The 72,089-nt window shown below is 37.6% G+C and overlaps 3 protein-coding genes across 13 annotated transcripts in view; all 3 read left to right on the top strand.

Annotated features, from left to right (window-relative positions):
- The window catches only part of LOC114472031 (sodium bicarbonate cotransporter 3-like), a 52,145-nt gene extending 45,148 nt beyond the window's left edge, over positions 1-6,997 (top strand). For 8 of the 10 annotated variants that reach the window (XM_028461077.1, XM_028461080.1, XM_028461084.1 and 5 more), the window contains 9 exons: positions 285-398; positions 1,014-1,175; positions 1,270-1,521; positions 1,602-1,670; positions 1,770-1,943; positions 2,051-2,188; positions 2,409-2,509; positions 3,520-3,579; positions 5,248-6,997. In XM_028461077.1, coding sequence (XP_028316878.1) covers positions 285-398; positions 1,014-1,175; positions 1,270-1,521; positions 1,602-1,670; positions 1,770-1,943; positions 2,051-2,188; positions 2,409-2,509; positions 3,520-3,579; positions 5,248-5,329 — 1,152 coding nt within the window. In that variant the 3' untranslated portion in view covers positions 5,330-6,997. The remainder of the gene's footprint in view (positions 1-284; positions 399-1,013; positions 1,176-1,269; positions 1,522-1,601; positions 1,671-1,769; positions 1,944-2,050; positions 2,189-2,408; positions 2,510-3,519; positions 3,580-5,247) is intronic. The other 2 variants (XM_028461083.1, XM_028461082.1) reach the window with 2 other exon arrangements.
- Positions 6,998-21,726: 14,729 nt separating this feature from the next.
- LOC114472142 (zinc transporter 2-like) lies at positions 21,727-39,224 on the top strand. 2 transcript variants are annotated; one of them, XM_028461266.1, is made up of 9 exons: positions 21,727-21,876; positions 24,369-24,535; positions 25,242-25,388; positions 26,881-27,034; positions 28,557-28,717; positions 28,824-28,936; positions 36,593-36,698; positions 36,774-36,908; positions 39,051-39,224. In XM_028461266.1, the coding sequence occupies exons 1-9, from the start codon at positions 21,803-21,805 to the stop codon at positions 39,101-39,103; spliced, it is 1,110 nt and encodes a 369-aa protein (XP_028317067.1). In that variant the 5' UTR covers positions 21,727-21,802; the 3' UTR covers positions 39,104-39,224. The 2 variants fall into 2 exon arrangements, with proteins under 2 accessions (XP_028317067.1, XP_028317066.1); XM_028461265.1 differs by having other exon boundaries at positions 38,965-39,224.
- Positions 39,225-44,275: 5,051 nt separating this feature from the next.
- On the top strand, positions 44,276-62,457 carry LOC114472574 (mediator of RNA polymerase II transcription subunit 30-like). Its single transcript, XM_028461894.1, has 5 exons — positions 44,276-44,411; positions 46,192-46,474; positions 48,849-49,007; positions 54,824-54,931; positions 62,332-62,457. The coding sequence occupies exons 2-5, from the start codon at positions 46,286-46,288 to the stop codon at positions 62,455-62,457; spliced, it is 582 nt and encodes a 193-aa protein (XP_028317695.1). The 5' UTR covers positions 44,276-44,411; positions 46,192-46,285.
- Positions 62,458-72,089: the final 9,632 nt, after the last annotated feature.

Genomic DNA, 72,089 nt, shown 5'->3' with positions numbered 1-72,089 from the left:
GGGGGAAAACACCCGATGGGGGAAAAATGAGTAAAAGTTTTTTGTGTGAGGTAGTCATATGTGTGAAACACATCGGAAACAGATTGAACCAAAGCTTCCCATGTGATTTCATGAGGGATAATTGTGTTTATTCCTCATCATAAACAGCTGAGTCACTCTAAATAGCTACGGTTTCCAATGTTGATCAAAAGTGATGTGACTTTAGGGATTATTGTTAGTGCAGAATAACTGACGCAGTTGTTCCTCCCTCTTTGTGTGCGTGTGTGTGTGTGTGTTCTATGTAGGTGCGTTCCACTATCAGTGACTTTGCTGTGTTCATCACCATCATGATCATGGTGATGGTGGACTATCTCATGGGGATCCCGTCCCCTAAACTAAACGTTCCTGACCGCTTTGAGGTAGGCTCACGCCCCATGTTTGTCTCTTTGATGTTCAAAGTGTAAAGTGATCAAAGGTGTCCTTCCTTTATTCATGATGATACGGCTACACATACATGTTAAAAACCAGAGCTGGGTATCGCCAGGTACCATACGATATGATACATCACAATAATTTTTTTCCCCACGATAACAATTTTTTCACGATTCAGCGATTTTGCGATAATCGATATATATTGTGGGAAATTTCATCTACGATACATTACGATATCTATGTCATTGAAGAAATTCTGAATTTATTGACTGCACTGAATCCATTTCACAGGAATAACAAAACATTGTCAATCAATTTCACATAAAACAGTGTCTACTGCACAGTGGCTCTTTTTAACGCGCACACACACACACACACACACACACACAGTGTAAATTTGTAAATATCTACTGGACTTGAATTGAGGTTTATTTACATGTAATCCATTTAAAAGGTGGATATCATCTATTAAAAGTATGTCTAAGGTTGTTTATCATCGGTGCCATTTATTTGGCCTTATATCTGACATGTGAGATTTAAATATTTCTATCAAATGACTATATGCTTCATGCAGTAAATACAGTCCAAACTGTTTTCCACAGCCAACGTCTAAAAACCGAGGCTGGCTGATGGACCCGTTAGGAGATAATCCATGGTGGACGCTGCTCGTTTCAGCCCTTCCTGCTCTGCTCTGCACCATCCTCATCTTCATGGACCAGCAGATCACTGCAGTCATCATCAACCGCAAAGAGCACAAACTTAAGGTCAGCACTAAAACAAAGCAGAAGGCTAGCTAATTAGCCAATTCTTTGTGTATAATCCAAGCCACGCCTCTTTTGCTCCTTGTTTGTCCCACAGAAAGGCTGTGGCTATCACCTGGACCTTCTGGTTGTCTCAGTAATGCTGGGAATTTGCTCCATCATGGGTCTGCCGTGGTTTGTGGCTGCGACCGTTCTCTCCATCTCACACGTCAACAGCCTGAAGGTGGAGTCGGGTTGCTCCGCACCAGGAGAGCAACCCAAGTTTCTGGGAATCCGGGAGCAACGGGTCACTGGGTTTATGATCTTCGTCCTCATGGGTTGTTCTGTTTTCATGACGTCAGTACTCAAGGTACAGAGGAGATGTTTGATGTTTTTAAGGCCCAATAAGGGGAGTTATTAAGTTTTTGTTTTATAATTTGCCTTTTACAGTTTATTCCAATGCCCGTCCTGTATGGAGTTTTTCTCTACATGGGTGTTTCCTCTCTCAAGGGCATTCAGGTAAAATCCCATTTTTCTTTTCCTCTTTGCAAATGTCCTGCCATGTTTCCTCTGATGAATGGATAAATGAGTGATCTCCCATTTGTTTCTCCTCTGAAGTTCTTTGACAGAATCAAACTGTTTGGTATGCCCTCCAAGCACCAGCCCGACCTGATCTACCTGCGCTACGTGCCACTGTGGAAGGTTCACGTCTTCACCTTAGTGCAACTCACCTGTTTGGTTCTTCTCTGGGTCATCAAAGCCTCCGCAGCTGCAGTTGTGTTCCCCATGATGGTAAACCATTAGTCCACGCTCATAAAAAATCCTGAGAGGATCATGGTGGCAAAAAAAAAAAATTAAGTAGAAAAATCCTGCTGTGTGTTTGTGTTGTGCGTGTCCAGGTTCTGGCGCTGGTCTTTATCCGGAAGCTTCTCGACCTCTTCTTCACCAAGAGAGAGCTGAGCTGGTTGGATGACCTGATGCCAGAAAGCAAGAAGAAAAAAGAGGACGACAAGAAAAAGAAAGCTCGTGAAAAGCTGGTAAAGATACGTTTTTATGATGTGTAAAAAATAATCATGTTATTGATATTTATTTTAAGGTTGGATGATGAACTTCCTCTTCATAATGCCGAAACTGAGAAAGCAGAGAGCTTTCAAAATGACCAACTCTTTATTATGGAGTCAAACTGAGTTAAAAAGTATTTCAAAGTAAAATACCTGCAAGTAGCGTCACACTAGTTTGGAATCTGTTTTCCTTCAGGAGGAAGAGTCACGACTGCAAGAGGAAGAAGAACTGGGAATCAGCGTTAGCTTCGAGGGTTCCGATCGACTCAACATGCCAGTGAAAACGCTCTCAGGGAGGTGAGTGTTGTTCCAATGAAGCTGACTGGGAAATCAACTATAGGGAGGGAAAATTCACCCACTTTTTTCACCAAAACAACCCGGCCGAAACAGGATGTTTTTTGTGACGCGAGCCAACGTGTATGTGGTGTGAACGTATTTCAGTACATCTGATCTGAGTCCTAAAGCACTTCGTAAGCAGAGGTTGAGACAGAGCACAGAGTGTAAACAATTAAAAGTTCACACATAAGTGCAATTTATGTTTGTGTGTCACACTGTGGGTTATTTGAAGGTGCTGTGCGCACGTCAGGCCGAACTACGTGTCATAAGCATAAATTAGGTTTTAGAGTCTGTCAGAAAACTTTTCACCGAGATCTTGATCCGCATTATTAAGATTATTACTTGGATGTGGAAATAAAGCAGCTTGCATGGAGAGAGATGGAGACGTGCACGGAGCAGGACAAGTAGAGCAACGAGAAGACTGATAAAGCTGCTTAAAATGTGCATGCACTGTGTGTTTTCATTGGAAAACATATTTAATTTAACTCTTTTTCAGAAGCCAACTCAGTTATTACGTTATTTTTTTAATGTACTTATGTTTAACTTGTATTTTATTTTATATTGTACATTGTTTACATTGTGTGCATTAATATTAATTTATGTAATTGCAATGTCTTGATTTTAGTGAGGTTAGTACATAGTCGGAGCCATAAATGCAACAGTGTTAATAATTGGTGTAATCATTTTTTTAATTTTTGGCCAATAATTTTCATTTTGGTGCATTTCTAATATCAACCTGTGGGATAGAAGGCAAAATAATATGGCTAATGGTTAGCGAGGTGTGACTTCTATTCTCTGAAATGATGTTTTAGTCTTTATAAGACGTCCACACTGCCCTGTCATGAAAGCACAGCTGTAGCTTAGCATGTATCATGTTGTTCTCCTTAAAATGCTCCCGTCGCTTCTTCTTTGGTGGTCAGTTGTTTGTTGTTGTTGTTGTTGTTGTTATGATGTCTTATTATCTCGAACAGATCATACACAATAGGAATAGTGACCCAAAGCCTCCCAATGGAAGATGAGGTAGCAGTAGGGTGCGTGTCTGATGTGAACCATCTGAGTCGCATATTAACTCTGCTCACTGATCATGTGACAGTCGGTGCATGGCCAGGACTGTCTGTATCAGCAGAATGAAACACAGCGTTTAAAACACACTGCTTCAAATTATTCATTTCTTTTTTGATGGAATGGAGCTTGTAAAAAGTTCATTTCTGTCCAGTTAACTAAAGATATGAGCACAATTCTCTTAAATAGACAATATTTCTGATACTTCTACATTTAAGATCTTAGGTTTGTGGCTTGTCTGAACGTTTGTGCAAATTTGTGCAGTTTGTTTGCGTTTTTAAATCTAATTTCTCCGTAGTTTTGTGTCCTGACGTTAACGTGCATGTCTATTCTTTCTCTTTGTGTATTTATGAGTGCGTGGGTGTGTTTGTTCTGAAAACGACCCTCATGGCAATGAACTCGAGTGCAGTGTCATGTGTAGTTGAAGGTAGCTGTGTACATCGCTCAAGCTTTTTTCCTGAGCCTCATGATGATATGATACACCAGGGTTTTTTTTGTTTTTAACTTCAGCATGTTTAAGGATGCTGCTGGAATATAAGCATGTGTGGCCTTTAAACTGTCACTAAACGCTGCTCAGGTTGCGGTCGGTAAATCATGTGCCCAAAATGGTTTCAGTTAATCAAATGGCTTGCTTTGTTTTTAATTTTTGCATTGGAAACCTTAGACTAAAAATATATATTCAAGCTAATTTCCAGAGCATTTTAAATTCCAACGCACAGCACTGAGCTTCAGTTTGAAAGGAGGTGTTTTTATAGTCGACTACAGGCCATAGGTGAAGGAAAGAAATGTCCACAGAAGCCTAAATATATTGCAGCATAACTAAAGAAAGGGCTCACTCTCCCTGCAACCTCAGGTTATAAACTCTTGGAAACGGTCCTGTTTCTGACCCACAAGTCTGCCTTTTGGAAAACAAGTGAAAAAACAGGGACTGTCCCTGTTGAACAATAACGAATGTAACCAATAGAGGGAGTTTTCTGCATCTTCAAACACCTGCCTAAAATGTACAGGAGTACGGTGTACATTTTAGGACATCCTCAGGTCTCAGAGTGAGGTATCTGGTATCAGGAAAACCTCTGTCAACAAACTGACTCATTTGTCAAACCAAACGCCATCATAAGAAACGGCCTCAGGCTTCAAAATAACTGTCATCGGCCTCAAATAAAACCACCTCAGGCCAAGAAACACGACATGACGTTGTATTTTGAAGAAACCGGAAGTACACATGACGTCACCATTATGTTCTGCTTTGGATACCAGAGTAAGTTGAAAGCTGAAATTAAAAGATAGAACGGCTTTTCACTGTCGAATATTGAACTAGTATATTAAATATTCAAACTTCAGGTTCTTTCAAAAAGTCAAATGCCTTGTCATGTTTCACAGAAGTGCCTGACTTCACAGCACACATCTAAAAACAACAATTCAAAATTAAAAGCTTTAAGGCAAGAATGGAGTGTTAAAAAAACACATTGAACTAATCACACAGCCATTACTTCTCACAGTTTTCTCATAACCAAGTGAGTGCTTTTGCTAAAAAGCCTGTTTTCTTTTGTATTGACGTTCAACACTAACCCATCCTGCTTCTCCTTAATCACTCCTAAGTACCGGTACTCACCTGCAGCCTGTTTTCTGTTGCAAAGCCAGGAGAAAGTAGCCTGCGTTAGAGTGGACATCAGCCCGGACACGCCTGGAGGAAGCTCCACTGCTGAGACCTTCCTTTGACTCTCCTCTCCTCCTCCTCCTCCTCCGTCACATCACTGATGAGCCATCATGAGGTTGATCTCAAACCGAAGGAGAACAGGCAAGCCCCCCCCCCCAAAAAAAAAGCTGTGAGTCCATTTTGACTTTTAAAACAAAACAAAAACGAGCAGCTGACACGACGATCTGTTAGAGCACAACTTTGCTGTTACTGCCCTGGGAATTCTCTCCATCGATTCATTTTCCTGTCATCCATGAAGACAGATGCCAACGGAAGGGAGGGGCGGGGCAGTGGTGGGGTGGGGGGCTCACTGAGAGTTTTCATTTCTAATAGTGTCTCCTTTTATTTTTAAGTGTTTGATTCTAACTGTTGTGCTGAATATCAGCGCCAATGCTCAAACTACACCAGCTTCCAACCAACCACATCAGATGAAAGCCATTCAGGTACCGTCAGCAGTGTAAAACATACTGAAACACACCTTCCTTCGTCTGTGAATCATTTCTCCCTGTCAGTGTTGACGTTGCTGCTCAAAAGCTGGTTCGTTGCTTTCACTGTAAACGCTTCGTTACAAAAGCGATCTTAAAGAAATATTATTCTATTTGTCTACGTGAGTGTAACGTGCTCTTAATTATTTTTGTTTTTATTTTTAAATATAACCCAACTTCAGAGGCCATAGGACGTCTGTACTGTACAGTAAGCACTTTGCCATTATAGTTTCTTACTAAAGTTAACAATAGCGTTGTTGGTTCTCCTGCTATAGTATTTATAGAGCTCTCGTTCAAAAATAAAAATAGAAAAGTCTATAAAATAACTCAGAAGTCTGCAGGGATTTCTGACTGCGGTCACTTTGTCACAAGTCAAGCGAGGAGTCGCTGCGATCGTCTCGTCGCTGGCGTCAAAACTATTTTAATAGAAGCTGTCAATCATAAAATGCACCAAAGGTGCAGGATAGGAAAGAGTAATAATTGGTAGCTGCACTTGGTTTTGTACTATTTGTTGTTGAAATTGTGCGTGTGTGTGTGTGGTATAAAGATTGTTTATTGTTGCAAATCATTTTATGCAAATATTTCTACTGTATATGTAAGAACTATAATATTCTAGTATTTTTGGTCTTATTTTGAAAAGGTGGAATCCAGTTTAGCAATAAGTATTCCATACTGTGCAGCCCGATGGACTGAGAGGGTAATATTATTCAGTCAAAGATCTATTTGTGAAATCATTTTTTGGTGTCTGTGTCAACATTAGACGGACATGTGCTTATTACGTGCCTTGTTGAATCTCTTTTAGTCTCATACGGATCATTTTGAAGTGTTGAGAACGGATGTAGATGTACACACAGTGGCACACCAATGCCAAAGACAGACTGCCATTATTTCCTAGTAACTCTGTTCTCGCACCTGTTTGCAAAGTCGGCACCACCGACATCTTTGACGTTTTAAAACTACCTGCCAATTCCAAACCCTACACACTTGTCGTGTCTGTGTGTGTTTGACTTTCACAAGTCCAAGATTTAATGTACCATTTGTCCAAAGTCTGTTCTTGTCGACATCAGCTCTCATCTCATATGGTTTATAATGTTTTACGGAGAGTCCTGACCTCCTAAGCACTTAATATACCTTATGTTGTTTTAAATGATGACTTCTACATTGTGGCAGGTCTTTGCAAAAGCAATAAAAGTGAATACATGGTGACTTTTGTCTGTCTTTATTTACTTTATTATCCCGCGCCACAAAGTGGAAGGGGGATCAAGGTTTGGGCTTCGTCCGACTGAGTTAAAGGAGACAGCTTTTCTCAGACACTGTTTAAGATAGGATAACCAAATTCGGTGTGTAGCTTCAGGGTATCGATACCTTGATGGAGTTCGAAAATGAGAAGTGTAAAATTATTTTTTCTGGAGTTATTGCCCTTGTTCTGTTTTTCTTGACTCTGGGTAAGTTTGTGTGTTTTGACCTGCTACTGTTACTGTATTAGTCGGAAATCTCCATCTTGAAAGCCCATGGCCTACTGGTCTGTACTAACTAAGTTCTTGTATTTTTGGCTTGAAAAAACATTAGCTTGTGAGTATATTTAAGTGTACTGTTTGATAACACTCCTAAGAATGTGTTTGTGAAAGTTAAGCATAAACGGTGTGTTATATGAATCACCGTCGAATGCGGTAAATGTTAGAATGAGCATATACATGGGTTTTCTCATAGACGTTAGCATGAAGCTAGCTGACTTTTTGTATAGTGGTATTTTTATCCCCCGCCACAAAGTGTAGAAGGGGGATATAGGTTTGAGCTCCGTCCGTCTGAGTTAAAGGGGACAGCTTTTCTCAAACTGTTTAAGATAGGATAACCAAATTCAGTGTGTGGCTTCAGGGTATCGATACCTTGATGGAGTTCGAAAATGAGAAGTGTGCAATTATTTTTTCGGGAGTTATTGCCCTTGTTCCATTTTTTTTTTTGGCGGGGATGTTGATGACTGTCTTCTTGTTTCTTCATCCATTCAGCGGATAATTGTTGCGTAAGTACAGGATTCCTTTGAGCATTAGTTTTTGGAATGTGTCGTAATGATGGATGTGCTTGTGTTGTACATAAAACACACAAAATATACACTAGTGATAACCAGTGTATTTTTCCAGCTAACAGTTGCGCCGATTTTACAACTGCTCACAACAATTGGAAACAGGCTAAAACTCAATGCTTGCAACACGCCCCTTCGTCTGCCCCTTTATGTTGGAAGGCTGTTGATTTTGTGTATTAAAAATATTAAGGTGCCTTTTTTTTTGGTCAGTGTACGATAAATAAACGTAAATTAAAGATCAGAGTAGTGGCTCGACCTGAGCTGCTACGATTGTCTTTGCATTAAACACACACTAGTACACACACATTTCCTTACTCTTGCCTTATGATAAATCCGAAGGTTAAAAGACCCTTGGTAACCGGTGAAAAGTTTTTTATATTACGTTATATTGCGATTTTTAAAATGTATTTTTTATTTTGTGACTTCATTCAAAATCGACATCCCCAGAATTGAGGGTTTTTATTTATTTATTTCATTTTTACCATCTCAGCATATGTGATCACAGGTTAACACTATAGTGTACACAATGTGCAGTTGAAATAAATGTCAGAGCACTACTAGTATTATGTTTTTAGAAGTGTATGATTACAATTTTGGTTTTGGATGAGGAAAATAAAGAAATTAAAAATGCAATAATTGTTACTATTGATTTGCTTGTAGAATCACAATGAAACAAAATTGCATATATATATGAATCAGCATCCAAGTATTGGGACAAAATCATATAGTCCCAGCCCTAATGTGTACAGTAGATGCATGTAGAATGTTTAAATATTTGGTTTCAGGTTGTTTTTGTGATCTTATGATTAATGAATATTTCTCCAAAGTCAGAAATCAAAGCGTTAGGTAGACATTGTGTGTTTTTTTTTCCTGGGACAGCAGATGGCAGCAGAGATTTACCTCATACGTCACTGGAGGAGAGTGTGTCATCTTTTACCTATTGGCATATGATTGGTGTGAGGTGAGAAACTTACCATTCCATCGTAGATGAACAAGCTGAAAACTTACATTTGTGAGATTGTGGAAAGATGCCACGCAAGAACATGCACACAGCACAGGAAACTCATCTTAACTTGTTTAAAATTAATTTTTTCTCTTCAGAAAAAACATTAAGTTCCGTGGCATGAAAAGTGAATGAAAGTAAATTACTTCGTATGCAAATTTGAGTTAAATATTAAACCTAGAAGAGCAACACATTGTATGATTTCAGTGCACAAGCAACTTGGTGGCAAATAAGTTTCTCTAATCTCTAAATATGTTATCATTAAACCAGAGGAGTTCAGTCTTCCTGAACTAATGCTCTAACTAAGGCACTTTTTTTTTATTTTTTAAGTAACGCAAACATTTCTTTTCACACTTTTTGATTTAAAACTGCCTCTCGCAAGTTTATCGACTCCGCCATATACAATGGGTTTGTTGGCAAATGGTCATGTGATTTGAACTTTGGAGAAGTTTGAAACATTGCATTGTGGGTTTTGGAATCCCGTAGAAGAATCCAAAGATGGCGGCGAAGCGGAAAAGTTTCTCTAAGAAGTGTTTTTACTTCGTTGTTATGGTGATTTATTGTGTTTCATCGCCGGACAAAGAAGATGATGTTTTCATTGATGCCATAATTTGTTGTTTATTGTGTACCCAGTGATTTGATGAAACTCCGATGATTCGGGTGTGTCCGTGTTAGCTAAAATAGCAACAGCCACCAATGTTTTGTCAACAACGTTCAATTCACCAAAACAGCAGAAATATCTCTTTTGCCAAGTATTTGGTGTTACACATCAGTAGTGGATGAGAACAACTTTTAAAATGTTATTTATCGGCCCCAGCATCTTTCAGTAATACGTACAGTCACCAAGAAACTCTTTACTTGAAGTTTTACACATAAAGGCTGACATCACTCTGTCATTATTATGACATGACACCTGTCATTAGCATGAGTCAGGTGTCATGAAATGTTCATTATCCTAACATTTTGTTACCCTAACCCTTCATTAAGCCTAACCCTTCATTACCGTTACCCTAACCATTCATTACCCTAACATTTTGTTACCCTAACCCTTCATTAAGCCTAACCCTTCGTTAAGCCTAATCCTTCATTACCCTAACATTTCATTACCCTAACATTTCATTACCCTAACCCTTCATTACCCTAACCATTCATTACCCTAACCATTCATTACCCTAACATTTTGTTACCCTAACCCTTCATTACCCTAACCATTCATTACCCTAACATTTTGTTACCCTAACCCTTCATTACCCTAACCATTCATTACCCTAACATTTTGTTACCCTAACCCTTCGTTAAGCCTAATCCTTCGTTACCCCAACCCTTCATTACCCTAACATTTCGTTACCCTAACCCTTCGTTACCCTAACACTTCATTACCCTAACCCTTCATTAAGCCTAACCCTTCATTACCGTTACCCTAACCCTTCATTACCCTAACATTTCGTTACCCTAACCCTTCGTTACCCTAACCTTTCATTAAGCCTAACCCTTTGTTACTCTAACTTTTTGTTACCCTAACCCTTCATTACCCTAACCCTTTGTTAAGCCTAACCCTTTGTTACCCTAACCATTTGTTGCCCTAACCCTTCATTAAGCCTAACCCTTTGTTAAGCCTAACCATTTGTTACCCTAACCCTTCATTAAGCCTAACCCTTTGTTAAGCCTAACCCTTTGTTACCCTAAACCTTCATTAAGCCTAACCCTTTGTTACCCTAAACCTTCATTAAGCCTAACCCTTTGTTACCCTAACCCTTCATTAAGCCTAACCCTTTGTTACCCTAAACCTTCATTAAGCCTAACCCTTTGTTACCCTAACCCTTCATTAAGCCTAACCCTTTGTTACCCTAAACCTTCATTAAGCCTAACCCTTTGTTACCCTAACCCTTCATTAAGCCTAACCCTTTGTTACCCTAACCCTCCATTACCGTAACCCCTAACCTTAACCCTAACCCCACTCGATTCCTCCACCTAACCCAAAAAATGGTTTTCAGTTTTGTAAGAACATCTGACTGTTTAAAAATCCTGATGTTGGCACTCACATGCCCTTGACAACACGTCCACAGACACATGAGGGTAAAGATATTTTGGGATGAAGCTGAAATCACTGATCCAATCTGATGTTACTTCCAAACCCCCTTTCTTCTTCTTCCACATCAAGGCTCATAAGTCAGGAACACACACTGGAACACTGTCTCGTCTGTATACAGAAGACAGGAGAATAAACAGCCAAGTGCTGCCAGAAAACCATCCCACAAACCCCACAGGGATTGGATCTGCCCTGGGCACAAAGGGCCTGGTTATATTTCACTGTAGGATGGCCTTTTGTGCCATTGAAGCTGCTCCTCGTCCAACCTGTCTGCCTTCTAAGCTCACAATCAGGTCTTATTTAATGAAAAGTCCACTTGGGAGGGGAAGGGGGGTGGTTGGCTGAGAGCGCAAGTACAGGTTTTCACATGGGCTCCGAATGAAAGCTCACCCACTGCACTTTTCTCACACTGGATTTGTATGGTAAGGCAGGATTTGCTGAGAAATGGGGGAGGGTGTGGTGGGTGGAAGGGCCTTTTCAGTTTCTTTTTTTTGGGGGCAACAATAGTCTTTGTCTGAGTTCGACCACCATTCTTATTAAGGTTAGTGAAAAAGAGGAGGAGTGAGCAAGAGGAGGGCGTTTCTCCATAGTTACAGTCACAAAACAAGGCAGTGCAACTCCAGGCAGGCATATGAAGGACTGGAGCTGGTGAAGGGAGAGCACGCCAACCTGGATCTGATCACAGAGCATCCTGGGAGGTGATTTTTCCACCATGGACCGTGACAGTCAGAGTGAAGACACCCTCTCCACCATGGTTCTGGAGAACATCAAGAATAAGTTGATTCATGCATTCAAAGCTACAGGAGAATCCAGAGAGGATGCCGAGGTGACCGACGTCTCCAGCATCCGACCAGTGAGCATCAGCAGGAACTACCAAGCAAACGAGGAACTGCGTCGCGCACAGATCGATGGAGCCATCACATGGTTGAGGTCTGAACTGGTAAGATTTAAATGACACAAGATTATAGATCTTACACACAGATAGAGCTTTTGTTTTCAACAGGTCTAATTTTATGTGGCCCCCAAAGTAAACGTAATAAATGACAGAAAAATACACAAAATAAAAGCAAGAATACATGCAAAATAAAAACAAAGAATTACAACATGGCAGAAAAAGACAAGAAAAAAAAAACTAAAATACTCCCAAAACTACTACAAAAATGAACAAACTGACAACTGTAATACACAAAATTACTCCAAATAACACACAATGACAAGAAAAATACACAAAATTACAAGTATACAAATTGACAGATAAAGTAAGCAAAAAGACAAGAAAAATGACTCCGCAAACCCACAGTAATAACAAACAAGAAATACACAAAAATTACTACAAAAAAAAGCAAAATAACATAAATACACAAAAGGACAACAGAAATGCACAAATGCAATCATAACAAGCAAGACAAAAACAAATGAAAATACAAATAATTGAAACATTGCAGAAAAACACAGTAAAAGTCAAGAAAATGCACTAAATGACTAGAAATATAAAAAATTACAGAAAAAGTAAGCAAAAAGAAAATAAAAATGGATAAAATGACTCCTCCAACCCACAGTACTAACAAACAAAGAAATAATCAAAAATTACTACAAAAAAATGTAAAATGACAACATACAATACGACACCAAAAAATACACAAAAGGACAACAGAAATGCACAAAATGCTATCACAACGAGCAAGACAACAACGAATGACAGAAAAACACACAAAATTAGCATAAATATGTTGTTCATTCCTGTGTTGACGCTCAGATTGGTCATTATTCTAAATGCTGACATGAATGTTGATCATGTGGCCCTTCGACCAAACAAACTCATTTTTTTGTTTTTGTCCTGCAGATGGAAATGCGCTCGCAGGACCTGCAACTGGCTCAGACGCTGCTGGGACTCAACACAGAAATCCAAAGACTGAGGAGGGAAAGTTTTGGAGGTGTGGATGTTGAAGGGGAGGAGCCACAGTAATGCTTCAACCAAAGCTTCAAACTGAATCCTGTGACTGATGCACATGGAAAGACTGAGTTTTACTCAAATGTTTATATTTTGTTTGACTGTTCAGGCAGACAAGCATCATGAATGTAGAAATGAAGTGAATTAAAAAATATGCATGAAATCAAACTTTTTTTTATGCCTTTATTGAGCTGATGTATGGTTAGGTTTAACTGCAGAGCTGCACGATATTACTAATAAAGACTCAAAGTTTAATAATGGACAAATACAGTAATAGATTATTATAGTAATGACACAATGCTGTTTTAAAATATAAGCTACATCCCTTTTGTTGAGCAAATACAGTTCAGTGGTTGGGAACCGCAAGCAAAGTGTCAATTTTTGAAATTTAAATTACCAGAACTTACTTAAAAATAAAATAGATTTCATTTTTTTTTAAAAACTTTGTTGTTTTATGAAGCTGTGCCCCAAAGAATAAGGTGGAAAGTATTGCTAACTCCTGGTGTTTCTTAAAGAGAAGCTACAGTTAGCATTGGGTTGTTTTAGCATTGAGCGCTAAAATCAAGGTATTGGAAACTTTAATTTTGTGATTAATATTTACAATGTTACTTCTGTATGATGTTTTTAGCATCATTTAAGTAAACTGACTGCAAAGTTTTAGTTAACTATGAAAGAGCAAATGGCTTCTTTTAAAAATGCTAACTGAGAAGCGACAGTTAGCAGTGGGATAGTTTAGCTAGCAATGTAACCACATGTAGAAAATCTTTAGATTTTTTTTTACAAGCTTTACATTTTTGACAAGATTTTTATGTACGTAGAAAAAAGATTTTTACAAAAATAAATAAATGTAGCCTAGAAATTTGTAGGCTAGTGTTTGTAAAACCTCTTTTTGGATGTTTTTTGCAAGAATATTCACAATATTTACGCTAATATGTGATTATTTACAGGTTCTTCTCTCTATACCATTATTCTGTATGCAGTTAACCAATTTGATCATAAAAAGCAAACCTTAAAGCGATACTTATATAAAGATACAAAAACAATGCCTTTATTTGTTCCACAATGTACAACTAGCGTAGCATTGGCACGGTGGAATCTTTTGTACACATTTTTAAACAATTTTTCATCAAACATCAGTCATTGTGATACAAAATACTGACAACAACATAAAAATACAGAAAAACAATAATCCATATTTATAAACCTTGTATTAGAATTAACGGTAACACTTTATTTGAAGTTTTATACATAAGACTGACATTACGCTGTCATTATTAGCATGAATAAAGTGTCATTAAGGCTGTCATTAAATGCCATTTGTTACCCTAACCCCACTAGATCCCTCCACCTAACCCAAAAAATGCCAACATAGCTCCAAAGTTGTCATAATTTAGGAACGACACTTAATGACAGCTTCATAACAGCCTCCATGGCACCTCATTCATAAGGACAGCATAACTATTGCCAAAATAATGATTTCCTCCATATTTAGTCCTTTATCAGGGTTTTATATGGTAGTTACAAAGGTTACATTTATACATCCTATCTATAATACAAATATTGTGTTGGCACCATTGTAATGCTCTGTCGATTGCTCTTAGCAAATATTTTCCATTTTTGTCACGCTTTATTATAATAATATTACTACAGTATCTGCTCTGGTTACAACAATATTTCAACCTTTGTAGGTATGAAGTCTGTTTTTAACACTTTTTTTTAATTTTTTTTATTCGTTTTAAATGAGCGTTCAAAAGCTGAACTTGTCTCATCACTTATGTTGTGTGTCTTCATGGCACAGATCTTCTCCTGCTGAATCCTCTTCTTGAAACACGTTTGGGATGGCAACACGGTGGTTGTTTGACACTGGAGGAGGAGAAGATGGTTTCTCCTGAGCTGGAGTAGGCTGCACTGCCACTTCCTTCTTCACTGTCAGAGTCCCAGTCGCTGCTCTCCTCCTCCTCATCCTCCTCCTCATCATCATCATCAGTGTCCTCCTCGGAAAGCTCCAACTTGAGTTCCTGGATGCCTGAGTGAAGCTCCATCAGTTGTCGGATCAGTGCTTGGTCCTGGGAACGCATCTCCATCTGTAGGTGGATAATTATCCTGTTAAGCTGGACACGAAAATCAAACCTCACATTGAAAACCAACAAGTGTCCACCCTCAGTGGGATACTTTATTTCAGCGCTGCTTTCATTTAAATGCTAATGCATGTGTCATTCTTTTCCCCTTTTTTTTTCAGAGAGGCTCTAATTACAGGCTTTGTAAAATAAGATATTCAGAATTCCAAGAGTCCAAGTTTTTCCTAAGGGCTCAGGAATGCAACCCCCCCCCCAAAAAAAAAAAAAAAACCCTTGGAGTTGATCTGCATTTCTTTTCTTAAGCAATTACAGCAGCAGGCTGAATGTGGGCACTGCGTCAGACCTGCTGCTTCCATTGTCTATGTCCACACAGGATTAGGAGAAAACACACGGACATTTGCTTTGAGTCGCTTTTTATATTATGGGAAGAACACTGTGAACTTCTTAGTACGGAACAGAAAACGTCTCGTTTCAAAAGAGGATTTGTGCGAATTGAGGATTCTATCATTGAGATCCCAGATTTCCCAAAGTGGGGTACGCAAATTGACATACAGGGGGTACGTGAAAAAAAAGTTCAAAACAGCGTGAAAACATTAGAGGCTAGAATATAAATAGGTCAGTAGTCAGGAGCCTCCATGCATTGTCACAAATTACACATTGACCTATGTAAGACTACCCTCTAGACTTCTGCGTGGAGAGTAACTTCTGCTGACCTGCCACTGCCACTTCAAAAAGTGCCTTGATTATGGGCGTTACCCTTGAAGCAGTAAGACACGCCCACTCAGGCAGCTGTTCAGTGCTGGCAGTGACAGGCCGCACGCTACACGCAGCCCCACAGACACTATTTCACTCACAACCAGTCCCTGCTCTACTCCCGCTATGAGCCCCAGAACACCACCTCACACACACATAAACCAGGAAAAGACACACACAGCAGTGAGAAGCACACACAGAGACAGACGGGGATACACACACTGTGTCTGTACATACACACATACTGTAGCTTGATGAACCTTCAAATATTTGTTCAATCAACAAGTGTTTGGTAGATGTTTTTTTTTTTTTTTTTTAAAATAAAAGAGATTGGTTTATTACTGAAAATGACAGTGGGCGAATAATTAAATAAATGAAGTGATAAATCAGAATAAGATGTTTTGCTGACTCCCCTTTTTTTGAAATTATATATTATTCCTCAACAGGAGAGGTAAAATACACTGTATATGACATTACATTATTATGTTTTTAGGTGCGCAGGAGCAAGTGGTACATGACATTATCATCATTCATGAAATCATTAATTCATGGATTCATGTTTCATGAACTAGTTCATGAAAGTCTAACTTCAGCTTTCTTTATCTCAAGTACAGGTTGTCTGTGTTTCTACGTTGACTCCTGCTTTATTCTGTGTGTGTGTTTGCTCTGTTGCCATGACGAATCGTGTGGATAAATGCTCTGAATCCCAGCTGATTTATTGTGCTTGAACCCTCGTGCCTTTATTCACTGAGGTGCAAACAAAGCACACATGCTCAGCCCCTTTCAATAGAAACACTTGTTTTATAAGGACTGACATTGTAGCTGCATGACTACGACACAGCTGGGAAACAAAAAAACAGCGTAACTTGGAGGGGAACGACTTGACCTTTTGCTTCACTGATGATCAAACAGGTCAAATATTATTATTGTACATAAGTTTCACCTTTATATGAATAACTTTATTAAGTGTGTTAAGACTCATCCATTAAACATGTGTAATTGTTCTGTTTGCAGGTCAAGGCTCATACATTTCTAACTGAACGCAGTCCTGTGAGACAACGAGACGAGACAAGGTCATGTAAGACAGACGTATGTTTGCAACATGTGGCCCGGGGGCCACTGGCCCCCCCACTCTAATCTTGTGTGGCATCAAAAGTACGCACAAGATGACAGTAAAATACACAGAATTACTACAAAAACACAAGAAAAGACTCCAATGGCAAACAAAACTACAATAAATGTACACAAAATGACCACAAAAACACACACAAAAAAGACTCCAATAACACACAAAACTTCAATAAAAATACAAAAAAGTACAACAAAAATATACAAAATAAATCCAAAACAAACAAAATGGCAAAAACACCAAAATGAAAACAAAAAAAAAAAATACATTAAAACACATCAATATAATTTTTTTTTAAAAAGTACAAAAATTACTCCCAAAATACCCAACATAACTACAAAAACCCACAAAACAATATAAACGGGTACATCTCAAAAAATTAGAAAACCCTTAAAGAGTTTAATATTTTTTCATTTCATGATCTTGGCTCATGACACACAGACACTGAATTTTGGGTTTTCATTATTTGTAAACCATAATCATCAACATTTCAAGAATTAAAGGCTTAAAATATTTCACTCAATGTGTCATGAGTCTATATCATATATGGGTTTGACTTTCTGAAATGAGTGACCAAAAATATGAAACTTTTTCACGATATTTTAATTTTTTTTTTAGATGTACCTGTATGTACAAAAATGAAAAATACAAAACAAAAAACACAACTCTATGCTCAGATTGCTCATTATTCTAAATACTGACAATGTTGATAATGTGGCCCTCAGATCAGACAAATTAAGAAAGAAAAAGAACAAGATAAATCAAAATTAGACAGAATATGTCCAAAACGATGAGACAAATCAAAACAAAAGGAAAAAAGACAAGAAAGCTAGTGGGAAAACACAAAAATTCAGGTGGGAAAGACCAAAAAGACGAGGGAAAACAAGATGTGAAGATGCAAAGAGATGAAGAAGAGATGAGAAACTGAAAAAATAATGAAGCTCTGATGCTGAATGTATGAAATGAAGATGAGCTGCTCATTCTCACCAGTTCTCTGCGCAGCCAAGCCAGAGCGCTCTCTAAGTCCAGTTTGCTGTCCTCTCTGTGGGACACGGTGGTCCTGCTGCGGGGGTCTCTGCTGCACACGCTCTGTTCAGCATCAAAGCTGTAGGTCTTACAGCTGAAGTCTCTCAGTCTGTTCAGCACCACTTCCATCATGGTAGGAGTTATGTCTCTGTCTCTGCTGTGCAGCGTCGTCCGATAGGACATCACTTATGAGCCGCCCACCCTCATGTCCTCATCTTCCTCATCTTCCTCTTCCTCTGGATTCTCTTCCCCTTTTCACATCTTCAGACGTCAGTGCTTTCTTCTCATGACTGACCTGGAGCTGTTTACCACTTTTGGGTCTTTGTAACTAAAAAAAACACACAAACAAAAAGAAAGAGAGATCATTAGGATGATGGAGGGAAGAGGGGGAGGCTGGTGGTTACTATGACGACGGAACTTTTGAAATCACAAAGGCCTGGATGTTTTTTCGTTTTTTCTTTGACGTATGTGTGCACTCACACGCACACACGAACCCTACACTCCACGAAGCCCTCGTGGTCCTGATGAAGTGTCTGGTTTTCAGTGTGAACAGCCATGTGTAACTAACCCTCCTCATGCCACCTTCTGCTCCTTCTGTAGCCCCTGGCAACCATGTGTCTATTCAACGCTCACTGTAACAAACCAAACACAGGTTTTTGTTTTCAGGGGTCCTGAGACGGTACCACTGCCGACTCAAATCAGCCTGTAATCCTATTTTTAGAGTCCAACTATGGCTTCCTTTGGACGCTTTCAAAAGGAAACAAACGTCACTTTTTTTTTTAGAAAATTTAAAAAGATTGTTTGTGTGTTAGAGCATCTTTTGAAGAGGAACAGAAAAGCTCTGATGACGACACTTAATTTTAAGTTTTGAAACATGCAACAGTATCATCAATACTTGACCGATAACTGCCACAGCATTCAAATTTATCAGCTTTTACAGTAGTGAGCAATATGAGCATGAATACTGCAAAGAACAAAAGGATTATGTGTGTTTTTGGGGTCATTCTCTGTGTTTTTTTTGTCATTTAGTGTATTTTTGCTGTTATTTTGTGTGTTTTTGCTCTTATTTTGTGTGTTTTTTAGTTATTTTGTCTGTTTTTATTGTTGTTTTCTGTGTTTTCTGTTATCCTGTAAGTTTTTTGGCTTCATATTTTACATCGTTGTCATTTTGTGTGTTTTTGAAGTCATTCTGTGAAATTTTTGCTATTTTTTTGTGTGTTATGAAAAAAGTTGTGTAATTCTGTTTTCATTTTGTATATTTCCTGTTCCTTTCTCCATATTTTTGTAGTAATTATTTGTGTTTTTTTTTTCATGTCATTTTTTATATTTTTTTCTTATTCTTTTGTATGTGTTATCACAATTTTGTATATTTCTGGGGTCATTTTGTTTAATATTGATGTTTTTATTTGGATATTTTATTGCAATTTTGTGTGTTTCTGGAGTCATTTTATTCATTTTAGTTGTCATTTTTTTAAAATTTTGCTGTAATTTTTGTATGTTTTTTGGAGTCATTTTTCTTTACATTTATTTAATAATTTATTAGTCCAAGGGTTGCCAGTTTGGTTTGGGTATAGCACATTCAATTCATAAATGCCTTTGCTTTACTTTATTTATTTATTCATTCATTCATTTATCAATTTATGTATTCATTTATTTTATTTCAGCTTAAAATGTGTAAGAGTAAATACATTAGACTGGCATTAAACCAGATTTTTTTTAATCTCTTCCTTTGAAAAGAAAATAATATGAATAAATACCTGGATGAGATATTTGTGTGTTGAGCGACTGCTCCAAACAAAGGCTAAAGAAATTAATTTCAAAACATTAAATATGTCGATCTGTGATCTTTCTCACATCAAACGTTTACGTTTTGTGATATTTATTGTGAGATCGTTAGGCATTCATGTGTTTTACATTTAAGCAAACAAAAATATTTGGGATTTCTTTCCCAGGATTGGGCTCAGGACTCTGGTTTTCTATCTGTTGAGTTTGTAAGATTAAGTCTGGTTTAAAATTTAAAAAAAACAATATAAAATTTGATCTATATCTGCTGTCAAAATGTCTACAGTTATTTGGAATGTGTCTTTTGAGTGGCCGCTGAAATATTTTTATTTTATTTATTTATTTATTTTACACTTTCGCTTCATTCTTCATTGTAAATGACCAGTGTTGAGAGTTTTCATTCACAAGTCAGAATGAAAACTATTGCCGAAAAACACAGTAGCGTTCAAACGTATTATGTTCATTTTTAGTACGACTAGAGTTTGACAGGTTGTAAATATATATATTATTCTATTATTGGAAATTAAACACTTAGTCCTGGTTCTGCCTTTATTTGATTTTGTCGCCATCTTGTGGTAAGTTAGTTGTGGAACGTCAAACCATGTAGAAAAAAATAAATAAATAAAATATCAGGACCATATTAAATATGATGAAATTGAAACTTCTTCTTTGTTTTCTTTTTGCATTTATACATAGAATTATACTATACTATGAAATAATAAAAAAAAAAAATACTGTATGTAGGTATGGCACATACATACACACACACACACATAAATCTCACAAAGATTGCATTGTAATATCAAAGCAGGCTGATTGGCCAACAAAAATGAGTTTTTTTTTAAATAGATAAATGAAATAAGGCTAGAGCTGTATTTTCTAGGTAGTATATCACCATAAGTTTCTTATATAAAAAAAGGATCTCATCAACTCAGAAAAATATTCCCGATAAAAACAAAAAAAATAGGGCCAATTTTATTTTATTTACTTATTTTAATCTCATCAACTCAGAAAAACAGAACACTTTTTCCTAGAAAAACGGGGCCATTATTTGTTTATTTACTTAGTTTTATCTCATCAACTCAGGAAACCCGAAAGTTTTTCTTCAGTAAATGCAATAAGCTCACGTACAATCACAATCAAAACAATACATAACATTAACAATCAATAATTAAACGAAAAATAAAATAAAAAATAATACATATTTTAGTCAAAAAACTCATTTCCAATAAATTGAGAGATCAGATTTGAATGCACCACAAATATCCCAAACTATGGAGGTAGATTTGTGTCTTTATTATTCAATTTTAAAAAAAATCTTTTCAATTAAAAAAAATCTTTTCAATTAAAAAAAATCTTTTCAATTAAAAAAAGTTTACCTCCATCAAAAAGAAATATTTTCAATCAAAGAAAAAAAAATGTTCAAAAGCAAAAATAAATAAATATTTCAGACCCAAATAATTGCATTTGAACGCTTTTTTTTTTTTTTTTAATTATTAAATAATAAAGACACAAATCTAGCTCCATGCCAAACCAGACTAGATCTTTCTTCTTCTCTTCTTGATTCCCAAATCGGATCGAATCTGTCCAACCTGGCAACACAGAAGCATTGATGAAGCCTTCTGTTTCCACTCAATTCTCTGATTAAAGGCTTTTTTAAAACAAACGGACATGTGATGACACACGAGGGCTCCGCGCACGGCACGGTTACTTCGATTTCACAGCCAGCCCGTGCCGGCTGTTTTAAAGAGATGGGCGGGTCTAACACAACAACAGCTTCTTCCTACCTGTTCTACGTAAATCTGCGGCCGTGACGTTTATTTAGTGTCATTATTAGTCACTCACTTCCAATGCAATCAAGTATTTATTAGTGTGTGACGGATGAATCCTCCTTGTGTGTGTGTTTTTTTTTTTTTTTTTTGCACACGGTGCAAACATAGAGTCACATGTCTGCGGCTCATATTAAAGCAGTTTGCGCCAGCGGGACTTCACTACAGGATTCCCTCTGCATAACAGCACATTCATCTGAATAAATGTTTTTCAGTGTTTGTTTTAAATAGTATTTGCTTTTGAGCAAGTTTTAAACTTTTTTTTGGGGAGGGGGCGTGGAAACATCAACAATGTTTAGAAAAAAGGAGCCTGAGAAGATTCACCTGCTCACTGACACGAGGAACATTTACAGCATGACAGGAAGGTAAGCATTCATCCATCCATTCATCCATTCATCCATCCATTCATCCATCCATTCATCCATCCATTCATCCATCCTAATTCCCATCACACATACTGTTTTTTATTATTTTTTTTACTTACCCAATATTTAGACTTAGGCTTGTAAACTGTCTGACAAACTTAGGAAAACAGTTTATTTTATTTGTGTTGAATATTATAATGAAAGAGAAATGGTTAGAATCTCTTTCTTCAAAGCCTTTTTTTTTTTTTTTTTTTTTTTTTTTTTTGCACACATTCCTTTTGATTCCAAACCTGCTGCTTTTCCACACGATCCAAAAGCTGCACTCAGTCTGCACTCAGGTCATCAGGTCAGTCCTGATGGAGGATGAAGGGAAAGAAACACACACACACACACACACACACACACACACACAGGGAGGTGTGCACAAGGTCAATGCACTGAGGTAGAGTCAGATCCTACAAGCTGGGATGAAGGAATGCTTTTAATTTAAACAGTAAAAGTCAAATAATAAACACCAGTTTGAAAGTTATTTTGTTCATTGCGTGATGCATCTTCTTTTTTTTTTTTTTTTTTTTTTGATCCTTTATTGCAATAATTAACAAACAAAAAGTCATTTTCACAGACAGTTATCAAAAGTACACTGGATTTATATTTATATATATAACACAAAACAGACAAAAAATAAATAAATATGGCATAAATAAAAATGTCACATCCTTTGATGAAATTTGAAATTATATAATTGTGACGTCTACTTAGTCCATTGTCAGACAAAATTTTATTCATGTTTTGCAAGTTATCTCTAATTGTTAATGTTATTTTTTTCCATCATCTAAACTTTTCTCTACCATTCTCAACCAAAGATTTATTCATGATGAATCATCTGTATTACGCATAGAAATATTTTTTTCATCTTATGAGATACAGTACTAAATTAATGTTATGTGTCAATCCAAATATGATATTTGGTATCAATACAAACTGATAATAATAAAGGACGAATATAATGCATTTGGATCATACAATTTAACCCAGAATTGTCTTCCTGGTCAGGTTTCATTTGAAATAAAACTATTGAGATTTATAAAGTATATCCACGGTCCATATCGCCCAGCCCTAGTATCATTTATATTCAGTGGTTCTCAAACTTTAGAGCATAATAATGGAATGAATGGATGATTACACACTTTTATTATTTATTATTTTCCAAATAAGTTGAATGAAACAGTATTTAGTGCCTCCCCAAAAATATTTATATCTATAGTTTTTTTAATTTATTATTATTTCCGGTCATCTCCCTCCTGGTGTGTAACTGTAACTATAGTTTCAGTTCATGTTATAATCAAGATAATTCCCATCATTTTTATTATGTTTATCATTTTTAAACTCAAAATAAACATCATAAAACCACATATTTTTAATGCTTTTGTTTGTTAATTTTGTAATTTCACCCTCAAGTACCCCCTGTAGTGCCATCGCGTACCCCTATGGGTACACGTACCCCAATTTGAGAAACACTGATCTAAATAACCTTTAAAAATAAAATTATTTATATTTGCAACAAGTTTTAAATGTGTATCCAAGCCATTCTGTTTTAATGAATTCAATACATTTGAAGAACAAAGTGTTTTTGTGCTCCAGGTAAACTGATTACATTTTCGTTAATGGTTACTTCAATTACTTTTGATTACGTTTTGTATGTATTTGGCCTAAATCTCCACACAGTAGCTCTAAAGGTAATCTTATCTCGTTTTTTTTTAACAATTATGTGCAAGTGACGTTAGAGGCGACAATGTCAACTGGTGGAAAAACACGACAAAAGGAAAAGGAAAATAGAAAGAAATAGCAGAAGAACACACAAAATGACATAAAACGACAACAATAATACACAAAAAAAACACACAGAAATACACAAAATGAAAGAACGAGACTAAAGGAACACAAAACGACACGGAATTACTCCTAAAATGACACAAAATGCCAAAAGAAAGACAGAAAAACAGATATTCAGCAGTGCATTCACTCCATTTGTTGCGTGTTGCTTGAGTAATAACTTAACTCAGGATTACCACATGTTTGTAGCCTAATTTTGTGCTAGCCCTGCGCTTACTGTAACAAGGTTTAGAGTTAAATAATATTGCCTGCAGCACCATTCAGGAAACATTTGTGATGACTTGTAGAGTTAGTCATGTATTTATTAGTCATTCTAAATTAAAAAACGAATATTTGCTTATGGCAAAAAGCATGACTCTTTTGCAATAAATGCAATTTGAATGTAAATATTTGTTTATCAGAAGGTTTGCTTTGATGGGAATTTCCCGTGAGTGTTTTATTATCTATGAAAATGATCTGACTGTATTTTTGGAATACCTGATTATTCAAAAACTGTTTTTTTTTTTCTATTTCTATAAAAAATCCCAGATTCTTAGAAAAGTTCTAAGAATGTAATTGTTCCAGATAAATCAACAGATGATGTGTGTGTTGTTTGCCAGCGTCCCGAACCAGAAGACGGAAAAGAAAGATGGCGTCGGCCTCGTCAAGCATTGCCATGACAACAGCCGAGCACAAGAGGACCGGGAGATGGAAAAGAAGGTTGCCAGGAGGAGGTTGTACGTGGTCGCCGTCATCTGTCTGATTTTTATGATCGGAGAGATCCTCGGTGAGTCCATAGATGTGTAGATCATAAACAGAATACTTCTTTGGCCCTTCATTTGTGCGTTTCCATATAATAAATAGGGTTGAAAAGGGAATTACCATGGTAACGTAAGCTCGGGAATTTTAATTTTCTTGCAAATTATGTATTGGAATTAAACGGAAATTGGGAGAAACTTTAAAATGACTGATGCTGATATTTTAGATGATGCTAAAATATATTATTTATTTGTATAAGATTTTTTTTATTTTCATTTTGTGAGATAATTAAAATACAATGCACACTTTCAGACAACATACATTGGTACTTCTTTTGCCGCTCACAATTAACGTTTTTATGCTACAAAACAGGAACAAAATACAGGTCAAGTGAATTACTTTAGAAAACTCAAGAAATTAATATATATATATATATATATATATATATATATTTTGCGAGACGTCTGTAGCATTATTGATTCATGCTCAAAGACGTTCCCCAGACCCGGCCTTATTTCATCAGAACTTGTTTTGTTGGAGCCAAATTATTAAATAAACAAACAAATCATAATTTATTCTCACTTATTACTGTTAACAACTAAAATGTGCTTGTAGAACTGTTGTATAAAAGCAATATTAGTGATATTGCTTCATTGAATGTTAATAATGTGTCTCCAGGTCAGAATCCTGTTTCTGTAATATAATAGTAATAACAGTTGCGTGTCTCTCCACAGGTGGATACCTTGCTGGCAGTCTGGCGGTGATGACGGACGCGGCTCACCTCATGGTGGATTTCATGAGCTTCATCATCAGCCTGGTGTCTCTGTGGCTCTCCTCCAGACCTGCCACACACAAACTGAGCTTTGGATGGCACCGTGCAGGTACTCACTGTTCACACCGCTGGGATTCTTTCATGTTTAATGTTTCATTTGGTCTGTGTGTGATGACATGTTGTTGACCTCCATCCCACTGAGCCATCAAGTGAATAGAACTTTTACCAGGAAGCTTTTGTTTGTCTATAAATATACATTTCATCTTTATGTCTAAATATTATCAGGGCTCGTGTTGCCAGGTGATGTAGTTGAAGCTCATTTCCAAACTTCCAACAAACTAACAGATTAACTTCTGGTTATTAACTGTTTTATCCCATTGTGTAACTACCAGTGTTGGGAACGTTCCTTTAAAATAAGTAATTTGTTATAGTTATTCACTACTTGTTCCAAAAAGTAACTGAGTTAGTAATTGAATTACTCCATAATTAAAGTAACTCATTACCAAGGAAAGTAAGTATTTGCGTTACTGTTAAAAAAAAGTTGCTATATGTCAAAGAATTCCGATTTTTTTTTTTAAATGCGTGTGTTGTTGTGAGGTGCTTCATTAAATTTGAGTTGCTTACAACGGATGTCGACAAAGTCTTCTCTCCTGGATATAATGTACACTTCACATGCACGTTCTTGCCTTTTTATCGCCACCTTAAAAATGCCAACTTTTCATCGGACTGCTCCACCCTCGTCATCTCTGCTGCTTCATCAAGTCTGTAGTGGTTGTGTGTGTGTGTGTGTGTGTGTGTGTAAAAACACTGGCTCTGATTGGCTACCATGAAACATGGCGCCGCCTTACCCAGTCATAGTCGCTCACCTTGTTTTTAACCCACCTCTTCACTACGGCTGCGTATGAAGCCAGGGGTGCTTTCGGGTGACAGTTTATTCAATCAATGCATGCAACGCACCGCATTTAATGTTCAGTAACGTTAACGGCGTTATAATCAGTGAGATTACCCCCTTACGGAAAAAAATAACACCGTTACCTAACGTTATTTTAAACGCCGTTGTTCCAAACACTGGTAACTACCTTTTTAAGTCCCTGATTTGGATATTGAAAATGCTTTTCCTGTTTCTTTGGTGAGATGTTTTTTTAAGAAGACACATTGTTTCTAGCCATTCATCTGAGATGAGGTTAGATAAGAAGTCGTGGCATCAGGGCATGTGATGTGCTTTAGCCTGAGGCTGTTCTGACTCAAGATTTTCCCTTTGGTTTAAATATGTAGAGGCTTAAAATTTCAGTTTATCCTTTTTCATTTCTGTATTCATTGTCATTTATGGCTAGTAAACTTCCCTAAATCGTGCTAAACATATAGTACGATTAGTTAGCTATTCCAACAAGTAATTCCCATGTAATTTTTATATTTTGGAATATTTCCCAAATTCCAGAGCTTAAGTTCACCTAGAAATTCACCCAAAATGTCCTTTGTCAACGTTTTAACCACTGCTGATTTAATTATTTTTCAACCAATATTACAAATGCTATAAAATCTTTGTATTAAAGCAATTGAATGGATTTCTTGTTTTCTTTTCCATCTCGTGACCTTGGCAGAGATCCTGGGGGCGCTGTTGTCCATTATCACCATCTGGCTGGTGACTGGAGTTCTGGTCTACCTGGCTGTGGATCGGGTCGTCAGTGACGATTACACCATCGAAGGCGACATCATGCTCATCACCTCCAGCTGTGCTGTGGTGGCCAATTTAATGTGAGTCAAAAACACGTGCAGACAGATGATTTAGTGGATTATTTGTACATGAGATTAGAGTTAGCTTTAGCATACTTAGCATCACATCCAATCCTTTGAAGAAAAAATCCACTGGTACGGAAAAATGGGAATATTTACACAAAACTAGACCTAGAATATGTATTTATTATGAATTTATCATTTAAAAAAACCATGTATTTCACATTGAGATTTTATTTTGTTTTATAGTGAGAAACTATTTAATGAAAGTGCTGAGACTTAACTTAACTTAAGAGGGAAAATTAACTGTCACTGCATGGACAACAACAACAAAAAGGCTAGTGTCCCTGTTTGTTCTAGCTCCCAGGCTAGCGTCTCTGTTTCCCCTAGCTTCCAGGCTAGTGTCCCTGTTTCCCCTAGCTTCCAGGCTAGTGTCCCTGTTTCCCCTAGCTTCCAGGCTAGCGTCCCTGTTTGTCCTAGCTCCCAGGCTAGCGTCCCTGGTTCTCCTAGCTCCCAGGCTAACGTCCCTGGTTCTCCTAGCTCCCAGGCTAGCGTCCCTGGTTCTCCTAGCTGCCAGGCTAGCGTCCCTGTTTCTCCTATCTGCCAGGCTAGCGTCCCTGTTTGTCCTAGCTCTCAGGCTAGCGTCCCAGTTTGTCCTAGCTGTCAGGCTAGCGTCTCAGTTTGTCCTAGCTGTCAGGCTAGCATCTCAGTTTGTCCTAGCTGTCAGGCTAGCGTCCCAGTTTGTCCTAGCTGTCAGGCTAGCGTCCCAGTTTGTTCTAGCTGTCAGGCTAGCGTTCCAGTTTGTCTTAGCTGTCAAGCTAGCGTTCCTGAGTCCCCTAGCTGTCAGGCTAGCGTTCCTGAGTCCCGAAACAGTTCCGGCGGCCTCCCATGAGGCGGCGAGGCCGAGGAGCAGGAGTCCGCAGTGTGGAGCCCATTCCCAATCAGGCCTCCTCCACTATTTAGCTGAGTGCTTGGTCACAGTGTGTTGGCTGTTTCGTTGTGTCACGGCTGAGTGGAGATGTGGACCCAAATGCAAGGAGAAATGGAGGCAGGATGGATGCATAGCGTTCACCCTGCCTAGTGGAGGAGGCCTGATTGGGAATGGGCCACACCTGGGTGAAAACATGACAGTCACCAACCAAGCACACAGACGTCACTGGGGGGTGGAGCCACAAGCAGGAATACCTGAAACACAGACAAGAGTTAAACAAATGACCAGACTCAAACCGAATAAACGAAGACACAGAATAACTTAAAGAGGACCCCAAGGGCTAAATAACAAACAGAACCTGACATATTGTTGTTGATGTGATGTGTTTGTTGCTGATTTGAAATGTTTTTACTGATCATTTTAAAAGTTTTTACTGCTGATTTTAATGTTCTTAAAATGATGTTTAAGCTGTTGGATGTTTTCTGTTGCACTTTTTGATCATGTAAAGCATATTAGGTTGCCTTGTGTATGAAATGCGCTACACAAATGAATTTGCCTTGCCTAAATCAATCAGTCAACCAAAGTCCTCACACTTCCTTCTCGTCTTCGTAGAATGGCGTTCACCCTTCATCAGTCGGGTCACGGCCACAGCCACGGCGGGCTCAGCTCACACGGACACAGTCATGGTCCGAAGAACGAGAAGATTCACGTCCCGATCAGCGACCACTCAAACGAGGAATACGCAGACATGGAGCAAAACCACACCAATCACAGTGAGTCATCGCTAATGCACATTATTTGGCTGTTTCACATCATGACAAATCTTTGATCCTGTTATGAAATAATGCAGTTTATTCAGTAAACTTTGTTGTGTGTCAGAGGGGAGGTCCGCTCAGGCCAATGCGAGTGTGAGAGCAGCGTTTGTGCACGTGGTCGGAGATCTGCTGCAGAGCTTCAGCGTGCTCGTCAGCGCCATCATTATCTTCTTCAAGGTGACTTCTCTTTTTTTCCCACCTGATTATCAGTTCAAATAAGGTCAAGGAGGGGTTATGAAATATGTTAACGGATCACAAACTACGGACCTGATGAGAGGAAAAGGATTTGGACAGAACGTGCACTAGTGTTTTATTCACTGTATTAGGAATAAATTCATATTTATGGCTACATCTACAGCTACAGTTTGGTGAAAATGCATTTGTTTGCATGTTAAGTGCTATATATACAAGTCAAAAATGATTTGATTGATTTAATAAACTAAACAAAAAGCATACAAAGTTCAGTTACGTTAAAAATTTAACTAATGTCTTTTAAACCTGAAAATATTTCAAAAATCGCCAAATTGCTTTTTGTTCTAATTATTTAGGTTAAAGGTGGTGAAATTAAATAATTTTTTTATCAAATATTTTTTTATTGGCTTTTACATTGGGAAGGTACAACGCAACAATATACCAGATGTGCATCAGTGGTAACCCCACAATTGGATCAAACTTGTTACAGTAGAACACAACATAAATCCAGGGAGCATTAAAGGACAAGTCACCCTTCCCTAACGAGACAAATCATTCAATCACGGCCATTCACACCACAAACAACAAGGTGGACAAGACAATCACAAGTCAGGGGTTAAATAATTACAGTTATAAAAAAAAAAAAAAAAAATTTTCACAACAACAAAATTAAAACAAGGAGTAAAAAGAAAATCAAATGAATAAATAAATAGGACAATCAGCAACTCAGTTCATTGTGTTTCAGCTTCAATGTGCAAAGTATCTATATGTCGTAAAACAGGTCGCCAGATTTTATAAAAGACCTGTAAGGAACCATTCAGGGAGAATCTGATTTTCTCAAGTCCCACACATCGCAAAATCTCCTGAATCCATCTATTATGTGTAGGTGGGGATGCATGCGTCCATTTGAGGAGGATGAGCCTCCTCGCAAGCAAGGTAGTGAAAGCAATAATATGTTGTGAGGTTTTAGGCCAATCAAGTGATGGGGGCAATCCAAAAAGAGCGACGAGAGGGTCAGGGTTTACTGTGCGGCTAAGGATCATTCCCAACGTGTCGAAAACGGCACGCCAAAATTCTAAAAGTTTGGGGCACGACCAAAACATGTGCATGTGATCAGCTGGTCCGAGTTTACATCTGTTACAGGAGTCCGCTCTATCTGGATAAATCCTAGCTAACCTTGCATTGGTGAAGTGGCTCCTGTGCAGGATCTTGCACTGTAGGAGTTTGTGCCTAGCGCATATTGAGGATGTGTGAACGAGATTAAGGATACGGCTCCATTGTTCATCAGATATAGTTATCTGGAGATCTCGATCCCAGACAGCTCTCAGGGAATCCAGGGAGGTCGGGTTCATTCTAAAAATTGAATCATATAAGATTGAAGTTAGGGACTTCTGCGTTATTTTTAGACGAAGAAGGGAATCCATCAAGGTCTCAAGGGGGCAATTGGGAAAGTGAGGGAACCGGTTTTGCAAAAAATGCCGGATCTGGAAAAAACGAAATAAATGAGACTGAGGGAGAGTGAATTTTCTTGACAAGTCTGCGAATGAAGGGAAAACACCATCAATATAGAGGTCTTCAAGGGTCTGTAGACCCTTGTTTGACCAAGATTCAAATGCAAGGTCGGAGCAGGATGGGAGGAATAAAGGGTTTCGGAAGACTGGGGCTAATTTCGATAAGGAATGTAGACCAAATTGTTTCCTAAATTGACTCCAAATTTTTAAGGTCTCAGAAACAACAGTGTTCTGTGCTACACGTTTGGTTGGTAGGGGTAACTGTGAGCAAACGATTGACCATAATGCGTTAGGTGAGGAGGCTAGTTCCATGACGGCCCATAGAGGACGCTCCTTGGGAGCAACCTTAACGTTCCAGAAAAGGACTTTATTGACATTGCTAGCCCAGTAGTAACGACGAAGGTCCGGTAAGGCCAAACCTCCAAGGGATTTGGGAAGTTGGAGAGTCGACCTCTTTATGCGAGCTCGTTTGTTACACCATAAAAATGAATTAATCAACTGATCAAGGGTGGAAAAAAAAGATTTGCGGACGAATACCGGGACATGGTCAAAAATATAAAGAAAACGGGGAAGAACTGTCATCTTGATTAGATTGACACGTCCCACAAGAGACAAGGGGATAGTAGACCACCTAGCGAGGTCCGATTTACAGCGTTCGAGTAGTGGTATGAAATTTTTAGCAAATAATTCGGAGAGTGATTTCGTCACAATAATGCCAAGGTATTTTAATCCTTGGGTCGCCTTTCTAAATGAAAAAAGGGAGGATGGGAGGTTCTCTGCAGAGGAGTTAATTGGAAGGTACTCACTTTTGTGCAGGTTAATTTTATAGCCAGACAACCCTCTGAATTGTTCTAAAATATCTAAGATAGCAGGGATGGATGAGGCTGGGTTGGCGACATAAAGCAGAAGGTCATCTGCATATAGGGATAGTTTGTGAGAGATACCAAATCTAGAAATCCCTTCAAATTTCCTTTCGTTACGAAGCCATAGGGCTAAGGGTTCAACTGCAAGAGCGAACAGGGACGGAGAAAGAGGACATCCCTGCCGGGTGCCACGGAATAAGGAAAATGATTTTGATTTTATTCCATTAATATTAATACTAGCCACGGAGGAGGTGTAAAGAAGCTTAATCCATGATATGAAGTTAGGGTTGAAACCAAATTTATGTAAAATAGTGAACAGGTAGCCCCATTCCACACGGTCAAATGCTTTCTCTGCGTCTAGTGATAAAATGATTTCGGCTGGATTACAGTCTGATGAGGAGCATATAATGTTTAACAACCTTCTAGTATTATGAAAAGACTGTCTCCCAGAGACGAAGCCTGTCTGATCTGGGTTTATTAGAGTTGGAGTGACCTTCTGAAGGCGAGTGGCGAGTACTTTGGATAAAATTTTAAAGTCAACATTGAGGAGTGAAATGGGCCTGTAACTGCCACAATGGAGGGGATCTTTGTCCTTCTTAAGCAGCAAGGTTATTGATGCTTCCGAAAATGTAGAAGGTAGTCTCCCATTTGTGAACGCATCATTAAATACCCTCACCAATATAGGAGCTAGCATGTTGGAAAACGTTTTAAAAAATTCTGTGGAGTATCCGTCCGGTCCAGGAGATTTGGAGCTTTGTAAAGAGCTGATAGCCTCTAGGACCTCGGCAACTGCTATGGGGGCTCCCAGATTATTAAATACATCATTGTCTACTTGAGGGTATGGTAAACAGTCCAGAGAATTATGCTTTGACCAAATACAAGAGGAGATCTCAGATGAGTAAAGTGTCGAGTAGTAACAAGAAAAGGTATTACATATTTCCATGGGATCCATTGTGATTGACCCATTCGGAGACATTATTTTGGGTATATGTCTAGAGGCACTGGCGGCTCGGGCTTGGTATGCCAAAAGTTTGCCAGGTTTGTCACCTTGTTCAAAGAAGCTTTGCTTTGTTTGTAAAAGCTGAATCTCCACTTTACTGGTTGACAATAAATCGTGTTGGGATTGTAACTGCAACCTTTCCTTATACAATGCGGCTGAAGGGTTAGTGGCATATTCAGCATCTAAAATATGTATTCTATCTGATAATTCTTTTAATTTAGAGAGTTCTGTTTTTTTAAAATGGGATACAAATGAAATTATCTGCCCACGTAGATAAGCCTTGAAGGAATCCCACAGTATATCACTGCTGATATCAGGCGTGTCATTAATTTCAAAGAAGAAATTTATTTCTTTAGTAAGAAAATCTTTGAATTTAGCTTCCGAAAGCAACTGTGAATTAAATTTCCAGAATTTGTGAGTCTGTCTGCAGGGGGAAAAAGAAATGTCAACTGATGTAGGGGCATGATCGGAAATTACTATACTGTGATATTCACAGGCAACAGTATTGTGCAAAAGCTTATTATCCACCAGGAAAAAATCAATTCGCGAGTAGGTACGGTGAACGTGAGAGAAAAAGGAGAACTCCTTATTAGAAGGGAACCTGGTCCTCCAAGGGTCCACCAGTCCCAATTGGTCAGTATGAAATTTCAAGGTGGCAGCCGATTTTGTTAGTGTGGTCTGTTTTGTAGATGATTTATCAAGAGTTGTATCCTGCAACAGATTAAAATCACCCCCAATAATGATGAGATGGTCTGATAGATTAGGCAGAGAGGAAAAAAATTTGGATATAAATTTTTCGTCGTCCCATGTGGGAGCATACACCGAAGCCAGAACCACAGGAGTATTCTGCAATTTGCCCGAGACTATAACAAAGCGTCCATTAGGATCACATATAGTGACAGACGGTTCAAAAGTGATGTCCCTGTGTATAACAATCGCAGCACCCCTCACCCTCTCAGTAAAACCAGAGTGAAACACGTGACCCATCCAAGCTCTTTTCAAACGAGAAATTTCAGAATTGCGAAGGTGAGTTTCCTGTAAGAAGCACAGATCCCCCCTAAGGTGTTGTAGGTGCGATATTACCTTGTTGGCCTTGACAACATTGTTCATTCCCTTGACATTCCATGAAACAAAGCGGATAGTCCTACCAGACATCAAAATGGACCTTCAGAGTTGGCTGAACGAGCTGTAAAAAGAAAAGAAAAAAAAGAAAAAAAAAAAAAAAAAAAAAAAAAAAAGAAAAAAAAAGTGGGGGGGGGGGGAGGGGGGGCACAATACAAAAAACTGGACTCCCAAAGACATACACACACATTCATTCAAAACAAGTAAGTCCCTTGGGAAAACAAAACTCCTGTATCGTACAAGATACAAAACTCTTCCTCCTATTCCGGTCACTCCGGCTCCAGTCACTCCCGCTCCCATTGCAGCAGGGAACATACAGAGAATGAACCCCTAGAACAAGGTATAGCAACTGCTTAGCAGCGAGTGTGAAATTAAGCCCATCTAAGGCAACAAGGTTTCCACGGTAAGAACTAAATATTATAACATCCAAAATATAATGTAATAAAATAGAAATTAAATAAATATATAAATTGAAGAGGTAATCGTGTCAAAATTAGTATAAAATAGCTGCTTAAAGTGTTCGTAAGATGTAGAACTTGGAATGTGCAGGTAATAACATTATACATGAATGGATTAACAGGTTATCTGCAAAATGAAATATTCAATCAGTATATGTATATTAATTCACCATTGAATCTGTAAAATAGTGTAGATATATATAGAGAGAGATAACATTCCTCCTGAAAATGTATATTTGTGAAAAGCATATACTGGGCAAAGCAGACCTGGAAAAGTACAACACCCAGTAAATTAAATGAACTGAGCTTCAGTACCGATTCCCGCCACCAGGTGGGAAAGCTCAGCAGGTCAACACCGCATTAGTAATGAAAAGAGAAAAGAGGGGAAAAAAAAAAAAACTTCAGTGTGTCCTGTGCAGATCTCACTAAGAATGCTTGGCAGCAAGGTATTCTTCAGCATCCTTCACGGACGGCAGCCGCAGTCTTTCCCCTCCCTCCGTAGTGATCAGAAGCTTGGCCGGGTAGAAAAGTGAAGGTTTCAGCCCCCGCTTATACAGCTGCTGCATGACGTCCCGGTATGCGACCCGCTGCTCCATCACCTCGAGGGTGTAGTCTTCATAAAGTCCGATGGGCTTACCAAGATACTGCATGTCAGATCTTCTTTTCCGGGCCTCTCGAATCACTCTCTCCTTAGTCTGAAAACTGTGAAACCTGATTATCACTGGCCTTGGTCTTTCGCCTTGCTTCGGCTTTGGGGCCAGGGATCGATGCGCACGATCCAAAACAGGGGGGGTTGGCAGAGTATCCTTTCCCATAAGCTCGTGCAGAAGGGAGGCAAAAAAGGTCGTTGGTTGAGGGCCCTCGATTGACTCTGGCAGCCCCACAATGCGGATGTTATTCCGCCGGCTACGTGACTCCAAATCCGCGGCTTTGGCTTTTAGCTTAGCATTGCTAGCAGTTAGCTCTGCACACTTAGTCTCCAACGAGTCCAAACGATCGCTCACCAAGTTCGCATTAGCTTCCAGTGATGAGATGCTCTGCCCGTGAGCGTTCAGGGTAGTTTGCACAATGTCCAGCTTTGACTCTAGTGCAGAGATAGTGGTTCTAAATTCCACGGACAAGGCAGCCCTATGCTCCTCCAGTAGGCCAGTGAGCGCGGCCATTGTAACACTGCCATCCATCGTGCTATCCTTGGGCAGAGAATCCTTCCGAAGCTGCTGTTGTTTTGCTGTCCTGGAAGTCATTTCAGTGTCAAAACATCAATGCTTACGGTGTTTTCCAATTAAAAAGGGGTAATTCTAGAGATATAATGCAATGAGTTCAGGAGCGGGAGAAAACGTGTCTACTCCTCATCCACCATTACCGGAACTCAAATTAAATAATTTTAAAAAAAATCGATGATGAAATTTGAAAACAAACCAAAGAACAGAAATAAAGGTACTTAAGTCAAAAGTAGAACTGAAAAGAAGACAATTTTCTTAAAATTAATATAAATGCTGGATCATTTAGTTTGTCCTGTTTTGAAGTAAATATCACCGACAAAACCAAAGAATTACAAAGTTTTGTGTAATTGAAAAATACTTACTTTTACTGGCATTTGTTTATTTGTTTGTTTGTCTGTTAGCGAATTTTGACAAGATTTTAACCAAATGCACATAATGACTCTAAATACATAAAATGATATAAAAATATGCAAAACTTACATCAAAAATGCACAAAAAATACACACAAAATTACTCCACAAATACATAAAACTACAGCAAAAATACACACAAAATTGCTCCAAAAAGTGGACTATAAATAAATATGTTTATTTGTTTGTCTTGTTGGCAGGATTACGTCAAAAAGTACTTACTGAATTTTGACGAGATTTTAACCAAAGACAGACTTTACGCCATGGAATATTCCATTAATTTTTTAATTGGATCCAGATCAATATCCTGATTTAAAAATCAATTTGAAACATCTAAAATCCCTCATTATTGTTGAAATTTCAAAAATTCATATTTTGGTTTGTAATTCACCGATTTTTCAAAAACCTACAGTCAGTTTTGTCTTTCCTGAATTACCCCACGGAGGTGGGATCATTTAAATCGGATTTGGATTGCGAATTTCATCGTGATTTTTCTGTATTGTTATTAATGGGGATAGACATTTCTTCCAAGCCTTTAAAGTGTGAATGATCACGGTACCATGATCAGGATAAACTGATGCAGATAACTGCCAATATCTGACAAAGAGGAGATCTGGTGCTTGGCCTAGGTTTGTGCTCTTTAAGTGCTCTTGTTTCCAGTGCATCATTGAATTAGAATAAATATTTCCGGCTTAATTTTCACCTTTGCTCTCATGCTTTGCTCCAAACAAACGTTCCCTTCAGCGATGTGGAGCAACACAAAGATAGATTTATTTGCAGCAGGACTGCTGTTGTCCCTATTGCCAATCACATGGTGCAACCTTTCCCCCGGGGTGTTCTTTTTTCCTACATTATCAGCCTCTCATCTATAAAATAGACTTGATTCTCGTTGTCTTTCAAATAGCATGTGAGCAACACTATTAGATAGTTACACATTCTTTTGTTATCAGGCTGTTAGCAACGTTTTTGGGGAACTAATTAAAATCAGCTCATCTACAGACGACGACCAGGTCTAATGATGATCTTTTTTTCTGACTTGTTCTCAATGTTCCAGCCTGAATATAAGATCGCCGACCCCATCTGCACCTTCCTCTTCTCACTTCTGGTTCTTTGCACCACCTTCACCATCATGCGAGACATCCTCGTTGTCCTGATGGAAGGTGAGGCTGTCATTAAGGAACTTGTTTTGAGATACATCAGATTTCCTTAAGTGTTTAATATTTTGTTTCCATCAGGTACACCAGCAGGAGTGAACTACAACGTTGTGCGAGAGCAGCTGTTGTCTGTGAAGGGAGTCACAGCTGTTCATAACCTGCACATCTGGGCTCTCACCATGAACCAGGCAGTGTTAACTGCACATGTAGCAATAGGTGAGGAAGGAAATCACTGTTTGGTAATGATGCATGATTTACTAAGTTTTGAGTTCTTGGAAATTACTGTCTTTCCAATATATTTTTCATTTCTAAAGAGCATTTTGTCATATTTATCTGCATGGTTACAGTAACAAAGAGCCTTTTTCTTTAAAGCCATTAGGGATGATACTTTTTTATCAGATAAAAACAGTGTAAGTCTCATAGGTCAATAAATCAAAGACAATTTGTTAGAAAAAAGAGGTAAAAGTTATAAATTGCTGCTTGAAACTTTGTTTTGATCTCCATTCTCCACTCTAAACAGTTTTGTGCATTGCATTGTGGGATGTGGAGTCCCGTAGACAGATCCATAGAAGAGTTTTCCTTTTTATGTCATTCTTACCGTGATTTCTTGAAGCTTGAAGCCGCTCGCAATGCATCATGGGGCGGTTGAATATGATTAGTGTGCCCATCGTCCATACTTGGAAAATGTCCAAATACAGTATACATCAGGGTATTTTTTGCGCACTAAATCTTTCCATACTATCCAATTGGAACGCACTACAGTACATACTCATTTTGACGTCAAACTTAGTATGAGTAGTAGGGTTGGGGTCAATTACATTTTTCAGTTACAATTATGTTTTCAATTATCCATGTTCAATCACAATTCAATTACGATTGCAGTGACCAGCATTTTTTCCAATTACAATTCAATTACGATGATTTTTTTTATCCTCAGAATGTCAATCACAATTACGTTCTGAATTACTAAAGTTAAATTACAATTAATCTAAATTACTGAGCCTGAAATTAATAACCTAATAAAAGTTAACGTTCCTCTTGTGTTAGCTTTCTGTTAGCATCTCTTATGATAACGGGTCCTAAATCAGCTGTAAAACATATTAAAAACAAATATCTATCATGTAATTTATTTCCTATTTATTATTCTATCCTAATATTTTTGGTGTGGGCATCTGAGTCTTTTATGTGCCAGTATACGCCTCTATTTTTATTTTTTTAAAATGTGGGAACGCTTGATGTTAAAGATATTTTATTAATTGTTAACTACATGTGTGTAGAACTGTACATAGAACTGTAACATGGTTCCCCAGTTTTGCGTTAAATTATAGTTGACAATTTTTCTAGAATTTTCATGGCAATTACAGTTACAAAGTAAATTATCTGAACTCAATTACAATTTAATTATTTGATTGACAGCAACAGATTTTTACTACGCCATAATTTTGATTATGACACAATTACATTTATTAATGACCTCAACCCTGACGTTAATATGCGATTTCGAGCACAGATTATATCATTGCATCATATATTATAATCATCCAGATATTAGAGTTTTAGGTTTACGAGTTTTACTGAATTATTTGAAAATGGTCAGAGGCATTAGTTGTCAACGTCATGGTAAACGCTGGCACTCGTTCATTAACACAATACAGTAGAATCATAAGAAGTAAGCATGAATAATTAATTAGTGATGGTATAAATCATAGAATAGAATAGAATAAAGTTTATTACCATATGCACATGCCAAAAAAGAACAGGTACAACAAAATTATTGTGCATGTCCCAGAGTCAGATTGAAATTTTTTATTTTTTTTTTACAAACAAAAAATAATAATAAATAAATTTCACCTAAGTTTAATTTACATATTGCACATAGGAGAGTGGTTTTAGACTGTTTTATAGATGTTTAGCTCAGGGGTTCACAACTGGTCTCACCCTGGGACCCACATTTTTCCACGGCCATTTAATCATGACCCACGCTTTTCAAAAATAGCTGTTGAAAACACACATTCTCTTTTTAATACATAAATCTATATATGGTATTTTCCAGTGCAGCATGAATTTCACAGGATGTCTGTCAAAAGAAAAGTTTTTTTGAAAATAAAAGACAAGTCCAACATGAGAGACTAAGTATTTATTTATTTTTCACCAGCTGTTTGCGACCCACTGAGTACAGGTCCGCGACCCACTTTTGGGTCCCGACCCACCAGTTGAGAATAGCTGGTTTAGCCCAAGGTTTTTAACGATTCCCTCTGTCCTCTTCTCACAGATGATTCAGTGGATGCTCAGACTGTCCTCAGAGAAATGACACAGGCCTGTTTTTCCAACTTTAACTTCCACTCTGTCACCATTCAGATGGAAAGGGAGGCGGACCTGAGGCCGGACTGCACCCTGTGTGTGGACCCTAAGTAGTAGCAAGCAACCCCCCCACACCCCCCCACACCCCCCTTCATCAGATCCCATCAACAACACAAAGAACACATTGCCCCTGTTGTTGCTGAGATGTGATGAGATGATGATGATGATAACATGGCCTTGTGGGTTGTTGACTTACTGTTACATCAGTGACATGTCTGATGTTTGGTCAGATACACAGTATTGCTTTTTAAATGCACTTTTTTTTTTTTTTTTGTTGATCAAACTTAAAGAAAAAATAATAATGTGTGTATGAACTATATCTTTCTTTTTACCAAGTTTGAAGTTGCCTAGTTTCACGGAACGTTACATTTTGTTAAATCAGACACTGGATGTGCAGCTTGCAGACATCTGACCAGTACTGTATGCATACACGATGATGATGCTGCTGTAAATGATGTTTTTTCTCTGCTTTTGTAGCTGCTGTAACATACAACATGCAATTACCTGTTCAATAAAACAGTTTTTTTAAATAACTTTTTTTGTTATATGTTACATGAATTAACAATTCCAAAATTCAATTTAAAAAAAAAAAAAAATGTTAGTATGTCCAGAATTAAAGTCTAATATACTGTAACTGTCATCTTTTTGGGTTTTTTTCCTTCCTAAAAATATTATTTCATGATCTTGTCTATTGTATTGTATCGTCCCATCCCTAGCATTGAGTTACCAGGCCAAATATGAGCACATTTACTGTACATTTAATGTTGACTTAAATGGAGATTGATAATGAGTCCCAATCAATGCTCCAAAAAGAGAAAATGGGGTGGAATAGAAACTGTTAACTCCTCCTACACCATTTGTCCGATTTTGACGACTACGCTATCAAAAAATTCAGAAAGTTCCCAAAATGTATGCTATCACTTTTATATAGTTCGTAACTTTTAAACTTTTTGACTTATTAAATGTTTTGTTACCCATTCATTTCTATTGGCAATATTAAGCCATTCATCCCCAGCCATTCTTCAACTGATTTTGACCGTTTTACCTTTAGCATGTTTAGCTACTACCTTCAACACATTTCAACCTTATTGCTAATTTTCAGCTAATGCTGGGTTATTGCTAATGCTAGGTTAATGTTAACATTAGGCTAATGCCAACGCTAGATTAATATTAACGCAGACTAATGCTAACATTAGGTTAATGCTTATGCTAGGTTAGTGCTAATTCTAGTTTAATGATATTGCTAGGCTAATGCTAAGGTTAGGCTGATGATAATGCTCGGTTAATGCCAATGCTAGGCTAATGTTAACATTAGGCTAATGCTAATGCTGGATTAATGCTAATGCTAGGTTAATGCTAACACTAGTTTAATGCTAACACTAGGTTGACGCTAAAGCTAGGTTAATGCTAATGCTAGACTGATGCTAGGTTAGTGCTAATGCTAGGTTCATGCTTTTGCTGGGTTAGGCTGATGCTGATGCTAAGGTTAATGCTAATGCTACTTAATGCTATTGTTAGCTAATTAATACTAATGCTAGCTATTACTAATGCTGGCTGATGCTAATGCTGATGCTAATTAACACTAGCTAATACTAGTGCTAATACAAGTTTATGCTAATGCTAACTAATGCTAAGCTAATGCAATGCGACGTGGGCCAGCATCTGCATCCTCACTTGCATTTTCTTCAGGAAATGCAAATATTCTAGCTTGGATTTGAATTTTGAACAGCAGGAAATATAGACTAATAATGTATATGTTGATATAGTCATGATATATTTTATGCTGGTACAAACCCACAATAACCAATAAGAATTAAAATCTGTACATTTTTGTCACACTCGGCTTCTCAGTATCACTTTAACAAACGATCCTTAACATTTTACATTTTTGCAACGAGCTGCTGATTGAAATGTCAAGTTCAGTGCATGTGATTAGTATTGATTCCATCTGCAGGCCTTTCTTTTCTACTGTACTAATATTCATTTGTGAATTAGCCGGAAGTGTCTGAATGAACTTTAGCACACACGCTACTGTCAGAGAGAACCATTGTACTCGGACCTCAGGGGAGAACAGATCAGTGCCTATTTAATGAAAGCATGAGTAATGTAGTAGGTGGCTAGCTAATGTTCACACACGTTTCTACACTTTCTCACACAAAGAATGGCTGTTTCCTCCACGTGTGTCAAAGGTCTTCATCACCTTAATCTGCCCTTCTACGATGTCTTTGCTCCACACACTTAGGTTTCTTCTTTTTTGTGTGTGTTTGGCCTGTAATAGACTAAGTACAGTTTCAGGGTGTTACTGTAAAGTGACAAATAAAGGTTGAATTTATTACATGGTGTAACGCAGACATGGACACTTGTGCCATACCCAAAGTAAATGCAGAAAATGACAACAAAAATAAAAACCGCTGAAATCAACAAAACATTATAACTCCAAAAAATATACACAAAATTACTGAAAAATATGCAAGAGGACGACAAAACCTTTAAAAAAAAATATTAAAAAAAATCACACAATTACTCTATACACACACACAAGACAAGTCCTAAATTACACAAAAATAACATGAAAAATTACAACTAAAATACAGGAAAATATGCAAGAATATACAAAACAAAAAATCCACATTAATAATGTACAAAACAAAAAAATCCACATTAATAATACACAAAATGACCCCAAAACCTACTAAATTATTAAAAATTAAACAAAACCAAAACAAGTGACTACAAAAAATACACAACATTAATATACAAAAATGACCCCAAAAACCACAAAATTACAAAAATGTAACAAAACAAAAATACACAACAATAAAACACAAAACTGACTCCAAAAAAGTACTGAAAATTAAACACAACAAAAACAGAAGTGACTTAAAAAAAGACATAACAATAATACACAAACATGACCCAAAGAACCACAAAATTACTCAAATTACACAAAACATAAACCAAAACAACGAAAATGACAAAATCAGAACAAAAACGTGTTAAATGTCGGGTTGGTCATTATTCTAAATATTAATGCTGATGATCTCATTTTTATTTTTTGATGAAAATTTAATGAATTTTAGTCCTGATTTAGTCATTATTTGCACGTATAGTCTGGTTTCAATCAGGTGACTAAATCTACCACATTCTTTGACCAAAGCTATAATGACAGATGATAGTAGATTAAAGGAAGAACCTATGCTGGAGTTTTGAGTGCTTCTGTTAATAAAAAAAAATCACATTTTAAAGTTTAAAGTTTATCTGCACAGAACATCTCAGATCCAGCAACATCCTGCAAATCAATGAGGCTGGTGTGAATTTACAGACATTTTATGCTTTAATTTGAAAGACAAATTGCTGTTTCCTGAACTTTTATCTAAATATTACCATCGACAATTACCAGAGAGTTTTGATTGTGGACATTTTTTAATGATTTTCTGCAATTTGCTTCTGCCAATGAACATCTGATATTTAAACCAAAAGCAACCAAGTAAACTATTCATCTTTTTCTTCCTATCCCATTAAAAAATAAAAAATCCAACTCTCTATTATTTTTAAAGGTTTGTCAAGAGCGTTTCTCAAGGCCTAGACGTGCAACCATTACATTTATTTACGTTCTTTAATCTTTCTTACCATTCCATCCCAAAAACTCACACATACATTGGCTTATTTATCTCTTCTTTAGTCAGTGAACCAGCCGTCACTGTCTTCTCTCCAATTAAACACAGCATAAAGACAAGCTGGATGAGAAACTCATTTCCAAATGACTCGCATCACTTGGCCTGGTGGACTGTGAGCGTGATGCTCATTCATTCTGACACGTAAACCAGCTTTTCCTCTGCAATTAGGAAACTGGACCAGTCAAGTGAACTTGAAACCAACTCTTTCATATCTGCAGATAGAAGGAAAAGAAGTGCATGAGGAGAAGAGAAGAGAAGAGAAGAGAAGAGAAGAGAAGAGAAGAGAAGGGAGCTCTGGGCGATTAATATCCAACATGTGTTTCAGATAAATGGAAATTGAGATTCAGCCTATAAGTGGTGCACATGCGGTGGATGATTTAAATGAAGTAATGGCATCCTAATGTGTGTTTGCAACTTTATTCAAGCCTAAAGGGCAAATCTTCTCCCTTTTGCATTTGCTGTTGGATCATAACTTTAATATCAGTGATACATCAACTATAATTAAACTCTACTAGTGCTCAAATGTGGAGTACATGCACGTTTACTAGTGCACAAGTACACTTACTTAATACTTGTAGACTAAAAAATGTTCATTAATACTACTAGTAAGTCTAATATTCTAATAGGGAGACATGAAAACAGTCTACTAGTACTACTATTTTTTTTAGCTTACTAGTCATATTAATAGTAAACTAAAATGTTGTTTTGTTGTTTTTAGTAAAACTAAATCATCTACAAGTGGACAATTGTGTGTTACTTGTAGTACTAGTGTAGTAACCTTTCGAGTTTATAGTAGTCATTTAAAAAATAAATAAAAAAATCTACTTAAAAATGTAGAATTAAGTATGAGTAGCTGGATTAACACTTAATCTCACCAACCAGGCATTCTGAAAAAACCAAAAATAAAAATAGAAGAGTTATAACTTTTGTCTCACATTGAGAAGGTTCTAGGTTTGACTCCCAGTATATTGATAATTATCATTAGTAAATATTAGTGAACAGCTACAACACTAAAGGAAATATAAGGAGTCTTCCAAATGTGAGGAATATCAGGGATTGTGTGCAATGAAAAGAAAAGAAAAATCTACCAAGCTACATGTGTGAAAACCCCTTAATGGTAAAATAAGAATATTCAAGTTAATGTAAAGGTTTGATGAGGTCCATTATTTAATTTTATGTCTTATAATTCTTAAAAAATAATTTATGTGACAGCAAAAACTTAATAGCAGCTTCTAACTTGAAATAAAATTAGTTATTACTATTATTATCAACAGTTATCAATTGTGTATTGCGGAAGTGTTGCAGTTACAGGGAGCAGCCACTAACAAGCGCTGTTGTCCTTAAAACCGACTGTACATTTTTGCTGCGCACTGTTTTACCGTAAATCTTTATCAAACTTCAAAAATTAACGTAGTGGGTTATCAAACAGAGTCAATGTCTCCGTTACCAGTGAAAACTAGGTTTTTTTAAGTAGCTGGTCTACCATACAGAGTCATATTTGCAGATGAAACTGTTTAAAGTAGTGGATTTATGATACGCACGGCTCATTTAGCACCAGAGTTACGGTTACCAGACAAGCCGAACTCTCGCGATACTTCAATCAGCTGGACGCCAACAAGCACAGCCGAGCGAAGCAGAGGAGTTGAGATGTCAACAACAGAGGTTAACAAACACTAAACAGGTAACATTAATACAGCTTTTAGATACAACTGTAACCTTCGCTTCTGAAAGAATATCAACTATGGACATTAAATGAAGTGTAGAACCAACTGAGACGGTTGTTTTTGTGTCTGTGTGCGTTGCTTTGGTGACTCCACGAAAATGTACCACACACCAGGCGGTGGGACCGTTAAATGGCTCGAAATGGCACTTTACACTATTATATAGTTTTTGGTTCTCACTCCAGTTGAGTTTGTGACAGGGGGATTTCTTTTAGTCTGAAGAGACTTGTACTTGCTATTCGTTTTGACTTTTTTTTTGTACTGTAATTGTGTCTGTGACGTGCTATGACCGTGTTTACTGCTAAATTAATGCACGTCAATCTAACTTGATATTATACACAGTCATATGGCTGCCTAATTATTAACATTCACATCAGCATTTAGTATAATGACGGATCTGAGCATTAATACAGGAAGCAACACGTTTTTTAGTCTTATTTTGTATATTTTTCATTGCTTTGTGTGTTTTGTCATGTTCTTTGGGGTGGTATTGTGTATTTTTCTTGCTTGTTATTTTCCTTGATTGGTTTTTTGTATATTTTTCTGTTACTTTTGTGTATATTTGTAGATGTTTTGCTAGTTTCTTTGGGTAGTTTTGTGTATTTTTCTTCTCCTTATGCGTATTTATCCGTAATACTTTATATTTTTTTATTTGGAGTCATTATGTGTATTTTGTAGGGGTGTCCGATACAACTCAAGGCATCGTATTGAAAGTGATACGATACCTTGAGTATTGGACGATACTACTATCGATCTGATTCAATATCAGCAAGAATCATCATACATACTTTTACTACTTATTTTGTACTGTGGAATGTTATCAAGTGATATTACTCAAACAGAGAACAATAATCAGCATAATTAGTAGGGGTGTTTTGATCCGATATTGATATCGAATATCAATCCGATATCAGCCAGAAAACGAATATTGGATTTTATTGGACTGCATCTAAAATCTCCGATATTCAATTGTAGATTACTGTAGATATTATATTGAAGGTTAAAATGTATGTAACCAATTGGTTAATAATAAATGGGTCAGTTTTTCCTCATACCTACTGTTGCTGACTATTGTTCTCTGTTCGAGTAACATCATTTTATCAAGCCTTTTCTAACATTCCACACTACGAAATAAGTAATAAAAGTATGTATGATTCGTGCTGATATCGCATCGGATCATTATCGTTATCGGTCGATACACAAGGCTGTAATATTGGCATCGTATCGGAAGTGAAAAAGTTGTATCGGGACATCTTTAATAATTAGGTATGACAAAAAGTGAAATTTAGAAGCGTTTAATAAGCGCTTTGCAAATTGTAGTTTTGTTTAGTTGTAGTTTAGCACTTTGTTAAAAAAAAAAACAACACAAACCCCTAAAAACACATCTTCTTCCATACAACAGAGAAAAGGAATTGGAGCTTGTAAAGTAAAGTAGATCTCTGGCAAATAAAGAACTTCCCGCAATTTTTAATTTATTCTTTTTTGATATCATAAGTAATAGTACAACCAGATAGCTATTATCTGGGTGTTTTTATCTTACGAATACATATTAAAGAATATTTGCTGCTGTTTTAGAAGTTCACACACATGCATTTAAAAGTAAATAATGCAAATTAGTGCTTTATTTGCAGTCATTACACGCAAAATGTTGTTTATGCTACTTTACTAGTTTAAAGCCAAAAAATGACATTTTAAATAAAAGGATTCACTACTAATGCCGTGCGTCTTCTTTCTTTTCAGGCATGTGAAGGTGTGCGTACGTGAATCAGGCAGAGTGTTTTCTCAACCTTCGAGCCTCGCCACCTCCACTCAAATTTTTTGACCTGCCATCTCCATGACGACCCCTCCACTGGTGCCGCCCTTCGGTGGGCAACCACCACCACCGCAGCAGCACCAACAGCAACCACAGGCTCAAGCGGCTCGGGACGTCAATACGGCTTCGCTTTGTCGCATCGGTCAAGAAACAGTTCAAGACATTGTGTTCAGGACCATGGAGATCTTTCAGCTGCTCAGAAACATGCAGGTGAGTTTTCATACACCAAATATCTCTCACAAAGACAGTGCAGTTAAGTATTGAAATGGTAATTGTAGATGCCATCAGAGGTAAGCCCATTGTACATTATTTATTATTCTATTTGATTTAAAAAGTTTCACAACTAATAGGCAGTTTTTGTTTATGTAAAACCTAAGGAAAGTTTGTTTGACTGTTGTCTGACTGTTCCTGTTTGGGTTGGAATAGGTTTCAGCATCCCATGACTTCAATCAGAAGATCCATCCATTCATCCATCCATCCAGCTTCTGACCCGGAAAATTATTTATTAGCTTAGCATAAAATAGCATTAGCATTAACATTTGCATTAGCATAGCGTTAGCATAACATTATCATAGCATAAGTTAGCATTAACATTAGCTTTAGCATTAGTTAGCATTAACATTAAAATTAGCTAGCATTGGCATTAACTAGCATTAGCTTAGCATTAACATAGCATAAATATAACCTATCTTTACCATTAATCAAGTTTTAGTATTAGCTTAATGTTAGCATTAGCCTAACAATTGCACTAGCCTAGCATTAGCCTAGCAATAGCATTAGGCTAGCATTAGCACTAACCTAACAATATTATTAACATAGCTTTTGCATTAGCCTAGCATCAACTTAGTGTTAGCATCAGCCTAGCAATTGCACTAGCTTAACATTAGCTGATAGCAATAGTATTAGGCCAGCATTAGCAATAACCTACCTAGCATTAGCACTAACCTAGCAATAAAATGTACTTAGCTTTAGCATTAACCTAGAAATAACATTAGCTTAACATTAGCACTAACCTCGCATTAGCACTGACCTAGCAATAAAATTTATCTAGCTTTAGCATTAACCTAGCAATAGCATTAGCCTAACATTAGCACTAACCTAGCATTAGTGTTAGCCTAGCAAAAGCATGAGCCTAACATTAACCTTACTAATTAACTGTAATTCAAGTACCAATATCAAAACCAAGTGATATGTTTACCAAACTGTCAAATTACATTTGTCAAAAAAGTTAAACTTTTGTTTTCGACAACAGACTCTGATTCTGTTAAGTTCTTAAATCATTTAAAAAAGAAACCACAGACATCTATCAAAGTGCCCAATTTGTTTTATGTAAATGAAGTGATTCATCTTCTATCTATGCTAAAATGTATTGAGTGGTGAGGTAGTTTAACAAGGTCTGATGTGGTTCACTGACACCTAGTGACCATGATTTTACGTGCTATGCATATGTTAGCGCATATAAATGGTTTATTTGTCAAAAAACATTATTAAAAAAATTGATTTGGACATTTTTTGGGATCGATATGATAATCACGCAGTGAAAAATTGCAATATATCAAATAAATAACCCTGAGTATCTATGTTATATTGGTAATATTTTAAGGACAGCAGGGCTTATAATTCTTTAGTGCATTCACTCCCGTTTCTCTCGTTGTCCTGAAAATGACGTCGGAGTGATATTTATGTCCTGTTGTTGCACTTTTGTTAAAATCACATCCTGAGATCAGCCTCAGCAGCAGAATACACAGTGTTGTACATCGCTGCCTTTGTTTATGCTCATAAAAATTCTTCATGTATCCTCTCTGTACACACACACACACACACACACACACACACACACACACACACACACACACCCCCCCCCCCCCCCCCCCCCCCCCCCCCCCCCCCCACACACACACACACACACACACACACACACACACACACACACACACACACACACACACACACACACACACACACACAGTCTCTCCCTATCTCCCCTCTGCTCCTCTGACTCTCCTCGGCTTTCTCATCTCTCCCATCAGTCTGTTTGCCTGGAAGGCAGACTTGTTTCATGCAATGCTGGATGTTTATAATCAGACGCTGCAGTCCCAGAGGCCTGCCGATCATCTCAATAAAACTATATCTTAGTGCTCTTTAACTCTTATTGTAGTTAAAAGCCACTAATGCGTCCTCAGTGTGAGAAAACTGTGACAGCGGTGCGTTTTTGATGATGCTGTGCTGAGTGTGTGGTTTAGTTTGTGGTTGGGGACCACGTTGCATGACGATCATCAGGTTATACCTTTTGATGGCGCCGCAAATGGTCGCCTGTGTGTGTTGATGTGTGTTCTTTCCGCTCCAACAAGTTAAATTCCTTGTACTGTTTTTTAAACTGTACCTGGTGAATAAATCCTCTCTGATTCTGATTAATGTGTGTAAATAAAAGAGCATCTACTGTGCATTAGTTGAGATCTTCTAACGGTTAGGGATCAGTGCAGTATTAATGGGGTTTTTACTCTCAGGGGATTAGCCGCTTTTTTTTTTTTTTTTAATTGTGATTGATTAAATCTAACTTGTTTTATCCTTTTTTCCTCTGCAGCTGCCTAATGGAGTCACTTACCACCCAAACACCCACCAGGACCGGCTGGGGAAACTCCAGGAGCATCTACGCATGCTCTCCGTGCTTTTCCGCAAGCTACGCCTCGTCTACGACAAATGCAGCGAAAACTGCGCCGGGCTCGACCCCATAGCTCCAGAGGTGAGAGAGAATTATGAACTCTTATCAAGACATGTTTTAGTGTTGGAAGTATGCAATGCTCAGCTTCATTAGCAGTTGATGTTCTCACAATATCTATTGTATCAAATCAAAAGATAAACAAATCATAGTAGGCCCCAAAAACCTGTAAATATAATAACCATATTCTGTGTGCCAAGTATACATTTTTTACTCATTCTGAACAGTGGGAATAGAAGTGATTGGCCTTCAATTATATTTTATTTTATTTTATTTTATTTTATTTTATTTTATTTTATTTTATTTATTTTGTCATGGTAAAGTTCATACATTTTTCACAAGAAAATTCAACTTTCTGACATTCCATGGCCAGAAAAGAACAAGGAATTGTTTTATTTATTTATTTATTTGCTTGCTTGTTTGTTTAATTATTTATCTATCTAGCTGTTTATCTATTTATTTGTTGATTTCGGAACAAACAAAATAGAAACTAAAACAACAATTCAATTCATGGATATACAATTCTATAATTCAGCATTTTATGTGTCGTAAGAAGGAGTAGAAAGGAAGCAGCAGAAGGTTATTGAGTTCTACCCACTCTCCTTTTATAATTAAGCACAGTGCTTTTATTACACTTTACACTGAAGTTTGACAGTAAACAAAGACAAACAGGATACCAGATGTGTATCTCAATACATGAGGAGTTTCTTAATCCCTTTGTCCAACAGTTCAAACTGAAGGAAAATTATTATATTTACAAATAATATTATTATTACACTATATATTATACAAGATTTAACCACATCTGTTGAACTGGACATCCAACATTCTGTGATTGGGTAATGCTCATACAAACGTCCACACCTGCCCCATATGAAATCATCTGCTTTTCATCCAAACCAGCAGCTGAATTAGGAGGGAGTTTCAGGGAAGTAGGCCATTGTTATTGCTTCTCCTAACACACACACACACACACACACACACACACACACACACACACACACACACACACACACACACACACACACACACACACACACACACCTTTCCCCGTGGGGACTCTTATCTCACATGGTCCCTAAAGACCTCCCTTTTTCTGTGGATGCGACAGATTCATTACCTGCTTCAGGTGAGTCTCTAGACTTGCTTTAAACACTGCTTACGTTCACTGTATTTCTACACGCTCCTATATACACCGACGTGATCCCACACACAGGTTCTTTTACTCACTTTACTTCCCCTGTGTCTCTGCGATGATGCACTGTGGGACGGTTCACGTAGTGCCACACCGAGCCCATCCACCGCTGTTTGATTGGATTTATTACTGCATCAGTCCCTTCTCATTTCCTACAGATTAGCTCGGAGCTAATCTCTCATAGCAGACTCTTACTGAGGATAAAGGAGGATGTGGGTGGAGACCAGTCTTAAATTGGACCAATTTGCAATGGCTGCCACATTGTACTATAAAAATTCCTCATTGCTTATAATTTTTTGGAAGTATTTCAGTGTCACAGTTAGGCTGCAAACCTTTGTTGAGCCGCAATGTTTCTCATTATTTTGCTTCCCCGTCCTCATTCTATTTTGTTTAAATGTTTATTAATTTTCCCCTCGAGCAGAGATGGGTAACTTTTATCACAGTGGGGGGTGGGGGAATTGTCTGATCCGAGGGCCACATTATGAGGATTCACATCAGTATTTAGAATGTAATCGAAAGTAGAATCTTAGGGCAACTTTTAGAATCTGAAAATGTTTGTTTGGTTTGTGTATTTTTGTAGGTATTCTGTGTTTTCATCCTCATTTTGTGCATTTGTCTCTTATTTTATCTTGTCATTTTGTGTATTTTAGTGGTTGTGTATTTTTTTGGTATAATTTGTTATATATTTTTCTAGTTTTTTTTTGTTGTTTTTTTTTGGAGCAATTCTCTGTTTATGTTGTCGTTTGTTTTTTCTTGTCGTTTTGTATATTTACGTCATCTTGTGTATTTTACTGTCATTTTGAGTGGTTTTGGAGTTATTTTGTGTTGGTTTTTTGTTGGCCCCCGGGTCACATGTTGCCCATGTCGGCCCTTGATTTTGTTGGACGTGGTTTTATGTTGAAAAGCCTACAATATGTTTGTGAACGTTCTTGACTTTGGCCCTGACGTGCACACCATTCATCATGAGGAATTCAGGTGCCCACCCGACAGCTGTTGACAATTGGCTGCCCTAAACAAGAAGTTAAATCAATGGCTCGAGCAGCGTGACCTCATAGTTGCCTAATTAGCAAAAAGGCAGGTTAATGAACAGCTAGAAACAAAATCACACGTCAGCGCTTTTCACCTGAATTTTAGCCAAGCCATCGTTAGTTGCAACATTTTTGCTTCCCTTTCCACCTGATTTTGGCACACTTTTTTCATTCCCCGTCGTGTAATTGTGTTGTTCTGACTTTTATTTCCTTTTTCAAGCTTTGTTTTCCTTCTTTCTCGTCATTTCTTCCCAATGTCAACCTTTGTTCACGTATTGTTATTTCCTGTGACAAACTGCTGTTTAATTTCCTTTCACTCTTTTTTTGTTACATGTCAACACTTGCTTTTCATCCATATCTTTATATTCATTTTCTGTTACAATTCTCTTGTTTCACAGAGGCGGCTTGAAGGACTTCATTAGCCCATTCTTTTTTGTCAGGCAGGAAATAACATCCATCTTTTCCATGGAGGAGTCAGGCGTATGACTCACACTGGTGCACTCTAGCATATGACACACAGGCACACACACACACACACACACACACGCACACACACACAACCAACAACCCGTCTTTTCCTTCCCTGCTCAGCACATTTTGTTTTCCCCCCACAAGCTGCCAAAATCAGCCCCATTACGTTTAAAATTCATCTGTGTTTGACTTCAGCTTTAAATCATCCAACGAAAGAAAAAAAAATTAAATAATTTTTTTTTTAGCTTAAAGTTTGAAAAAAAAAAAAACCTCTGAGTTTGTCTACTCTAATATTCTTCACATGTCCGTGCCTTGCTTTCTACTCCGTTTACTTTGTGCTGTGGCACTCTGCCTGGAACCTGACAACTGAAGTTTTCCCAGATTGTTACATCTTTTTTTTCCCCTCCAATTCCTACATTTCCCCATTTGCTTCTCCACCTCCCTGTAACAATCTGCATTGTATTTTATCGCCCTTTTCTTCACATCTCCTACGGCTCTTTAAATCCCCGCTATCTAATCCATCAAGTCTCGGTTCCGATCATCTGCTTGTATACATAGCCGTCTGACTTTGTTTTGTTATTTGCTTAGTGCTTGTTAGTCTTTTCTTTGGCTGGTGCCGTCTCCTCGTACATGAGGCAGTCATTTGGTTCCAGATAAGTCTGGCTGATTTTAATTATCATCTTGTGCCTGGAAGGGCGCTGGAGCCAGCTGTAAAACCTCAGGCCAAACACCGTAAAAACTTCCTGCTATTGGATGGAATTCAGTACAATGTAGATGAGTTATGATGCCAAGTTGTTGTTGGAATAAAGTATGTTTTTTCTACATACTTGTTAAGTTTCTTCTGACTCTCACGAGCAAATCTATGTTTGTGATCCTGTCTGGTATGGCAGTTTTCTATTTTCCATATTGTCCTATATATTTGTACTGGGAACCAGCCCAAAATAATAGTACGGTAATAATAAAAAGCCTTAAACCTAGTGAAGAATTAACATTATGTCCTGGAAAAGGCTTTAGCACGGTGCGATTCTGAACTGACAAAGAAAATTACAGATCATGGAAGATGTTATTTTAAGAAGGCCGGTATCCAATTTAAATTAATAAAATGTCATTGTAGTGCTTATATGATAAATTAAAGGGTTTAGAGTCTGGGCTTTTTACTTATAGTAATGATAATCATCGTACAAGAGTTGAGTTTTATTTGGCCACAGTCAGTTTTGTGCAAATATAATTAAGCACAAGATCATTTATCATCCAGTTCATGTTTTTTTTTTTTTTTTAAAGCCCTTAAAGGGATTTCTGCATTGTTTGACTTCAAGCAAGAGTGTGAAATTAATTTTAGTTTAGGGGAAAAATATGGACCAGTTTGATCTCAAATAGGCCGCAGATTATAGACAGATTATTGTACCCTAGTTTGCACTTCCACGTAGAAATGAACAACACCGTATAGAAGGTACCAACAATTTCAAAGCAAAAGCGGACAGATACCAGTTTCTTCAGGATTTTCACTTTAAGTTCCTTCATTTTGTAACTAATTTAAAATTAAATATGGGGAAATTTCGTAAAATAATTTGTGAAAAATTTGCAGGATTTTGGAAACATTGGATGCTTTTAAAAATGACTGCCATCATGTGGTATACAAGCATGGGGACACTGCAAATGTTCATTGAATTTGTGTATTTGGAGCTACTGAGATATTCACAACTGAATTAGTTTGTAAATTACACAAAGATACATGTTTTCTCTGTGATTTTTACTTTCTCCTGAAGGAACAAGTTGGATGATCTAAAGCACACATGTCAAACTCATGGCTTGGGGGCCAAATCCAGTTTGGCCCACAAGAGGAAGTAAAAATCACAGAAAAAACCTCAATCATTGTATAAATGAAACTCAACAATATTTTGCAAGTGCCACAATTTTCTCTGTGCTTTTATCGCACGATTGCAGTCATTTTTAATGTAAAACTGTTGGAAAAACTCACAATTCTTACAAAATCCTTAAATTCTTCCCAAATTATTACATTATATTACCCTTAAATAAATAGAAATTGGTCAGAAAATCTAGGAAATTTAAAGTAAAGATCCATGTTGGGTTTGATGTCACTTACTGCTCTGATATTGTCAGTTTTGTACATATTTTGCATTCTGTGTATACGTAGAAGTGTAAACTAGGGCACGATACTGTTGAAATTACTAATTTTCTCATTTGAGATTAAGCGGCTCCGTATTTGGCCCCTGAACTTAAATGAGTTTGACACCCCTGATCTAAAGTGCCAGATTTAGTCCCAGGCCTTGAGTTTGACATGTGACTAGGAGCATGAATAGTTTTGTCCATCTAACTTTTCTTAGTGACTTTGTTGTTTCACCAATAAACAGGTTAGTGCATAAACCTTATCACAGTGTGTGATCAGTGGGTGTGTCTCTGCACATCCTGCCCTCCCTGCTCTTCTCTCATTGGCCACTAGAGGGCAGTGTGATTTAAAGCTGGTGTGATTTGGAGTTGTCAGCTCATGACATGCTGCCTCGCTCGGAGGAACTTGCACATCAGCCTCACTGCGGTGTCAAGCAGACAAGGTCAAGCACACCGAGTGTTTAAAAATGAATTAATCTCTCACACACTCTCTCTCTCTCTCTGGCTCCTAATGCTGCCTTTCTTTACAGTGAATTGACTGTGACATCTTTGGCCAACGCATATTTTATGAAAAGTAGAGGGCTGAAAAAAAAAAATCACACTTCATAAATTATTCTCTATAGATGCCATCAGTGAAACTAACTCAGACTTAACGATAATACAATTTAAAAGTTGGTAACAAAAATTTATATTGCACTCTTGACAATAATGTCTTGGCCTATAAGTGAATAATGTTTGCATCTTTATTAACTATATGTATATGAAAAAAGATAGCCATACAGAAGGGATCAGCTGGATTTTATTCCAAAACTAGTGTTTATGTGTCCCTATTAAAGGCTAGAAACAGATTTTTCCAACATCAATTCATGAAAATAATTGTATTCTACTGAACATTTGTGTTTGTGTGAGGAGGCACTTTAATTTGATTAAGCCTGTATTTCTGTGGCAAGCTTGGAATGCCTTCTTCTTCTTACTTACAGCGAGTAAACCGGCTAGCATTTTCTGTGCTGTCATTCCAGCTGCTGATCCCCTTTGTGGAAGATGACGGCTCCAAACACGAGGAGCGCTCAAGTGGGCAGAGTCGTCCTGTCAGCGACGAAAGGAGAGAGATCCTAGAGGTCAACAAGGTTCAGTGTTATTGTTTGCTTCTTTAAAAAAAAAAAAAAAAGTTTTACTTCATAAAGTGTCATTGAACCAAATAATCATTACTGTGTACAGGAAAACAAAAACCTAGATGGATGTAAATTATTTACTGTTGAGAAGTCTCTTTAAAGATGCAGTATGTAGAACAGGGTTGAGGTAATTTATGATTTTCAGTTACAATTACAATTTCAATAACAATAAAGTTATGCAGTTACCTGCATTTTTTTCTATTAGAATTACATTTAAATTTTTTATCTTCAGAAAGTCAGTTACAATTTTGTTTTTAATTACTAAAGTTCAATTACAATTAATTACAATTACTGATCCTGATATAAATAACGTAATAAAAGTTAACCTTCTTCTTGTGTTAGCTTTCTGTAAGCATCTCTTATAACAGGTCCTAAATCAGCTGTAAAATACACTAAAAACAAATATCTGTCATCTAATTTATTTCCTATCTATTGATTACCTTGTTAGGCTTCCTAATCAATGCAAATATAGGTTTTAATGTTTTTGATGTGGGTATCTGAGCCTTTTTTGTGTCAGTATATCCCTCTATTTTAATTTTTTTAAAATGGTAAAATGTGGGAAAGCTTGCAATGAAACATGTTTTAATAATCAACTACATATGTGTGGAACTGTACATAGAACTGCAACGTGGCTCCCCAGTTTTGCAATGAATTATGACAATTTTTACATGCCAATTACAATTCCAAAGTAAATTATCTAAACTCAATTACAATTTAATTACAATTACAACAGCTATTGATTATTTAAATTACAATTATAATTATGCCATAATTGTGATTAATTATCAATTACGTGATTACAATTATAATTGACCCTGATGTAGAAACTTCTTTCTCGTCCGTTTTGAAACCAAAACCAAAACTTAACCTCCTTTACTGGTGTCTTTGTGAACGCTCTTAGAGCCTTTTTTTTTTTTCAATAAAGACATACAGTAGTAACAAATGTAGGGACTTTATCTTGGGTTCGTGGAGAGTTTTCTGGTGTTTTATAGACTCTGACATGAATGCACGTATCACTCTGTAGTTACTGCCCTGAGCAGAGGCTGCTGCCTTCAGCTCGTCCCTGCCAGAGATCTCACACAGGTGGCCGTGATCTCAGCTGCCCCTCTGAGCAAACTGACAACCACCACTGTAATATGACTTGCGTCAGTTCTTTTCACCTTAAATAAGCTTCTCTTAGGTTTACACGTGATGTATCCCGTCTGTTCGCAAAGCAGTCTGTTTCTCCCGAGTATGTTTGTGTATTTATTCTGTTGTTTCTCCACCTCAATCTGCCTTTTTCCGCTTGATTTGCCATGTAACTGTTGTGCCTAGCACCGCGATGGAGACTTCTGCTGTGACGTCTGTCATCGCACTTTTAGTACCGAGGATAATTGAACGTGCCTGCCTTTAGTCGTGCAGCCAATTAGATTAATGTCCAAAACAGCTCATAGAACACACGTGTTTGTAGAAACATCTCTGATTGGCTGACATCCAGCATCACACTCCAGGAGTTCTAAACTTGGTTTACAGGGCCAGGAGAAGGAAAAGAGAGTCACTGTTCACTCAGAACACTTTAAAATACTATATGCTCAAAGATGATTATGGATTTTTGACCAAATGGTGCCAAAAAAACTTACATACTGCAGCTTTAACTCTAAAATGTCGATGTTTAAGCATCATAAAAGATTGCTACAGTGGACAGAATCTGTTATGTAGCAATAATGTAATGCTAATATTATGTACCGTGACTGCCCTGCAGCTTCACTTTTACAAAGGCACTCATAATTTTACAAAACCCATTGCAGCCCCCAGCTCAGATATGGGCATAAAAGTGTTAGCTTGAAATGTGGTTGGCTATACTTTGGAGTGATGGGGAACATTCCTAAGATGAGCTGCAAAGGTCTCAGATCCATCTTTTTCTTCCAAGTATATATTGGTGATGTGTTTGTGTGGAATATTTTCTAACTCTTACTGTGAATGTGAAGCTTCAATGTGTTACTCACAGTTTGATTTTCAAGGGTCCCTTTGGGCCACAGTGAGGTGTTTATTGGAGGGAAAAGGAAGCGTGAAATAGACACAAGGACCATCACTATCTCTCAATCTGAGCCTACTTTGGATTAAGGCAGAGAAATATCAGCTGGCAAAGTAAAGTTCGGCTCCGTTCAGAGGAACACATTTGTCCCTGGTTAAGATCAAGTGTGAGATCTACTGTTATACCTTTAAAGTTTCAGCAATTACCTTCTTTAAAGTGTAAACTTCCTTTCAGGTCTTTTTTTATACGAACTGTTCCAAAATAACTAATTCAATTTACACAATTTTATCAAGGCAAGCATAATGCGAACTAAGTGATTGTCTCTGTAGTAAATAAAACACTATTTAAGTACAGTTCACTTGAGTAAATCAGTGTATATGGTGGCATTTTAAAATATTAACAAAAAGAAACAAGATTCGCACTTCATTCGCAACTTAAAAATCAATTAACTGCCTCCTTTGTCGGATGTATTTTTCTGTTTGATATGACTAACAGGATAGATCAGTCAAGTCTTAGAAATGAGGAACATACAAAAAAAAAGAGACATTTAGTCAAACTATGGGATAAAAAGGGGAGGTGTGATCAATACTTTTAACAGTCAATTTAAATTCATTTTTGCAATAAAATATGTGTTAAATAAATTTAAAAGCTGGTTTTAAATTAGCTGCTTGGCTGCCTGTAATACTCAGTGCATCAAAGGCTTTAACGTGTTGTTTGAGGTGAAGATCTCAGGGTTTCAGATGGAAAATCATCACCTAAGCAACCACCCAGTAGCACAGGGAAAATGGTTTAAACGAGGAAAAAAACTGAGCAGAGAAAACATAAATTAATAGATAAAGCCTTATTTGTTCATGTCTTATTGTCCTGTAAACCCTAAAGAACATAAACGTGTTACCTAATCTAAAACAAACAAATGGTAATCTTGTTTTGCAACTAATGGTGATAGGATCATATCTGTTTTGTTAATATTGTTGAAAATGGAACTGAAATCTAGTTGAATGCATTTTGAAAGGTTCGTTTGGTAATGAATTCCGCCATCAAAATAATTTAATATCTAAAGCAGCGATGGTCAAGTTCAGTCAGAAAATATATTGCAAAAAATATAAAATTTTCTTCTATGCTGTCAAAATGTAATTAAGGGTTCAATTTAATTTCGTTATAAATCTATTCTTGAAATGGATTGGATGAAGGTCACATAAAGTGCTATTTATTTAAAGGGTTCGTCTGGTGGCTGTTAACAAGACAAGAATATGTGTGCAAATTCTAGTTGAAATTTTTCTCTCTAATATGTATCACATGGTCGTGGCGGAGGTAATAAGGCATAATAAGTTCCACAAGACAAAGAAGTCCTGTTATTTAGAAGATAAGGATAGAATACCTGACTTTTAAAGGGGACATATCATGCCAAATCCACTTTTTTAGCCCTTAAATGCATTTTGTTGTATATTTAGAGTGTTTAGAAGTACAGAAAAAATCAAATAAGTCTCTTCAGGTGCTCCGTAGATATCTTTATATTCTGTTTTGGTCATATTTTTCAATCTGTTTCGATTTTTCTATTCTCTATTACGTTTTTTGAACTATTACATCACAGTATTTGCAGCGGAACTGCCAAATTAGGACATCGACTCCAGGCCCAACACGTCGTGCAACCCGCCATTTTTTTTTCTCGCTTTTATTTTGTAGTCCAGGCTCAAGGATGCCGAAGTTACAAGAGGATAAGTCAAAATGTTCGGTTGTTGGATGTAGTAACCCACACGCTTCATTACACCATCTCCCAGCATGAGAACCTTTTCAAAGTGCCTGATTGAGTTTTATTTTTTATGGAAATGTACCCACATTTATGGGTAAGGTAATTTTTGTGTGCGCGAAGCACTTCAAGGATGACTGCTTCTGCAACCTCCACCAGTATAAAGAAGGATTTGCCAAAAGACTTTGTCTGATTGAGGGGTCAATTCCTTCTATCTGTGGAGACGACGAACAGAGCACTTCGGTAAGCTGTAAATAACGCTAAAAAGTGTGATAAGACGTCCCTGTCATTGTTTTGTTAGCATTAGCCGTTGCACCGTCTTCAGACTTCATATGTTAGCACTGTGTGCTCGTTTTAGATCCTTGGTGATATGGCCTACGTGATTTAAAGTCTAAAGTTTTCATTAGTCATTTCATTTTGCCGTTTTTGTCTTTGAAAAGACTGTATTAAAATGCATTTCGTGACGTTAGCTTGGCGCTAGCGTTAGCTCGGTGCTTGTGTTAGCTCACTTGTTAGGGTTCTGCAGGTTCATCATCTTCATTTTCATCTCGCTCCGCCGGGTCCGACTCTGGCTCGAACATGTAAAGCTGGATGGACAAGTCTTCTGTTGACATTTTGTAAATAACGTGTGAATAAAAAGTTTATGCGCCGCTACATAGCCATATCTCTTCTATCAAACTACAAAAATGGCCGAGCAGGGTGGAGTTGAACCTGGAGAGGGGGCGGGATATGGAGTGTCTCATTTGCATTTAAAGAGACCGCACCAAAACGAGTTGCTCTCAGAAGCATGTCAGAAAAGGGGTAGAAAAGGGGTGGAGCTATAATAATGAGGAATTCAGACCCAAGCATTGCAGTTCCGCTTTATATAGACCACAACTGTATGATTTATATGTAAAAAGGAAGGATTTAAAACCATTATATGTCTCCTTTAAATCTTCTAATTAAAGCCAAAACCATGAGATTTTGTGTCTTAAAGTCCATGGGTTACTAAATGGTTCCGGGCTGCTATAGCAACAAAATATAAACCTGCGTGTTGTCAGGTTGACAACACGCAGGTGCCCTATTGGGCACTGGGACACGACACAGTCTCTGTTAACACTGACAAAGCCTGCCCGCTTTAGTGTTTTGACATTTAAAATCATAAATTATTTTTCCATCCTGGATTAGGTTAAATCTCTCTCTGGGAAATGAGCCCATCAAGATGACATTAAATTGCGATGTGCAAATATCAGGTTTTGGTTGATGGGATCCTGCATAAAGGCAGGTTAGATAAACACACAATGCCCCCCAGCAACCACTGCATGTAACTCACCTCAGTACAGCACTTATGAACAGTGAGACCTGACAGACCCACCTTGTGCATTATTTAGAGGGCGTTTTTTACTTTCCATCATCTCTCCTGGTTATTTTGTTTGTACGTACACTAGTGTAAGTGTATCGATCGAGGGTATATGAGAAAGAGCTATTATTTCTTCTCCTCTGAGCGAAGACTGTGTTTGTTCCCACAGAGGTTATTTAAGTGTGTTTTAAAGCCCCACTCTGTTTCTTTCTTCTTGCATGTGCAGCGTTCTGGCTCTGTACACATTGTGCATGCCAAGCCTGAGTCTGAGCGTTTGCTGCAACAGTCCAAGGTCAGGAGTGTCAGCTGCAGAGATGAGAATTGGTTATTTCTAAGAGCTCGGCGCGGCTCCCCTGGCTGCTTTTAAATGTTAACACTACAGTAAAACATTGCAGCAAAGCAAACCCTGCACTCCGACCACGCTCATCAGCCTCCTTCCAAACACACACAACGTCTCCTTTTCACTCAAAGCTGAAAACACCCACAAAGCAACCGTTAAAGTCTGCTTATGCCTATGTAGCTTGCTTATTCCAATACCTACAATACTGGTGTAAAATGTACACATTCTCCTGCAAATTTAAAAAAACTGTAAAATACTCTTCTCAGTATTCTTTAATGTGTATTTCTAAATGTTACAATGACATAAAGTGTAAACAAAAAAGGCTTTGTATCAAAGTGATAAATATGCTTGTTTGTAATCTGACCTTCCACACATGCAAAGCATTAGCATGCAAATTGATTTGTGTGAAATGATGCAAGTATATGGAGCTAGAAAAAAGAGACAACTGTGATGTACATAAGGAAAACTCATATTGCCATCTCAACACATGGCAAAGTCCTACCTTATTATTTGAGAATTATATAATAATAATGATAATATTAATAATAATGCATCAATTTTATATAGCGCTTTTTTTGGGACTAAAAGAATTACAGAATGCAGAAAAATAAAGAAAGAACAATAAAAGTAAAAGAAGGCTTAAGGAAAGCAAGTTTGATATACAGTACTTATTTAAATAATATAATAGTCCCACTGAATGGATGAAAAGTTAAGTATTGATTATTGGCCATTGTCACTTACAATATCCTGAATGGTAGCTGTTCCTTGAGTTTGTATCTTGTCTTTTCAAAAGTTGCATTGTAATTTGCCAGAATTCTGTGGGATAATTTGCCAGAATTTTAAGGTTTTAGAAATTATTATTTTTAGATTCCATACTAATTATTAATAATGACGTAGTATTGCAAACCACATTGTGTTTTGGTGGAATTTTATTTAATTTGAGAATTTGGAGGGAGTGAGATATTTTAAGAATTATGTTTTTGCTGTAATTTGAACTTTGGACAAAAGCTTCCTGCAGGCCGAACAAGCTCTAGGGCCAAATTTTGCCCGCGGGCCTTGAGTTTGACACAGTGGGCGCGCACTGTAGCTGTCCCCACTCAGCGTTCTTGAAGCCAAAGTACGGCGCTTATGGGCGCTTCCATCTTGCAAATTTCACGTAATTTGGAGCCAGAGTATGCACAGTAGGGTCCGGCGGGAGGAGCCCTGGTAACACGCCCCGCCCATTTAGCGTATTGCACTGATGACTTGCACAGCCCAGCTACGTCAAGAACATAAGTATCTTTCACGCTGGAAATTCTACCAACGTCTTTTTCAGATGATCAAATCATGGTTTGTACTAGTACTAGTAGCTTAAAAAAGATGAAATAAACTGAACAGAAAAGTTTAATGGCGTCTCGGCTTTCCGTCACAACGGAACTGCTATTCACAAAGAGAGCTACGCAAGATCTGCGGCTGTCAATCATCATCATATATGACGTCAAATCCCGTTTTTCAACTTCAAATAACTTATTTAAAACAAACTTCACAGAAAAATGAGCACTTGAACACAATGTAGGGTGATAATAACTAATGATCACAGCAGAGCTAAGGTTTGGAGAAAGATAACGTAACGAGTATTTTAACTTTACAGTTTGACCCACATCCCATCCGTTAAAATTGAGGAGGTGGGGTTTATGACCTATACTGCAGCCAGTCAGCAGGGGGAGCTCTAAAAATATAAGCTTCACTTTCCCGGGAGCTTGTCTCGTCCATTCTTCTTACAGCCTATGGTTTGATACATGTGCCTACCTGTACCAGTCACGTTTACTACATCAATATTGTCCTCTGTATTTCCAATAAACAAACTACAGTACATGCACATGTACAGTATTGAGAAACACTGTTAAAGTACTTCTGTTCCTTGAATTATGTGCAGTGGCAGAACCATTACGGAGCAGCCGTCGTTGGTCGACTGGTTCATCTGGTGCGAGTAAACAAACAGGTTCTGGACGTCGATGTCCAAGGTGACAGTGATCTGGAAGTAAAAAATTATGGCTCGTAACTGTGAATAAATGGTTTTCTGTTTGATCTAGGGAGAATTAATCCTGGTGAGGACAGTGATTTTAAGCTGTTGAATGTTTTCTGTTGCACTTTTTGGTCATGTTGTCTTGTGTATGAAATGCGCTATACAAATACATTTAACTTGCCTTGCCTTGCCTTGAAGGCAAATACAAATTGGCCAGCATCACATTATGAGAACTAAGTACGTGACTAAACCTCTTGTATCATACGCCATCCTTTGATGTAGCTAGCAATTTAGGTTCACCACTTCTACCCATTTAAGCTGGTTGTAGAAGAGTTCATGCAAACACACAAACCTTTTTAACTGGAAATGGAAAGAAAATTATCTACGAGTCTGATTGAGCTTTTTCCTTCTGAGTTGTATGCAATACTGCACTTCTTTTAGCCACTCTACCACTTAAATCATGTTGATGGGCATGTGTAACTGGTTTCAGCACCACTAATGGTCTACTCTAATACCTCAGTTCCCTCAATGATAGAATTGTAAACCACTTTCTGACTTGCAAGGAGAAGACTTTACGTAAAGTGGGTTTTATGCTTTACAGCCGTGCTATTTGGGTATTTGAATTAACAGCATAACTCGGCTATGTATTTGGTAGTATCTCAAGACAAGTGATATCCTTTTTTTTCACCTGCTTTTATTATAAATACTTAAAATCAAACACACTATGGTGCCTTTTCAAGTGGTTAGAATCCCTGTTTTATCACCGATTGACACCCTTGGGCATTGATAGCATTGAGGCTGCCTTTGGGATTTCTCAAAGGTGGAGGGGACACAGTTTTTTCAAGTACTGAGGGCATTTTTGTAAATGACAAGGGGTCATAGTAGACGTAGGGTGTCATGACATTTCGTTAGAGAACAAACTGCTTCGATGCCTCCCTGGCTGGCTGCCTGGCAAGCAAAACTATTAAATATTAACCTAGTGAGTAACTCAGAAATGTTTTTTTTTTTTGGTCACAGAAACATTTGTGAAATATTATAAAATGTTAAAATTCCTTCAACACTCATATTTTTCTTTCGAGAAATTAACAGTTTTTGAGTTATAACTGCATTTTTTTTAAAAAAAAAACCTTATTTCAATAATTCTTCAGTCATGACAAGCAGATTTGCAATGATGCTCTCCAGCTTCCCGTGTAGGTGGAATTTTCTAGGCAGCTTTTTTCGTCAGAGGCAAGGAATAAAATTTTAAAGCTGTGTCACATTAATAGAGTTCGAAAGGCATAGGACGAGAAAGGCTGATGCTTGTGGTATGGTGACATCAGCTGTAGAAACGCTGACAAGATATGAGCGTTCTGAGTGAGTTAAAAGATGTAGGATGTTCCGGTGCCAAGAATAAAATAGTGTTTGATGTGTGATGTTTGGGTTGCAAAGGGGTGGAATTTTGGGAACTTTCAAAAATATAAACTTTTCACCAAAACAGTTTTTGATGGAAATTAACCAGTAATTGAGAGTAATTTTAAATGACTGATGCTGATATTTTAGATGTTGCTGAAATACATATTTCCCAATTACTGTATAATTAAAATCCTCGTTAAGGTCCAACCCTCAATTTAGTTAATTAAGTTTCCAACTTACAATTTTCCAAACCTAGATGAAATGTTACGTATTAGATTTTTTTTTTTTTTTTGCATGGATGGTCATTTAGATTTGGATATGATAGTTGTTTAAAACTGCTTCTGAATTCCAGGAAATGGCAATAAATAATTCCCATGAAAAGTTTACATTTTTGAATATTTGTAAAATTCCAGAGCTTAAGTTTCCTTGGAAATGTTCTGCCGCTTTGCAACACTAATGATGGTGGTTAAAAAATTGTATTGATAGAAATAAAGCTTTGTAAGTTTGGGCAGAGATTGTTTGTTCAGGTGGGTGAGGCTCTTTTAAGATGAAATGGTAACAAGACAGAAAGCTGTGTTGTCAGGGAAAGTTGATATGTGAAGAGAGGTAAAAGAAAAAGGGAAAAGGCTCTAGCAGGCAACAAGAAACATAATAAAAGTATCCTAAAATAGGACCCAAAAAAGATTAACAAACAAACACTTTTTGTGCATTGTAAATGAAGTGACACATCAACTGCTGTGGAAAATTGAGGGGGCAGGCTAGTTAGAGACAAATAAAAGCAGACGGGAGAAGATGGACAGTGGAATGAAGCATCCGATTGTCTACGTCAAGATTTTTAGATAGTGTTCTGAAAAGAAATAACAGAACTGATGTGATTCAGCCGCAGCGTCAAAAGTACGATTCTGTCTGTATAGCAGGAGGTTGACAGAGACGGAAGATTGATGCATAAGTGAAAAGATAAGTGCAAGCAAGCTGCAAAGTCTGCAGCTGATATGTCACACTTTTTTAGTCTTCCTTCAGAAACGCCATGAGTAGATTTCTTTCCTTCAAAAGACGACTTCTATCAAAATTCTTTTTCACTCGCTGCTGTAAATAATGAACAATGAAACCAAGCGTCTTTCGGGCCCTGTTGATTTGCAACACAATTGGATTTTGACAGAATGTGATCCTGAGAGTTTTGAAGGTTCCGCATTAAGTGAAATAACCTTGGAGCAGACGCTGCCCTTGTTGCCATTTAAGTGAAAAGCAGGATCTGAGCCGAGCTTTTGAACCGTCTGCCCTTCACGCACAAGAGACTGAATAATGTAAAGAGAGATTTTCAAATCCACGCTGAGTCGCGGCACAATCGCTACCTAATCCTCATCCAAAGAACCATTCCTGGAAGTTCAGCTTCAGCTTTCCACTGCAGTTGAAACAATATTGATGCAAGATCAGAAGGTTTTGCCCAAGAGAGTGAGAAAGGCAACCTGTTTGATTGAAGCCTTGTTTTTCAGAGGTCTAATTGGAAAGGTTTTCTGTTTATACAATAAATATTCACACAGTTGCCCGGGGCTGGTATTCTGGTAATTAAGTATTACTTTAATCATTTTAGTGTTTTTTTTTAAACAAGTTTTTTGTACCAGCATGGTAGGAATTGGTAAACACAACAGTATTATTTATTCAGTCATTATGTTACATAAACCACATATTACAGACAATAGGAAAGGTTGGTCTCCATACCTTTAAAGAAAAAAAGAATGTTGCTATTGGAGACTATAATAAATGTGTAGGACTTGTAGTAGATCAAGAATCCACGTTATTACCCTAACAAATTATAGGAATACAAAAGGAAATCTTTGTTCAATGTCTGCATTTTACATTTTTAAGTAAACTATAAGTGAAAAAAATTGTTGCAATTAATACAGTAGTTGTTTGTTTTTCATCTGTTTCATCATGGGTTGAGTTGGGTACAAAAAGAAAATGAACATTTCTTGTATTAAAATAGTTATTACAAAGACCAACAAGTAATGTTTGGAAACAGCGAAGGACGCAGAAAAAGAAAAAATCGAAAACATTCTGTGCCATACTCAGAGAAAACCATGCAAGCATGATGAGAACATGGAGTGCGATCACAAAAAAGCCCCAGTTCGCTAACAGCTTTCAGGTTAGCAACATTGCTAGCCGCGAACCCAAAGTGCTGTCAGTATCACATCAATAACAATGTAATAATTTTCATACATGTAGTGCGTTTTCAGACAAAATACAGCTAAAGATAGTTAATGATGTTTAATATATCATAAATATAAGAACACATAACTAATGTTTTGTATTGATAGTCTGAAAAAGTTCATACAAAAACTGACAGAAATGTTTTTAATTCAATAAAAGTATAAAATTCTTAAGAAAAACCCCAACAAATCCACCTGATAATCCTCTGCTACAGTGGGGAGAAAAAACTCCTTTTTAACTTTTAAATCTTCAGGAGAACCTGGCCTCGACTGGTTGAGGTTAGTAGATAGAAAGAAGAGAGAACAGTTATAGAGAGATAGAACATCCAAGTGTCCCAGACTAGTTGAGCTGTGAACCACAGATCAGGACCTGGAACCAGCTCCAGCTTCAAGACACCTGAAAAAGAAAAGAGAGAGAAGGGCGAGGAGAAGGCACAAGCTGCAGAAAAATATGATACAGTATTAGCAGGTCTGCCTGCATGGAAACACCTGGTGGATGTTTTTTTTAATTAATTTTTTATATACTGACAGTGGATATTAATATACATTTCTGTAAATATCCAGCATTTGCCTAAAGGCTATTTTTCATCTGTAGTCCCTGGAGCAGTGTTGGGTTTTGGTGCCTTGCTCAAGGGGACCTTTCCAGATACCAGAACAAGTTCCGTATTTTGGTCCGCACCGGGACAAATTAAAAACTTGAATCCTGAAAATCCTTGAATGGCAATGGTCAGGTGTGGGGATGACAAATAAATCCTTGAATGGCACATCACCCTGCAATCCATCAGTGGATGGTGGTGGATTTATCAGTTATATTCATATGATTACCGCTTGGAAGTACCTAACATCACAACCTTAGGGACTCCTTAAATGGTTTATTGTGAGCAGGCAGTAGAGATCAGAACAGGGTGGGATGGTGGTAGAAGGAGGGCTTATAGTTGTAGGAAAAGCAGATAAATGTCTCCTCTATGGTAATGACTGACTGCTTTATGGGCCGTCCTGGCTTGTGAGTGATAGCTTTGCTCTTGTTATCTGTCGATTGGGGTAATTGCTGTTTGTCAGAGTCAGGCTGATGGATGGTGATGCAATCTGCCCAAAGTTAGAGAAGGAGGAGATGAGAGGCATTGCTCCAATCACTCCCCACAAGTGTCTTTTACGGGAACCACCCTCTGTGACCATATGTATTAAAATTCATGTGGGTTTGAACGGGCAAAATACTGCAGAGCCTTGAGCAGGTATAGAACTGTGTACTTTTATATGCACAGTGGATGTTGACTGTGCTAATTTATTTTGATTGTAATAGGTGACGATTTGTAGTTGAAGTAAATTTGTGTGCTAGCACCAAGTTCATTTGAGAAAAATTATTAGAAGAATTATAATTATTCTCTTAAAGGTTCTATATTCTGAAAAACATTTTTTTTCTGGTCTCTACTTGGGGTTGAACGACTACATTGTTTTATAGGTCGACTCTATGTGCATACTAGTTGATGTCGACTAGTCGATGACATCACCAAGAGCCGAAGCTAAGCCGAGTGGCAGCCGAGTGCCGGTGTTGTGCCAAAATCTGTGACCCGAAAAAATGTTGTGTGGCGACAGTTTCCAACCCCTGCGGTTTTCTCGGCGGACATTTACTCCCCCTTAAGTTTTAATTTTTTCTCCAGTCTGCATTTACTTCACCCACCGCAGGCGTCATGTTTAAGGAGGAGTAATTAGCTCCTTAATAGCTATGAAGAGGTTTAGCACTGTTTTTCTCTTACCGCCAAGAAATGGTCACAAATTTTTTCGGGTCACAGACTTTGGAAAAAAGACTTCTATTCATCCGTTTACCGGACTCCAATTTTCACAATGCAATGTGCAAAACTTTTCTGACAATGTCAATTAACCAAGTGTTTACAGCATAGGTCAATACAGGCCTTTGAGCAGGAATTTCAACCTATACATAATTTTATGAACAATGATCTTCGATTTTTTGATGTGTGAGGTCTACACTATACGTCGTTATCTGATATAATTATTGTCCAGAGCAGCTTTTAAGTGTACAATACTGCAAAAAACCGTTAACTTCAAGTATGTAGTTAACAGAAAATAAAACTGAAAATAATTATCTGGAAAGAGTACCAAACGAAGCAAGTACATTTGTTAAACTCTTGATTAACCTTCTAGGAATAAGTAATTAGCTTTCTTAAACAAGTCTTATACCAACATTAGGTAAGCTCAAATTACATAATTGAGTCAACAAGGTTATTGGAAAAAAGTTATACTCCCATTACTCATTTTGGCTCATGACAATGAAAGACCTTATTTGTTCATATAATCCACCAATTGGCCTATCCTCATGGAAACACTGCAAACATAGTTTTTAAAAACTCTCCACCCTGGGCCAACCTTTTTTGAAAATCTTCATTTCCAGTAACCCAAACAGTCATTAGAATCCCATGTGGATGATTAGCCAACCACATCGGATTTGTTGCAATTAGGTTTTAATCACTGGGAACCATCCACCTTTTCTACCACACTGACGAACTGGCTGACTGGCTAGAGAGGAGATGGAATGATTCACAGAGGCTCCCTGCACCACTTGAAAATCATTCAATCTGTGGTGTAGGACAGCCTGGCACATCACTCATGGTTTGTCTCATCTATTCCGCCATCCATCCTTGAAGGCCTTTAACAACGAACCCGTCCATGTTGGAAGGAGCTGCAGGAGATTTTAATCCTTTACCTGTGAAACACACCAGAAAACACCGTCGTCCTTTCTGCTCCACCTGATCCCACCCACTGCCGCAGCCTGCTGCTGCCACTTGCCTTGCCTTTGATTTAATACCAGACTAAGTGTGAATAAATTCCTGTCACTGCCCATTAAGGAGGCCTTGGAGAGATCTGTTCTGTTATTTAATTCTCCACAGCTCATCTCTTTTTCTCCATCGCCTCTTATAGTTCCTATCTTTCCCTCTCCATTGCCACCACCTCTGTCTCCAATGCACCACCCACCCATCGTTGTACCTACTCCTCTCCTCTTTCCTCATCGCTCACAGCATTGCTTTTTAAATACCCTGTTAATTACTGTCTGTCCTCTTTATTCAATGAGAAAGGGAGAAATTAAAGCAAGTGGATGTTTGTAATTTCACAACAGAACAGCCAGCCACTGTCTGGCTTTCCTCTGAACGTGCATAATGGATTCTAGCAGTACTGACAGTCAGTTTTATCTGAAGAGCAGGCGGCTAGTGTGCATGGTAAACAAACGCAACCTCCTAACTGTAATAGGACCAGGAGGAAAGGGGGGGATTGTTATTTTCTTGGCAGATCCTCAATCCTTTGTCTCCCCCATTTCGTTACCGCTCGGTTCCTTTTTTTTTACTTTCTCTCCACCTAAGAGAGACGAGAACCAGCCTCCCTGTGCTCCAATTCATCTCCCTCTCTCATTTTCCCTTTTTGCTATTTCCTCCAACCACACTATTAGTAGGCAGTGCAAAGCAGGGTACTATACCGCTGTCTTGTTAGCAGCTTCAAATGTGGCTCATTAGTGGCTCTTTGTATGCCAAGGGCTTTTTAATGTTTTTCTTGGTTCATAGGGGCAGTGTAGCCACTGAGCTTTTGTGGGGGAGATATTAGACCTCTTTTATCCTTTTAACAATACATGTTTTCCTAGCATTTTGTTGCATTTAGAGTGTAGCCCCAGTTGTTATCCTTTTGTAGCATTGTGTTCGCGGGCTATGTAAGAAGCAATTACAGATGCTTTTTTTTCTCTGTTCTACTTTACTGTGGTGCACAGTAATGTTTATCCACTTGAAAAGAAGGTTACCTTAAGCTCATAAACGGTATCTTTGTGCAGCTAGATGTAGAGCAATTTGGTAATATTTGTAGAAAACACATTAATGCAAGATTCTACCTTTTTGCTGAGGTCGAGAGGTGGTTTTAAATGGAACAGGAAAATGTAAGACGCAGACACATCAAGCAAGAGGATAATTTGTGTGGAGGACCAAAGGTCTCAGGAAAGAGAGATGTTTTTCATTTAACTTTAAAAGAATCAATGCCTGGGGCGGGGCGCGGCCCGGCTACAAGGCATAAGGAAAGGCTGGATTTTTCACTATGATATGGAGGTCATTTACTCAAAAGTAATGTACTCTATACTCTTTAGAAATAGTCAAACTTAGTAGGCAGCAAAGAGGGGATTATATCAATAGTTTACAGGGGTTATGTCCTCTCCAAACAAAGCATCAGCTGTATTTAACAGTAAGAATGAACCAGAAAAAGCAGTAAAATTGTGATGATTTAAGCATCGACTTTTTCCTCACCTATTAAAGTCAAAAGAACACAATCACAAAGGAATGTTTTCACTTTTACATTTATGTTTATTTGCATTAGACACTGTGTTTTGTAGTAGGGTGGTAAATCACCACCGTCAGGACGATACGATATGAAATCTTTTCTTTGGATGATGGTACGGTTTTTGCCAATATCACAAAGTCTGCAGCGATTTGATTTCCATTCAGTGGCTTTCGATCGATTTAAGACAATATTATATACCCATTTAACAGAGTCGGTTACATTTCACCGAAAGCTGGAAAATATACCAAGCATTTTTTATTTAAATTACGTTTCAGACATTTAAACAAAATTCATACTTTAAAAAACAAAAACAAAAAAGTATGGACTTGATTACATCGTAGCTTAACCGATCCAGATCGATGGATCGTTACACCCCTATGGTGTAGAAGTAAATAGAATTCAAGGTTACATTGTGAATATGTATGCATCTTATTTAGTGATTAACAACGGTTTTGTTCTTTTTTTTCTCCACTTTGGAATGTTTGTATTCAGTTAACTTGTTGACCAAACTGTATATCACATGCAGGTTCATGTGATGTGAGTAACTTCATAATATTTAAAAAGGCATAATTGAAAATTAGATCAAGCCATGAAGTGGATGTTATTTACCAAAAATAATACACCTTTTAACTGAGCCATAAAAACAAAGAACAGATCACAAATAAATGCAGTCTGGTGTTTGTGCTGTGTAAGGGATGTAAAGGATGTGATAAAGCACGTTCGTTTCCACATTTAGCAGTAGTCAGGGTTTGTTTTCAGAGGCTGATTGAGGAATCGACGCTGCCACTGCCAAAGGCCGTCTTACATCACCTGAAAGCCTGGCGTGTTTTTGCGTCAAACCCTGTCATCTCTTTCATTCTTTTGTTTTATTTAGCAAAAGGAAAGCTGCTTGCTCAGGTACTGGCAGAAATCTGGATATGTGAACTTGAGAAAGTGCTTTGTCTACTCGAAACATTTTTTTTTAAGATTTAACGGTGGTGACTTCAAAGTAACGAGCTCACTTTCATTTCAACCTCAGTTCTCTCTTTTTTTGCCCTCGATAAACAACACTTCACACGGCTTTATGTTAGAAAATACCTTCTTCTTTTTTAATCTCTGCAAAAATCTGCTTGCCTTCTTTTTTCCCCCCCTTTCTTCCAACCATCACTGCCTTCACTCTTATCATAATAGAAGCAATTAGATCTAATCCAACTTTGCTGGAAAGGTGCCACACGGGAGCAGATTTTAAGTATTTGTGAGTGATTGTACCAATTTAACACATCACTGAGTCACAGGATGGTTTTGACTAAATAACTGTTGAACATTTTTTATATCTTCAATAGTAGCTTCTGTTGCCCAGTACAAACCCCTAAAGTACATTTACTTTTTACGTTTACTAAAGCAGAATGCAAGGAGAAAGGAGGTGTGGGCGCAAGCTTGATAGACATCTGAGGAAGATACAAAAAACGACATCCTGTCAGACTGGAGATCAAGATTGGGTGATGTGTGTGGAGGGTTGCTCTGAAAATGCTAGCTTGAATTTTTTTCTATGCGCGTTCAAACAGAACATACACAATTTACATAAACAGAGTGCTCGCACGTCATCAGCTGCCCTTCCAAATTCTGTTTTCCTCTTTCTGGCCATGCTGTAATTTAATTAGTTAGCAGCATAGATGTCAAGAAGTGAACGACCTCTAATTAAGCAGATGGGGAAGCCTTCAGATGTTTGACACTGCTTTACACCAACACATAAAACCTGAGCCT

Source organism: Gouania willdenowi, chromosome 11 (assembly GCF_900634775.1).
Source record: "Gouania willdenowi chromosome 11, fGouWil2.1, whole genome shotgun sequence".
NCBI lineage: Eukaryota > Metazoa > Chordata > Actinopteri > Blenniiformes > Gobiesocidae > Gouania > Gouania willdenowi.
Note: the sequence above shows the minus strand (reverse complement) of the source record. Positions and strands in the feature narration are given on the sequence as shown.

Bases quoted from the DNA above. Each gene is read 5' to 3' on its own strand.
- LOC114472142 (XM_028461265.1), top strand. From the start codon at position 21,803: ATGTTTAGAAAAAAGGAGCCTGAGAAGATTCACCTGCTCACTGACACG. The intron at 28,718-28,823 runs GTGAGTCATCGC...GTTGTGTGTCAG, and splicing joins GCAAAACCACACCAATCACA to AGGGGAGGTCCGCTCAGGCC. The intron at 36,699-36,773 runs GTGAGGCTGTCA...TGTTTCCATCAG, and splicing joins CCTCGTTGTCCTGATGGAAG to GTACACCAGCAGGAGTGAAC.
- LOC114472574 (XM_028461894.1), top strand. From the start codon at position 46,286: ATGACGACCCCTCCACTGGTGCCGCCCTTCGGTGGGCAACCACCACCA. The intron at 49,008-54,823 runs GTGAGAGAGAAT...CTGTCATTCCAG, and splicing joins TCGACCCCATAGCTCCAGAG to CTGCTGATCCCCTTTGTGGA. The intron at 54,932-62,331 runs GTTCAGTGTTAT...AATTATGTGCAG, and splicing joins AGATCCTAGAGGTCAACAAG to TGGCAGAACCATTACGGAGC.